General features: G+C 57.3%; 1 protein-coding gene across 4 annotated transcripts; it reads left to right on the plus strand.

Moving 5' to 3' along the window:
* The first annotated feature begins 15,352 nt into the window (after nt 1–15,352).
* On the plus strand, nt 15,353–56,750 carry ADCYAP1R1 (ADCYAP receptor type I). 4 transcript variants are annotated; one of them, XM_059712691.1, is made up of 17 exons: nt 15,353–15,723; nt 23,959–24,090; nt 25,511–25,616; nt 31,744–31,851; nt 34,418–34,438; nt 35,517–35,558; nt 36,843–36,955; nt 37,566–37,663; nt 38,015–38,147; nt 38,991–39,144; nt 39,536–39,596; nt 40,087–40,156; nt 43,125–43,216; nt 46,288–46,371; nt 53,287–53,416; nt 54,770–54,811; nt 56,318–56,750. In XM_059712691.1, exons 2-17 carry the CDS (start codon nt 24,040–24,042, stop codon nt 56,504–56,506), a joined length of 1,494 nt encoding a protein of 497 aa, XP_059568674.1. In that variant the 5' UTR covers nt 15,353–15,723; nt 23,959–24,039; the 3' UTR covers nt 56,507–56,750. The 4 variants fall into 4 exon arrangements, with proteins under 4 accessions (XP_059568674.1, XP_059568673.1, XP_059568675.1 ...); XM_059712690.1 differs by lacking the exon at nt 46,288–46,371 and adding an exon at nt 50,103–50,186 and having other exon boundaries at nt 15,354–15,723; XM_059712692.1 differs by lacking the exon at nt 46,288–46,371 and adding an exon at nt 50,106–50,186 and having other exon boundaries at nt 15,354–15,723.
* Nucleotides 56,751–69,346: the final 12,596 nt, after the last annotated feature.

Below are 69,346 nucleotides of genomic sequence, written 5' to 3' on the forward strand. Positions count from 1 at the left end.
AAACCTCGCTGCCGCAGAACAAAGTGCTTTGTCGATGAAAAAGCCCTTTGGGGGCAAACACAGGAAATTAAAGGCTCTGAGCGCAGTAAGAAAATCCATTCTTTTTCATAGATTTCTGCAATCGGATTGCCTCGGCTTCTGTCACTCGCTGGATCTGCTGGTCTCTGTTCGCACCCTCTGGCGGGGAGGGGGCGGCCGGTGGGGGTGATGTTAACACGGAGGGCCTCTGTCTGAGATTCCGCCATCGCAGTTCCTGCCTTCCGGCCTGCAAGGCTGGCCACCTGGCCACGGGATCACCAGGCGCCCTTGGCAGGGGGCAGCCTTCAGGCAGTTGGCCAAGGCTAACACCTAAAGGGGGTTGTCGACAGCAGCCGAGAAAGAGTATGTCCTGGCGAGAAGCTGACAGGGTGCCCAGTGTGAAGGGAACAGCCCCCTACAGGGACAAGAGGGAACCACACCCCTGCTTCTAGTCCCAGCAGGTTACTGCTGCTCTCAGGGACTCCACTGCTCAGTGTGCACAATGGGAGGGTGGATCACCTAAGGCCCCTTTCAGGGATAATTTATGCAACAAACCTTAGTAGAGCTTTATCCTTGTGCCAGAACTTTCAGGAGCCTCAACTAATCGTGCCCAGGGCTTTAAAGCAACCAGTGCTACCCGCTACAGTGACAGCCTGGTGGTGTTGCCCTGGGCAGGGCTCCTTCCGGGGATGGGGTGAGGGGGCAGGTGGAGCCCCATCCCTAGCAGCCTCTGGCCAGTTCAGCTGTGCAGGCCTAGCAGCTTCCTGAGTGGTGGGCAGGAGGGAGGGAGGCAGGAAGGGGAACCAGTTTGTCACTCCAGAGCCCTGTCACATCTGAGAGGACTATTGTAATGGGAATGGCTGGGCAGTTGCTATGTGTTACACCTGCTGGGCTCTTCTCACCTCCCAGCACGGGCCCAGGTGGTGTGAAAGGGACTGCAATTGATGGGACCTGAAGACCCATCCTTTTCTCACTCCATACGCCTTCCACGGGCCCTCATGCACTCCCATGGTTTCAATTACTCCCATTCAGTTTCCATTACAGTGAGGCCTTGACTTACGAGTTTAATTCTAATTGGGAGTTTAATTCCAATTGGTTCTGAGACCGAGCTCATTAAGGACCTCGTTAACTCAAATTACTCTATCAACTCAATGCAAAAAATTGGCCAAGAGACAGCTGGTATCTCAAAAAACTCGTTAGTCGGGACATTTGTAAGTCAAGGCCCCACTGTACTACCATCCATCCCAGTGGCTCTGGTCCCTGGCTGCACATTAGAGTCACCTGTGGAGCTAGAAGAGTACCGATGGCCGGCCCTGGCCCAGGCTAACAGATCAGAGTTCCTGGGATCGGGCCCAGGCTGAGAATTTGCTCGAAGCTCGTGTGCAGGAGGGGTTGAGAACCGACTCAGCCTCTGATCACACTTCCTTCCAACTCTGACCTCTCTTCTAAGCTCCCCACCTGCTCCCTGGACCTCTCTGCTTGCTTCCTCTCTGGGTGCCTCAGACTCAGCTTGCCCAAGTCAAGTCAACCCCCACCCCACTCCCCTTGAAGCCTGCTTTTCTCCAGGGCTCCCTGTCTTAGGGAACTTGACCGTATAAGCCAGTGACCTGGGGGCAGCCCTGCCTCTCTAGTCCCCAGGCTTCCTGTCTAATCCCCTTCTCACATGGAAGGCTAGGTAGGCAACTCAGGGCTGGTGTGGCAGCGCCATAGTCCCTGGGGAGGGGGCAGGCTCCTTAGTCATCCAGAGCCTTTGCTCTCCTGCATAAGCAGCTTTCCTCTCTCTGTCAAAGATGGTTCCTCCAGTTCCCACAGTCACATCCCCGTTCCCTTCCAGGGAGGGGCAAAGAGGTCATGCTCCTCCTTTTAGAGGCACAAACTGGATGTTGTTCACATCACATCTGCTCATGTCCCATTGACCCAACCAGGCTCACACCTGACTGCAAGGGAAGCTGGGAAATGTAGTCCTATTGAATTTCCAATTCGCCCACTTCTATGCCTCATCTACTACAACAGCCTCCTGGTCGGTCTCCCTACATCTTCCAGCCTGGTTTTTTTTCTTTGCATCCGGGATGTTATTATTTAAATGCAAATGAGACCTGATGATCTGCTCAGCAGCTTCCTATTGCTCTTAGGAGAAAGCCCCAGGGCCTTGGTGGACCCCCAAGGTCCTCACCACCTGACCTGGCCCCCTGGCCTCAAATCGAGTCTCTGTCCCTTGCTGTCCTCCAGCCACACTAGTCTGAGGCCCGTGGGTTGAGTGCAGGTGTCTCCATCTGGATTCATGGCCTTTGCTCTTGTTGCTTTCTCTGCTGCAACATTCCCCGCTCTCAGCCCTGCCCACCCACTCCCAGCCTCTTCCATTGTCCTTCCCATCTGAGATAAATGGGCTGTTTCTCTGGAAAATTCCCTGACCCCTGGGTGAGATCAGGCCTATGGCTTACGGTACCCTCTTCTTTTATTTCAACACCACAGGTTGGAGTAAGCTATTTGTGTGATCATTGCTTAACCTCTGGGCACCCCGTCTGACTGCAAGCTCCATGAGGCAGGGACCATCGCAACCCCAGTGCCTGGCATGGTGCCTGGACTGCAGGAGGTCCTCACCAAGTGTTCATTGCCCAGGGGAACCGTGAGGGATGGAGAAGGGTGAAGAATGACTCCCAAGTTTCTGGCTCATCAAGGAGATGAATGAGGTACCTTTTGTGGAGAGGGAGCCCTGGGCTGGGCTGCAGGCTGGAGCAGGATCCTGAGTTCAGTGTTGGAATACTGGGCTGGGTGTGAAGCAGGCTTGAATCAACTGACATTGGATTTTTGATCTGGCCAGAGGTTGTCTTGGGTCAAAGCCACCAGAATGGCAGCCATTTGGCGGGGGGGGGGGGGGGGGGGGGCGTAGATTGAGTATCCTGGGAGGAGCTGGGAAGGAAGTACCAGCAGGACTCCCAACTCTGGTTCTTCGTGCTGAGTTCTGCTCTTGGAAGGGCCCCTTCAAGCCCTTTGGACTGTCTGGGAAGCTGGGGTTCTGAGTAGCAAGCAGGTGATCACAGGAGGGCTGGAATCTGCTCCCCACCTGGGTGACAGGGCACACTTCTCCCCACACTCCCCACCCACGAGCAGTCCAGCTCAGAAAGCACGGGGGTGGGGGAGGGGGCTGTCTGCGGGACGCCAGGCCCCGTGGGGGTGGGTAACGATGGTGGTGGTAGCAGCAGAGAAGTGTAGCTACTGTTTATAGAGCACCCACTCATACTGGACACCATCCTAGGCACTACTTCAACACGTCTCCTCGACAACCCTACGGCCATTATTCTTCACACTTTACAGCTGGGGAAACCGAGGCACCCAAAAGTTACAAACAAGATCACAGCTACTGAGTGGCAAAAAGAAGGAGGACCACAGCCCCTTGGTTTAAAAACACTTCGAGGGGTGGGATTACCTCCTCGTAATATTGAGGCTACCTACTGTCACTCCATGGGGTGGGTGGGGAAACTGAGGTCCATAAAGGGGTTTCTGGTGAATATGACACTTCTTGGCTGCACTACTTCTCCCCCACCCCCACCCCTTTCTCTTGCCCTTCTCCTTTTCTATCTATTATGACCAATCAAGCTTTCTTGGAAGAGACAAAACTAATTTTAAGAAGACAGGCCACTGATGGGCTGGCTGCACATTGCAGTAAAAGGTGATGGGTAATGACTCCCAAGATTAATTTTCAGCAACCCTTCACAGAGCTTGGCAGTTTAAAGACTTGACCCTGTGTGAGAAATAGTATTAGTCATGAGTCACGAATGACCCTGAGGGTGGCTTGCTAGGATCCTGGGGCTGGTAGATTATAGACGAGATAGAGACTTCAACTCAGATCTCCAGAATCCCAGTGCAGAGCAGTCTGTCTGACATCCGTTTGTTTCTCTGTCTCATCTGCATCATCTCCTCTGGCACATACCCAGGTTACCTCCCACCCAGGTCTTTCACTTTCCTGATGGTTTGTTTACCTCTTCCCTCTCCCCACCAGGTTCTGTAGAGCCCTGTTTTTGCTACATTTCAACTGTTTCATGGATAGCTAATTCATGCTAAACTGGTAATGACTGATAATGGCGCTCAATATATTTCCTCTCTGGAGGGTATTACATATTTTTCTTAAAAATATGTTGTTGTTTTTTATTTCAGAGAAAGGAAGGGAAGAGGGAGGGATAGAAACATCAACGATGAGAGAGAATCATTGATAGGCTGGCTGCTTCCTGCACACCCCCTACTGGGAATTGAGCCCAAAACCCCGGGGAATGTGCCCTGTCTGGGAATTGAACTGTGATCTCCTGGTTCATGGGTTGATGCTCAACCACTGAGCTACACTGGCTGGGCGCATTACATATTTTTTAATGGAATAATAACAATCATAAAACTTCTCTTATGGGTCCTGCTCTTGGAGTTTTCAAAAACAGTTCTCATTCATTTACCTTATTTTCTTCTCAGATCTGCCCACCCCATTCTATCTGTTGCCACTGACTTAGTTCAGCTCAGCTCTTCCTCATCCGTCCTCAGGACAATAGGTCACTCAGTGGTCTCCCTGCCTCCAAGCCATGCTCCATCCTGCTTCCTGCACGATTCTGCTTCACATCCCTCGATTAAGACTCTTGCGGGCTCTGCACCCTCCACGAACAGCGCTGATCTCTCTGTCTAGTCCTTCCTACACCTCCTGCTGGGACATGCCTCTGTGCAGCCAGCTGCCAATCTCGGTGCCACCCAATTTCAGGGAGAGTTGCCACGCTCTCCACATGAGTCTCTCCACTTGACTGAGGTCAGGGAAGCCCCTTTTTACTCGCCTTCCCTGGGGAGCCCCCAACAAATGTATTCTGAATAGTTTTCATGTCAACTCCTTGCCTTCTCTCAGATAGCCTGGAGGTGGATGGCGGGATGATGTTGGAAGAACAGAGTTGAGGCCATTCCCTTTGCAAGTCCTCTGTGGACAATCACTCTGAATAGTTCTCAAGGGGGTGGGGAGTGGGCAGCGTTAGAAATGCATGCGAGTGTTTTTAACGTCACAACAACAGGGCAATGCCACTGGCACTTAGGACTGGAGGCTAAACGAAGGATGCGAAATGGTTTGCATCCTTAAGGGCAGCCTGGCAGTAAAGAAGTACCCTAACCCAAATGCCCATAGCTGCCCGCCTTAAGAAATGGGTGTGGGCCACGAGGCAGAAATCCCGGCTAGAAGCTGTTGTGATGCAGGTAGAAGGCAGGCCTCTCACATCAGACAAGAGCTCCCTGCTCTGCATATTCCCGCTTCTCACCGAACAAGGAAGACTGCTGGGGGGTGGAGGGTCTTTCCCTGTGACCTTCCCATCCTGGGCTCAGATGGGCCACGTGAGGCCGGCCACCCTGCCCGTGGCGTGCGGCACAGCGCCCGGAACACCAGCGATGCTTTCTCCCTTCTCCGTCCAGGTGACGCTGCTCTGAGAGGTCTGTGGGTCCACCTGTCCTTTCCAGACAGGGCCCCCTTGACCTTCCGAGGAGTGAGCAGTGTATGTGTCCGGCGTCCAGTGCCTGATGGGGAAGCCTGCAGCTCTGCTGCGCAGCCGTGTTGGTGGGAAGAACCCGCTGTCTCTCCACCGTGGAGATGCTAAGGAGGAGCAAGGAGCACACAGACTCTCAGATTTAGTTGTTGTTTGGATGGTTCCAGAGTTCCTCCTTGAAAAGCTTTAGGCTCATTAAGGGAAAACAATGACCTGCTCCAGGACACTAAAGCCAAGGCAAAGCCAAGACAGTGGGTGGTAGAGAGGAGGAAAGCTGTGCAACTGAGGGGAGAGGAGAAGAGCTGGGGATGTGGCCACCTCCAGGCTTGTGGGAATTCACTGGTATCGCCATCTCCATGTGTCAGAGTCACCGAGCTCAACAGGATCCCCACGGCCATCTCCACCTCCCACTCCACCAGGGCCCCCTCTGTGGTCACTCAACTCTCGCACCACGGTCAGCGTCTCCACCAGCAGCAGCAGCGTCCTGACTCTGGGTCAGGCTCCCCTTGGCCCCTGCCCTCCTTCCGATTCTTTCTCTTGGTGGAAAGAGTTCCTGGGCGGGAGACCCTCCACACCAGCGAGGGAGAGTCAGCTTGCGCTGGGCTCTGAGACGGAGCTCAGCCAGGTCTTGGTAGCTGTGCGTTTCCAGAAGAGAAGCGGCTCTATTTTCCCATTTTAAGGAATCCCAGGGGCCTTTTGGATTCTTTGATGTGAATCCTATTTTCTGCGGGCTCGTTAAGCATTGTCTGGAGAAACTTGTAGCTGGGGTCAGGGCTTGGTCTCGGGTTAGGGTTAGAGGTTAGAGGTCGGTCTGTGCCTGGGGCAGGGCTTCCTATGAGACTGGGACTAGAGGCTAATGTGAGTCAAGGTCAGCGCTCCGTGTCCAGCCTGGGGCAGAGCGCTGGCTGGGGTTGAGTCTTCTCAAGGTGGAAGTAGTGCCAGGTATCCACTAACCGAACCTCTTTTTAATGTCCAAAATATCTCCCCAAGTGCCCCCTTTTTCCCTGGGTCAACAGGTTTTCCCGAGTGACTCCTCACCCTCTGGCCCCTTGCCACCACCTCCTCTGAGCCCTTGGTCCCTGGGGTTCAGGACACAGCCACACTCTTGCTCTGGGCTGTGGACTCTGGAACGGGATGGGTGGCTTCTGATTCAAAGCCCTCTGCAGTCTGAGGCTGCAATTGGAGGAGAGGCCGCCGCCAGGCCTGGTGCCCAGCCAGCCCTGGTAGCTGGGTGGCTAGCTGTAATGGGATTTACAGCCTGCATGCTGCCGCAAACCCCGCCCTCCCCGCTCCCCGCCCCTCCATCTTCCCATTGGGATGCAGCCCTCAGCTCTACCTACCCAGAAGCCTCATTGTCTGGGCCAGTCCAGCGCCTAGCAACCCTCCCTGGGAGCCCTTTCCCACCGCCCCTCCCCTGTGAGCACCGGCACCACTTGAGTTTTTATGGCTGCAAAGAAGCCAGTGAAGCCAGCCAGCCGGTCTCACCAGAGTCTCCCAATGACCCGGTTCTGAGAGTCTCCTTGGGAATTCTGGCCTCCTTGCCAAGGCTCCAGGGTCCTATCAGATCCCCGAGTTCCATTCCGGAATTCTGCGAGTCCCGGAGTCCATTCCAGGAGCCCATGAACATTCGAGAATTCCAGGGTCCTCTGACACGGGCCTCGGACCATTTAATAGTATTCTAGAATTTGGTTATTGTATTCCAGAGGGGTCTGTGGTTCCAGAAACGGTCCGTGGTCACGAATCAGGGTGACGGAGGTCAGAAGGTGATGAGGACACAGACACTGTACTTTTATTTTCTTTAAATTAGAATCTCCCGAGAGGTGCAGAGAAAACTGAAACTGCCGCCTGGGAGCCACTCTCGGATTCGGCACCGGCCAGCCCCTCTGGGTGCTGGGGATGGAGCCATGGCAAAGAAAGACCCTGTCTCCAAGCAGCTTCCATTCTCGCAGGGGAGACAAATATGGAACAGACAGACACGTGCCGGGCAACATGGCAGATAGTGATGGGTGCCTTCAAGAAAAAGATCGAACCAAGGAATAATTCGTCCGTTATTATCCTTGCTCTGTGTTCAACTCCGTCCTAAGGCTTTTACATGGATGAACTGACTTGTGTTTTATAATGTTAAACAGTAGGAGCTGCTGTGTAGTCCCACTTTCTAGGTGGGGAAACAGGCACAAAGGTTAAATGACTTCTCCTAGTGGCAGAGCCGGGATTTGAACCCAGCAGGCTGGCTCCAAAATCTACACCGAGCCACTGTGTTGTGATGCAGGGGAAGGAGGCGGAGTGTGATGCTGTGAGGGGCTGTCCCACAGGGCGGGCCGGGACATCTGACCGAGATTTGCAGAAGGCGAGGCGGTGATGCGTGCGCACACCTGGGCAGAATGCTCCCCTGGGGAGGGAGCCAGGTGCCAGCTCCCAGCAGGGAGGACCCGTGTTCTCTGTGCTCAGGGGCTTCGTTGGGGACCTGGTGGGAGGCACAGGCTTGGAGAGGTGCTTGTCTCTGCGGTCATAAAAGCCCCCTTCGTCAGCCCGCAGATTCCCCTGCGTCCTCTCTCCCTGGCCACGCAGGCGGCTCCCCGCCTTTGCAGAGAAGTGCCCTCAGAACACAAAAGAAAGAGCTAAAAGAGACAGTCTCTGGGTGACAGGACCATCAGCTGGCTAATGGTGAGCGATGAGCGACACCTCCCCCCTCCCAAGGCCTAGTGTGAAACAGTGATGACTTCATCCCCCTGGGAAGGACTGGAGCGGCGGCCAAGCAGCCTTGACCATCAGGCACACCGGCCTTTTGACGCTGCTCTCAGTCTGTCCTGCCTGCAGACACGGGCCGTGCACACAGCGGAGAAAAGGGAGCTACAGGGACACTGGGATCAAGCGGAGTGGGCAAGATTCCTGGCTTTGTGATTGGGCCAGCAGCCCCTGCGGACAAGTTACTTCCCCTCCAAGACTTGGTCTCTTCCTCTGTAAACCCGAGATCATCATAACCCCTAAGCATGCCGCTTTGGAAACACTCGAGGAGCTGGTAAAAGAACCCAACAAAGGGCCTGGCATAGCGTCGGTGCTCAAGGCAGTGCTATCATTGTTGCCACCCCGTGTGCTGTTGCCTTGGGTGACACATTCCTTCCCTTTCTCGGGGCCTGGTCTTCCCCACCGTACAATGGAGGTCGAGTAGGTGACTCACTTTTTCAACCAATCTGTATTTCCCGAGCTTCATGCCAAGCACAGGGGTGGCACAGACCGACACCGGCTCTGACCGCAGAGAGCTTCGGTCACTGGTGTTGTCCCCACGCCATCCCTCACCTTCCAGGACCTAGGTGATGGGGGCTACGGCCGGCAGAGTTGCAAGACCCAAGGTCCCTGCCGTCGGGTGCACAAGCCCATGCAAACCCCTGTCCTTGAACATGGCAGGACCTAGATAGAGAAAGGGCTTTTACATTCCCGGTGAGACTAGTTATGCGGCCAAGGGAAGGGTCTTTGCAGATGTTACCGAAGTCTCTATGGGTTCACGTTAAATCTGCCAAACTTGAGCTAATCAGATGAGCCCTTTAAAGAGGGTTCGGAAGTTAAAGAGAGGCGGCAGGATCTCCGTTGGCCTCAGGGAGGTGAGGGGCCATGTGGTGGAGCGCTGAGGGCCCAGCCCAGGACCCGAGGGACAGACTCTGTAACCACCTTGGCTGAAGACCCCGAGCCTCAGATGAGACCCCCCAGGCCCAGCTGACACTTTGATTTCAGTCTTGCGACGCACTCCTGCTCTAGGGAAACTGAGATAATCCATGTGCCGTGTTTTCAGCTACGTTGGTGGTGACTTGGTACACAGCAATAGACACCTGATTACAAAGCCTGCCCCTGAGCGAACGTGTGTGTGCAAGGCCTCCGATCAACCCCATCTCCCCATCTCCAGCTCTCTTCCCAGGCCCTGCTCAGGGCCTGCAGCCCCCCTCCCCCGCCGTGCCAGGTGAATTCCTCGCAGATAGTCACCCCACCCGCGGTGGTGGCAAAGGGTTGCCTCATCATCCCCAACCTGCTCCCAAACTTGGTTGTCAAAGAACATTCTATTTGCCCTACTTTTAAGTAATTATCAGCATCATTGTTTGCAGGGCCCAGCCGGGTACAGGCCCCCTATTATCCTGAGCTGCTTTGATGGGAAGGGCTGTAGCCCTGCCTCCTGCTTGCCGCCGCCTCCCACACAAATTATCTGTAATTTCCACACCTCCGTGCTGGCTGGGGCCCTGCGTTACAGCCAGGACTTGGGGCCGGTGCAATATTTTCAGAGCAGCCAAGTCGGGAAACTGGAGCAAGTGGGGCCCAGACTTGGCTGTGAGACCTGCAGTGGGAGGGGAGGGCAGGCCTTAGGGGCGCAGGCACCCACCCCAACAGGAGCTGGGGCCAGATGGGGGGCAGTGACCAAACCCATAACAATCAGAGGCAGGGCATGTGAAACGTGGCTCTTGAACACACCCCACGGGGCCTGTTGGTGGGATGCTCAGGAAGGGTCCTTTCCGCAGGACCCGGAGCACCAAGCCCAGAGCGTGCCGAGGATGGGGGGCGGGCAGAGAAGCCCAGAAGCCCCGTGGGGAGAGCAGGTTGGAGATGAGGATGGGAATCATGCGTTCTACTCCTACCAGGGCGCCTGCGGCGTACCCGGCTCCCAGGGGTAAGCAGCTGGGTCCCTGGGGAGGGGCCTACGCGAGCTGAATGGGAAGTGTCACTGTGATGGGATCTGCCTGACAGTGACGGAGCTTTGCCTCCGCAGAGAGGCCCACTGCCGCCTGCAGCTCTGCAGGAGAGAAAACGCCTCTGTCTTGATAGAGAAGACCTCATTTTATACTGCAGAGCGGTGAATGGCGCCCTGTGTGCGCGTGGGCGTGGGCGTGCTTGCTCCCTTTGTGAACGCACCACTGGGCACCGTATCGGATGGAAAGGCACGTGTGTAGGTGTGCAGAGCAGACTCATGTACAGCAGTAACGATGCAGATTCGGTGTGTGCCGATCTGGCCCGGAGGCTGCACTTGAGGATTTCTGCACATAGGCGAGGAGGCTGAGGGCACTGGGCTCTTCTCACGCGTCTCTCACTTTTACTCCAAGCTTTGCCACCCCATTCCCACTCTTTCTAACTCCTTGGAAGCGTGTCTTTCCTTCTAAGAGTTCTCATGGTTCAGGGCAGAGGGCACAGGTCTAAAAGGCCCAGAGACCGGGTATGCAGCCCCGACTCTGCCACAGTCAGCCTGTTCACTTTGAGCCAATCATTTCTGTTCTCTGAGCCTCATTTGCTTCATCTGTGATATGGGGTGCTAACCAGCCCAGTCAACACTTAGAACTTAAGGTTTCAAATCCCTGATCCCACCTCCCTTACTCTGCACAAAGTCCTCCCCTTGCTCATCCTTACCTATCGTCACACCCTGGGGAGGGGGGCGGAACAGGAAGACTCTGGACTCCCCAGCTCTGAGGAGCTCCCAGGTGGTTCTGAAGATGGGTCTCTCTTCCTCCTGTACCCCAGGCTCCTGGCGGGGCAGGGTGGGTGGGTGGTGGCAGCGCAAGGATTTCTAGAGCTCCTGGAAGGAACACAGCTTGAAACCCACAGATCTAGGCAGCCCAACATCATTGCTTTGGTTTCTGGGAGCATCCCCAGGGTTCAGGGTCCCGGTGCATGGATCACTAGCAAGGCTAGATCAAGCATATCAAACTCATGGCCCGCAGGCTGCATGCCTCATTTATTTGGCCCATGTTAGCCTTTGAGTTTGACAAGCTTGCTCTAGATGGCAGTGTTTCTGATGAAGATGCAGCCTCCTGGATGAGAGGCAGGGGATCTGAGCATCTGACCGGCAGCCCCTGCTTCTGGAATGGGTGCTGTCCCAGGGAAGTGCAGGCTCTGCCGCCTGAAATGTCCCTGCAGCTGTGCATCTGGGAAGAGGAGGCACTGAAGGGGCAATGCGCTTACACACCTTCAGGGGGCTCAGCATTCCAAGTCTCCCTGATTCTGCCCTGCTGTGTTGGCGGGCCTTCCAGGGGGCCCTCCCTCAGGTGCCTGGACTCCTCACAGCCTCCCTGGCCATCTGATGCAGGAAGTAACCAGAGAGCCTTCTGACTCAAACCTGCCTCAGAGCTTCACCTTTTAGGCCTGTGGCTCCCACTGGCTTGAGTGAGAAGTGACCCAGCACTTGGCTCCTCTGTGGCAAGAAACCCATTCTCCACAGTCCGGCACTCAAGGCCCATGACACTCTCCAGATGTGAATGACAGAGGCTAATGCACGTAAGGCAGTGCGTCCCCACCCTCTTCATGCCCTGGAGCGTGTAGAGAGCACCAGCATGTATATAGCTCCTGGGGACAATAGAATAGGCTGCCTATGGTGCCATGGCCTGAGGGACAGTATCTGAGCACCCCTCTACCAGGCCCTGGGCACTTGCGCATGCGGCATTGGGATGCTCACATGCAAAGCAGTTAGCGGAGGGCCTACCGCAGCACTTCTGAACGTTGGCTGCTGCATTACTGTCCCCTGGGGAGCTTTAAAAAATTCTTTTGCTCAGGCCTCACCACAGACCAATTGTCTAATGATCTTGGGTGGGGAGGCGTTTTTAGAGCTCCCCAGGGATTCTATAGCACCAGGAAGGTTAGAATCACTGGGCCAAGACAAGGTGAGCATTCGGCAAATGTCAGCTCTTTGCAATGGACATCTCATGTCAGCTCTTGATGAGAGATGCCTCCGTGTCATGGAAGGTGCTGTTCTTGCCTGTGCAGGGGGAAGGGCTGGACTGGGGGGTTGGCCGGCCGGACCTCACAGGGCACTGCTGTTCAGGAGAGATGAATGCTGGGTAGGGCAGCCTGGCATCTATCTCCCTCAGCCAGGTCTCAGCAAATTGAATTAAAACCCATATTTTTTAGCTGCTGCCCGCCTGGCTGGCTGGCTGGCTGTGGAAGGAGCTGAGGCAGGGAGCATCTCAGGGAAGGGAGAGCTGTTGAGGAGACCCCAGCCTCCTCCCGAGTGGGGAGAAGGCATGCAAGGGGTCCTTCTGGGAGACCATTCCCAAGGCTGGTCCCTCGGCCTTGGGTGGTCCCGAAGCCAGGCAGGCAGGGTGAGTAAGGGCGGCTGGCTTGGAAAAGGAGGGAGAGGCTGGCTCTGTCCCGGGGAGGCCCAGTCTGGGGAACAGAAGCAGCTGGAGTGTGTCCTGCTCAAGAAGAACCACGGTGGTTTGGAAGGACCACAGCCATAAGCCTGGATGGGCAGAAAGTAGTCCAGGACAAGGAAGCCCAGCCTGGACTCCAGCACGAGGGGGGACGGCCCACCAGGGAGAATGCTGAGGTGGGCACCAGGACACGGGCTTCAGTTCCAATCCGAAAGTTCCCTGTATGTCCTGGGCTGGTCCTGTGCCCCTTTGGGCTTAGGCACTTCATTCACAGGGAAGGGGACTAGACAAACCCCTGGATCCCAGCTCTGATGTTCATTTTAGCATCTCTGTGGGCAGATGCTATGAGGTGGGGCTTGCATGAGATCCATCTATAAGGACTGGTGGCCCCTATAGCACCTTGGGGAGATTAGAGAGGTGCCACCGCCCCCCCCCCAGAACTTACTAGAAACCTGTCCCTTCTGGGTGGACTCTGTGTGCCAGGACTGGTTGGGAGTGGGCAGAGCAGGAGCTGAACTTCTAACCCCACTCACCCCTTGGCCACATCCCTCTGTGTGGGGCACAAATTGCACAGTGGTACCTGGAGCCCTGACTGCCCCCTGCATGTGCTCAGCCAGGATTTCACCCTCTGGCCGGGGCCTTGAAGCAAAACGAGAAGAGGTGACAGAAAGGCTGTGAGCAGAGCATGGCTGGGCTTCTGCCCTGGTCGGCTGCTGCCCAGGCAGAGAGGAAGGCGTGCCCATGCCAGCCTGCTCACCGCCCTCACCAGGACATATATCTGGGGATGTAGGTCAGAGTGCACGGGATACAGGACCCACTGTGGGACCTGGGGAACTCAGAGTGTGGAAAAGGGAAGCAACCTGGAACTGAATGTGAACCTCAGAGCCAAGGCTGGAGTGCCTCCAGCCCCATGGACAGTTCCAGGGTGGACTGGCCTGCCGTACACGACTCTGATCTCACCCTGCCGTCCACTCCAGGCCCCCCGTGTTCCTCACTCCGCGTTTCCCTCCCGACTCTGAGGCCCCTGCAGCCTCCCCTCCCCTCTGAGGGACGTTCACAGTTTACAGAGCACTTTCACACTCCGCATCTCATTTGATCTTCACAATGCCAGGGCTGTCCAAAGGAAGGAAGCAGGCTCCCAGGGGTTAGGGCAACAAGCCAGGTCCAGAGACAAGCCCTAGCTGCTTGACTGACTAGCACAGCGCCAGGCCCTCTTCTTCCCAGAGGGGTTCACTTTTTCTGATGCAGAGGCCTGATGTTCTCCTCGGCCAGGGAGCGTTCCTGGACGGAAAGGCATGTGACCTGGTGACCAGCCGTGGGTGTACCGGGGGCCAGTGCTCACTAGGCAGTGAAAAGAAACCATCGGCCCACTGTGTGGACCCGGGGAACTCCTCGTATCTTTCTGGGGCCGCAGGTACTCCCTGTAGTTTCCATTATGGGCTCCTGCTCTATCTTCCGGTCCTCTTTTCCTAAGTTGGATGGGGGTCCTTGAGGGAGAACCCCAGTTTCGCATCCCTCTGCTTCCCTCAGGCTTCCTCAGCAAGGGGGCCAGAGCAAGACTCAGGCCCACAGGGCGGGTGGATAATAGCTGATGTAAATGGGGAAGGCCAGAGCCTGGTTGCAGAAGGTGTGTGTGTGTGTGTGTGTGTGTGTGTGTGTGTGTGTGTGTGTAGGGAGTTCTTGGCATGCTGACATGTGGGGCAGTGACCAGAGCAGGGATGGACGGTTGGGGTGGGCAGAGGGTGAATACGTGGCCCGGGGGTGGGATCTTAAGAGTTGGCTCTACCACCGATTCTGGCTGCATCATCTGTTTAGTTCTCCTTATTAAGCCTCAGTTTACCCATCTGTACCAGGAGGAGGTTCAGGAGGATCACAATAACAGCAGCAATAGTCATGTGTTCTTCAGTGAAGTAAGATCAGGGAAAACCTATGGGGTATGTCAAGGCACATGAAGAAGCTGAGGCTCAAAGCCATCCAGATACGGGGCCTAAGCTTACAGAGCCAGCCAGGAGTCTGACTCCTGAGCAGCGTCCATCCGTTTAAGCTGCCGGAGGCCCCCCTGTGTGCCCCAACCACTTCCCTGAACACAGAGGCATTCCCCAGGAGATCACCGCCCCCCCCCCCCCCCGTGTGCCCCTACCACTTCCCTGAACACAGAGGCATTCCCCAGGAGATCACCCCCCCCCCTGTTTGCCCCTACCACTTCCCTGAACACAGAGGCATTCCCCAGGAGATCACATTTGATGACATCCAGGCAGGCTCCCCAAAGCCAGCTGACCTTTTCAGGCCGGGGCTGCGGGGACACCGACCCAGGAGAGTCAGGACTTGCCGGGTTAGGGAGGCTTCATGGAGGAGGAGGAGCAGACACGGAATCGTGAGGCTGTGGGAGGGAGACAGAACAGGGCTTTCACGCTCTGGATACCTTGGGGAGGATAAAAAGGAGGGCGGTGAGTCCTGGGGAAGGCACCACTCGGAAGCCGGCGACCAAGGGGGAGTGGTCCCCCGCACCCTGTCCTCCCGGGTCCGCCGTGCAGCTGTCAGCTCTCGCTGGTGTCTGCCTGGGCGAACGCGGCGGGCGGGGTCCCGCTCCCCACGTACCACCGCTCCCGGCCTAAGCCCTCCCCCGGGCGCCCATTGGCCTGCACCCCAGCCCAGCCTGCGGAGCGCGTGGGGGTGGGGGTGGGGGTGGGGGAGGTGGTGGGGGAGGTGGTGGTCTGTCGCCTCCCTCCAGCCCGCAGCTTGGCGGAGGCGGCGCCTCTCCCGAAGAGCAGACCGGGCTGAGCGGCGAGCGGCGCGCGGCGGGAGAGGGACGGCGTGGGCCACCGCGCTCCGGCGGTGACAGCGGCGGCTGTAGGCGAGTGCGGTCCCCACGCACGCACACGCACACGCCGCCGGGCAGGCACCCACGGCCCCGGGCGGCCGGCTGAGGCACACACGCGGACACCCGCGATCCGCGCGCACTCCTCGGCGCACACGCTCCCCATCCCCGCGCGGCGCGGGCGCGGACTCGCCTCTGCGCGCCTCCCCGCGGAGTCTGCCCCGGGCCGACCCGCAGCAGCCCGCATCCCCGAAGGCCCCGCCGGGAGCAGGTAAGGCCCGCCCCGCTGCCCCTGTTCCTCCACACCCTGTCCACCCTCCCAGACCCCAGAATCCTCGCCCCTGGGGACTGCGGACCCCCTCCTCCAGGGCAGCGCGGGGCCAGCCTCCGAATCTAAAATGAAGCCCCCTCCCATCGCTGCTGCCTTCCTGCGCGACAGTCTGACACCCCCACCTCTTGGGGCGACGGGTCCCTACAGCCCTTAGCGGGTGGGGTTGACCTAGCTACCTCGAGACCCTTCCCCTTCCGGTGCCAGAAGAGAGGACCTCGGGTTGGGAACGCACTGCGGCCAGAGAGACCTACAAGGACCGTAAGGACCTGCCTCTCTACTCCCAAGGCACAAGGACGCGCTGCGTGAATTGGGGAGGTGACGCTGAGGGCCCCCAGGGGCTGGATGCCGCAGGTCTCAGGAGGTTTGAGGGCTGAGCAAGCATGTGCGATGTGCTCGGTAGGAGGTGGGATAGGGGCCAGAATAGAATGCCCCGCTTGGGGACACATTTGGGATTGTTGTCTCTCGGTTTCCCGCAGCGTGGAGGGGCTGGGTCAGGATGGGTTTGGTGGTCCCACCGGGAAACGCCATCAGGGCCTGTGGGAGAAGGGCACCTGCCTGCCCGGCTGAAGTGGGCCTGACCGAGACCCCTGCCTGCTGCCTTAAAGGCACAGGTCCTGCGGCAGGGGTGGGAGGAGGGGGCCTCATCCTGTGAGTTGGGGCATCAGAAGGGGCCAGGGCTCCAATGGATGGAGCTAGATGCTCAGAAGGGAGCCCAGCAGAAGCTGATTCTATTTCACATGGAGCTGGGGAGTGGAGCCTGGCCCCTGGAAGGAGCTCAGGCCTCCTTTGGAAGGTGCTGGAGGGGGGTACGAGGGGTGGGGGGAGACTCCCCGCTAATGCTCCAGGCCATGTGCATGCTTTTCATGCAAGTGCGTCAGTTCCCCTTTCTCCACCTCCCCCAGCCTCACAGTGTCCCACCAAGCCCCCCTCTAAATAAACCCACGCACGCAAAAACAAAAAACCAGGCACGCATTTGGCTTTTCCTGTGAGCAGCCCTGTGTGGTGGGGGGCTGGTGAAGGGGACTTGGGAAGGATGGGGCCACACACATCTGTGGAGAGCTGCCTGCCTTGAGGCTGCCATTGCACCAGGCTGAGAAGCATCCTGAAGGGCAGGCTAGAGGCATTTGAGTGGTTGTGGGCTTCAGAAGGGGATGAAACACTGTTTGAGCCTGGGGGGTGGGGTGGGGGTAGCAGCAGCACCCATATTCTCCCAAGAGGCCCCAATCTGAGTTGGGTGCTGGGTGCAGGTGGGTTGTGTTGGAAGAGCTCACAGGTACAGATGAATCGGGCTCCTGACCCCCACTGACCTTGGAGAGGGCAAGCAGAGGTGCCAGTCTGGACACAAGCCGCAATTTGAACGTTTAAATTAGAGACAGGCCCTGTGCCAGATCTGCCAACCAATCCATCAACAAGTGTGTGTGGGGTGACCAGGGAGGCGGCCCATCCCTTCCTCCCTCGCCATGGGCAATTCACCCGCGGTTCTGCGTCTGGGACAAGACCCGGGAGTCTGCCCCCCTGTTCACAATGAGGGGACATGGCTGTGGGGAGTTTCTGGAAGGACCCTTTTCTGCATTCTCAGGGCTAATCAGGCTAAAGACAGGCAGGGGGTTGACATTGGAGGAAGCTTCAGAACCCATTTTCTCTCCTGCGGCCACCCTCTCGGCCAGGCCCCTACGTTGGGATGCTCTCTCAATTTATGTTGAATAAGCAAACACACAAAATGGGTATTTACAGTCAGCATATGGAACCAAGAGGCTAGGAAAGACAGGCGCTAAGGTGGCTTTCTTTCTGGGGATGTGGCCTCAGGTCTCCAGGTCATTGACTAAGGGCTGGCAGTGGCTAAGGGGAGGACAGACACCTGGTGCTGTCTGCCAGAGGGCAGAGCCAAGGCTCAGTGCAGTACCAGGAAGGCCACCCGGCATGACGCCTACACCTGCACGACAGTGGGTTTCTCGTCCGGGAGGCGTGTGAACCGGAGTCCGGTGCCCCAGACAGGGCTGCCTCGGGGATTTTCTACTCTGGGAGGGTAGAGGCCCTGGAAGCCTCGGCCACGTCTGAACAGAGGAATCCGAGTCCGGAGTCTGAACGGCTGGGCCTAGTGGTCCAGCTGCCAGGCAACACGCAGGCAGCAAATCAACTGCGATGTGTTTGTACCGAGCCCTGGATGCCGTCACAGGCACATGCCATCACGGGCACATGGTGACAGCCACCCCCACAGTGACACACAAAGAGGGGGTGACACACCGCCGGGGAAGCATAAAGGCTTCCCGTGACACCGGCCAGAGAGCCGGGACAGAACATGTGACAGCAGAAAGACAAATGGACATTGGGGCACACACCCTCAGATCTAGATGTACCTGGGACCCCGACGTTTGCCCAAGGAAGGCCACAAGAATCTTCCTAATGCAAGCCCAGGTGCACGGGAACTGAATGCAGGAAGTGCGTGTGGCATGAGACGAGGACAAGGGCTGGCGAGCTTTCTGCAAAGGGCCGATTGTCCGTAGTTTAGGCTTCGCTGGCCACACACTGTCGCAGCCACTCAGTTCTGCGGCTGCAGCGTAGAAACAGCCACAGATGATATGGAAACAAATGGGCATCGCTGTGTTTGATGCACTTATTTATGGACTGAGATTTTGAATTTCATAGCTTTCATGTGTCGTGAGATGGGAGTCTTTTCATTTTTTTCCTGATCATTTAAAGCTGTAAGCATCATGCTTGGCTCACTGGCTGTCCAAAACTGGGTGACGGGCTGGATCTGACCCGCCGGAGGGGCTGCCAAGACCTGGGCTGGAAGGGAGAGGTGGTGTCGGAGGTTGAAGAACGGAGGGGCTGAGTGCTAAGGTCTGGAGCTGCCCTGGGGGGACTGGGATGCCACCCTCCACTCAGCCTGGAGCTCAGAGGGCCCCTCTGTTTCGTGGGTCAGTGCCCGGAGAGGCTCCCCACTTGGCCTGAGCACCCCACCCCAGACAGGCCTCCGCTTTGTCCATGTGATGCATCTCCCACGCTGAGGACCCCTGGAGACCACATTCGGGACTGAAAACAAATCGGCATCATCACTGGGCTTCACCGGAGCCTCCTTTCCCATTCACCCCGTGCCCAGTTTGTGCCCGCCTCCACCAGGACGGCGACTACAGGGAAACCTGTGTGCCCCCCTGGAAGGGGAGGGTGAGGTGCTGCTCTCCCACTATGGGGGCGCCCAGGAGGCTAAAGAATGCCTGGAAAGACACACTGGAAAGATATTAGAGCTTCTCCCCAGAGACCTGGACCAGCCGCTGGAGAGCGGGGAGTGTCCCATCCCAGGAGCTGAGCCCTCTGCAGCTGCGGTGCTGTAGAAAGAGTGCTGCAGGGGTTGGGGCAGTGGGGGTGGCTGGAGGGTCTCTGAGGAAAGTGGGGAACCCGGTGAGTCACCACTGGCCTGGTGTGCTGACTGATGACGCTGTTTTTGCGTGTGTCTGGCAAAGTGGCTCATCTGAGGACTCGGCTGCTCTTGTCAGTTCCCCATCCAGGCTGTGCTGATGGGGCCTGAGGAGGGCAGGCCTTCCCGAATCTAGATGGGGAAGCGGACTCCCTTCCAGCCCAGATATCTGTCACACACCTGTTCCTGCCAGGCCAGGGCCACGCTCTGCACTGGGTGACTTTGGGGAGTGTCGCCCCTCTCTAGTCTGTTTCCCCACAGGAAACTCAGTACCACTGGGAGGTGGCTTTTAAAGTCCATTTGAGGTCTGAAATGCTGTGCTTATAGTTGCAGCTTCCTAAGGAGAGAAGTATGGGCAGGGGACAGCAGAAGGCCTGACCAATCCCCAAGGGCATGAGAAGGGTCACTCATGGGGTATCAGTGGGTTTTGAGCTGATCTTTCAGCAGTAGCAGAGGCTGGCAGGAGCAAAGGGATGGAGTGCACAACCTTTGGAGCCAGGTGGCTTGGGTTCACTTCCCAGCTCTACCACATATTTGCTGTGTGACCTTAGGGAAGTTGCATAGCCTCTCTGTGCCTCAGTGACCCCAGCTATCGTGTGAGTGAGGATAATGCTAGTAACTACTTCACAGGTTTGGCTAGGTGAAATGCGTTAATGCGTATTTATTGCTTGGAAGCGTGCCTGACACATACTGAATGTTTAATAAATGTTAGTCATTAGTAAAGAAAGGTGCAGCTGGCCTGCTATTTCCATTTTGAATGTTACACGGGGCTGTGGGGGGATAGAGGTGTCAGCAAGAGAGTGCAAAACCCTGAACACAAGTAGTAAGGGAATAATATTAGTTAACATATGTGTAGTTCTTACTGGGAGCCAGGCTAATACTGTATAAATTTGTTGGTGTCTCACAGCAGTATCTATGAGGTAGATATTACTATTATTCCCATTTTACAGATAATCAAATTGAAGCGCAGAAGAGCTAAGTGGCTGGTCCCTAAGTCCACCACAGTAAACGTCAGGAGATAGGGTTTCTTGTCCTCACATCAGGTGCTAAATTGCCCCAGCAGAGCCTGGACCCAAGGGTGAGCCTGGGAAGGTCGGTGACCAGGTCATCCTGACCACTGGTGTGGCTGGGCCAAACGGCCCAGGTCCACCCTGAAGGAGGGGAGAGTCCCACCCCAGGCTGCAGTAGCCGGGCCCTGCCCTGTGAGGGGGTCGCTGGCAGCTGGGGAGAGTCAGAGGAGGGAGGCAGCCAGGACGAGGAGGGGCAGCCGCTGGCAGGGCTGTGGCAGGCAGACCCAGGGTTGCATCTATAGGGCAGAAGAGCCATTCGCATGGCCCAGGGGAGTACCAGGTTTGGGGCAGGTGGTCTAATATTGTAAACTCGGAGAGCTGTCCAGCAAGGGTGCTGGGGGCGGGGGGAGGCTGCAGGAGGTGACCCTTGAGGTCCCCAGTGGAGGTGGGGGAGTGGGAAGGCCCGGGCTTGGGAGCTTCCGGGGTCTGTCTTGCTGGTGTGTCCACATCCGGTTGGGCAGGGGTGGATGTAGTGGGGGAGGGTGGATACGTGAGGACAACGGTGGGCTAAGGGAATAAGTCATGAATGTTGGCATCACAAGGAGAAAATTGTATAACTAGGTGATGGATGTTTACCAGACTTATGTGGCCATCACTTGCAATATATAGCCATTGAATCATTATGTTGGATGCCTGAAGCTAATATAATGTTCCGTATCAATTACATCTCAATAAAAGAAAGAGAGAGAGGACAATAGTGGGATCGGGAACCTGGCCAGGCCTAGTTCCACAGGCGGCTCGTGTTGAGCGGATCCCACCCGTCCACCCTGTGTCCCTGGGCTTGGGCAGCCCGGTGACAAAGCAGGGCACTGGGGGGTAGTGGGTCTCCAGCGTGTGTTCAGCCCACTGCAGTGGTGGCCGCGGGGCTGCTCTGCCGGGAGCGGGGTGAGCACCTGCCTGTCCGCCTCCCCGCGTGAACATACATGTGTGCACGCGCGCAGGCCTGGAGTGCGTATGTCTGCGTGTGTCCCTCCTGCATCAGAATCCAGACAGATCTCATTGCCTCTACCTCGCTGAGTGCCTTTGCGCAGTGAGCGTGTGTAAGTGCGTTATGATATGTGTCACTAGGCTGATAAACATACCGGTGTGACTGCATCTGCACGCATCTTTGTTCTCGGTTGGGTGAGCGTGCTTCTGCATTGCTGGGAAGGAGTGTGTGTATGTGTGTGTGAGTGTGTGTGTGTGGTGGTCTGTCAGCCCCTGAAGGCATCTCCTCCTCTCCTCCTTTGTGTATTCCACACAGGGCTGTTTGTATTTTGTATTGATGCTTTCAAGTGGGTGCCCTGGGGATAAATGTCTTTATGATCTTCTCTGTGGACCTGTGTCTGTGTCTGTGTGTGTGTGTGTGTGTGTGTGTGTGTGTGTGAGAGAGAGAGAGAGAGAGAGAGAGAGAGAGAGAGAGAGAGAGAGAGAGAGAGAATCGGGCATCAGCCAGTCTTCAATAGACTAACCCCTTGCTTGCCGGCTGCCACCTGCTTGCCTGTAGAACAACCAGAGCCAAAGAAGCCACTGTCCTTTCGAGGGTAGCAGTCTTGGTGCTGATGGAGGTTAAACAGGTTCGTGGTTCTGCTCTACGTGAGAGTGAGTCACCTGGAGAGCTTTAATCAACCCCGAGGCCCGTCCTGGCCCTAGAGCACCCGCTCAGTTGGGCAGGGGTATTTTAAACACACCTCAGTGGTTGCGGGTGGGGGGCAGCCCAAGTTGAGCACAGGGCTAATAGGTTAGAGTGCATCTTGGGACCAGAGTTGGCCCCGGCTGCTGGCCTCCGGGCCAGAGGGACTGGCAGAGGTACTGGAGGCCTTGTCTTGGGTGGAGGCCTTCCTGACTTTGCACCTCACCATCCTTTGGCCTAGGTGCCTGAGAGTCAGCTCCACATCTCAGAGACCACTGCCTGTGGTTCTCCTCGGAGCCCCCTGCTGGTGGGGAGAGCCGGCCTCCTGCATCTGCTGAGGGTGGGCCAGGCATTCCCATGGTCCCGCCAGGCATGTCGGACAGGGCCTGGAGCTCCCCAGGGATAGTGGAGGTGACCAAGCCTCCGGGGACTGCTCGTGCCAGGTCATCCAGAGGCAGCCTGTGACAGCAGGGATGGGAGAGCCCTGTACACAGCTGGCACCCAGAGTGCTGGGCAGGGACTGCCCAGCCCGGGTAGCTTTTCCTGAACCACAGGGCAGAGGCTGGGCCAGCATCCCCATGGCCACTGGGCTTCTCAGAGCATCTCTTGGGGGGTACAGAGGCCGCCTTCAGCATCTCTGAGTGGGCCCTAAGCAGGCAGAGCAGCAGGGGGCTAAGACGGGCCCCTTTCATGGAGCCTGCCTGTGGCTCTTTTTCTTTCACTGCTTTGGGTGCTTGTTTGTCCCCCAATTTAGCTTGGAGGGGCTGAGGGCAGCTTGGAGGGGCAGAGAGAGAGGGAGGGAGGCATGGATGGGCAGAGAGCTTGGGCACAATGGCCCTAGGGTAACGGCAGCTCTGCCCGCTGGTGGGGGAGTGCAAGGCTAGTGGTCCGAATGTAGTGCCCATGGGCCTCCCGAACCAGGCACCTGTGGGCTAGGGGTGACCCTGACACGGGTCCTCCATCACTATGTAATTGAATAGTAATAAACATACGTTTTAAATGACCGAGTCGTATTGCATTGTATGGCTGTGCCGGGCCTGTGAACAGCGCCTGCAGGGTGGGCGGAGGCCTTGTGGCCCATGCTTTGTGTGGATGCTGTTGTAAATGGTGCTGCGGTGAGTAACCTCACCGTGCCAATTTCTGTTCAAGTGCAAAGGTTTCTCCAGGAGAGACTTCCAGGTGCGGGGCTCCTGGGTGGATGGGACTATGTGCTAACGATCAGTTTTCGAGGCGACCAGACTCACCCCCTGCGACTGTGCGGGCCTCGCCAGCCTCTCCACCAGACTCCCCACACACTGCCGGCCGCAGTCCTGGAGGACCCCGCGCCCCTCAGCGCGGAGGCCCAGCTCCCTGGGCAGCCACTTTGTTGTGCGTGTCAGAGCTGAGGGCTCTGGCCTGGAGGCCCAGCGGGTGGAGGCCAGTGCAGGAGGCTGTGGGGTTAGGGGACCAGCTCGGCAGCTGGACCCAAGCGGCCTTCCGTGAGTGAGCAAGTTAGAGGTGCGCTCCTTTCTCACGTAGCAGCCTGGAGCTGGGGTGGCCCCGCTCCACGAGCTCCCTCAGTCATCCTGGTTCCTCCCGGAGTGTTGCCCCACCGCTCAGGGGTCATCCTGGCTGCCCTGTCAGAGCGGGTGGGTCCGGCATTGGGAAGAGCGTAGGAGCAGGACAGCGTGTGATGCTGTAAGGACATGTGGCACATGTCACTGCCGCCCCTTCCATAGTGGGAACTTTCACATGCCCTCACCTGAGCAACAGGGACAGGCGGGCACACGCGTGACAGCTAAAGCTGTCGTCGTGGAGGGAGATGGGGGAGGCAACCGCCTGCCGCAGAGGAGAAGGCCACCCACACCACCCCAGTGGTCCACTGGGGGCCTGCCCGGTGTGCTCCCACCGTGTCCTCTGTGCCTAGCAGATGTGGGTGCTCAGCAGGTGGTTGTGGGACAGAGAATGAAGAACAGCATGGACGAAGGCATGAGGGGTTCCCTGTGGAGGCTGAGAGCCTTGCCGCGGGAAGGGGAGGCATCAGGGGGAGAGCAGGCTGTCCCGCAGGACTCATGCCTTTCCTCTCTCTCAAACCCTAGGCACCTTGGGGCTGACCAGCGGCTGCTCTGAGTGGGAGGTGAGCGGTGCCGGCCTGAGCCTCCTTGTGACTGAGAAGCGCCATGGCCAGCATCGTATGGGCCTCCCTGGCTGCTCTCCTGCTGCTGCCTCTGGTAAGGCCCCAGGTCCATACCCTGTCCCCCCTCCCCCCACCAGCTGGAGCCCCCAGCTCACCTGAGCCCCCACCCCAGAGAACCCTGTCTTTGGCCTGCCCTCAGCTGGTATCTCTGCTGGCACCCCCACCGGACTATCTAGCACTTTTGTGAATTAGAAAGGGTGTCCCATCCTCAAGGCCTTCAACTGACTTGGCCAGAAATCCTTACACAGTTTAGGAATGTATCGCGACGCTGACATGGGCAGTCTCAGCGCTGTGCATCCTGTGCCCTGCAGGGCCCTGGCCAGGCTGCAGGAGGCTCTTTGACCCCAGGCCCCTGCTCACCAGTCTGCCAGGTCAGAGCTCAGGAGCCTACTCTCTGCTCATGTCTCTCCCAGAGCGAGGGTGGTGGGGAGGGTTCCAGGCCCTGGCCCCCGCCCCGAGAGGGGACTTCACACCAGCAGGGGCTCTCGCTGTCTCCGAGATCTGGATCCGAGCCCTGCCTCTGCCCTGCCTCACCGTGTGGCCACAGACAGCCTGTCCCCCGCCCTGGAAGCCGTCTGCACCTCTGTGAACAGAAGGGGCTAGACCGAGCATGGGAGTCCTGGATGTGCCTGCCTCCATCTCCCGACATCCCCCTACAGAACTGCTCCTGCCCCCGAATTTTGAGTTAGTGGCGACAGCAATGCCAGGGCTTTGAAGTTACTTGCTCCTGCACTTGAATCCAGCATCTGCCACTAACCAGCTGTGGGACCTTGGGCAAGAGTTTTCTTAACTTCTCTGAGCCTCAGTTTCCTCTTCTGTAAAATGGGACAAGAGTAAATGGGAGTGGTTCATAGGCCCACTGAATGCTGCCACTGCTCCCTCGCCTGCACCTCCTTCCCCAGCCCCCAGAGGAGAGAGACAATGAGCGATCAGCCCCTCCTCTCCCCCAGCCCCTGCTCGCTCCCCTAAAGTGTAGCAGTAGCCTTGTGGCTTCTGGGGCTACACTGTCTGGGGCCGAATCCTGGCTGTATAGTCTACTATGCTGTGTGGCTTTGAGCAAGTTACTTAACATCTCTGGGCTTAAGTTTCACATGTGTAAGATGAAAAATGCCAAAAATACTACCTACCTTGTAGTCCTCTGGATATATATGTATACACATATAGTATATGACAGAACAGTGCAGAAGGTCATAAAGTGCTATATATGTGTTTGCTGCTGTTTTTATAAGACTTGGAAACTGAGGCCCCCGGTGAGGGTAGGATCTACCCAAGGCCACACTTTGAGTTGGTAAAGAAGAACCTCATGGTGTCTGTGACAGAGTGGATGTCAGGGTCCCTGCTGGCCCTGAAGTTTCTGTCATTATCCTCATCCTGCTTCTGCCCCTCCCCCCCCAGCCCCAGGGCTTATAGTGAGCCTTGCTGCTCCCTCCCACCATCCCTCCTGTTCCCTGCAGATGGCCGCCATGCACTCCGACTGCATGTTCAAGCAGGAGCAGGTCCTGTGCCTGGAGAAGATCCGAAAGGCCAACGAGCTGATGGGCTTGAACGCCTCCTCCCATGGTGAGTAGGCTGGCGCGGAGGACATGGTATCCCCGCACGTCCATAGCCATTAAAACTGGTGCCCCAGCCTGCGGCCACCTGGGAAGAAAGGTGGAGGGGACGGGTCTCTGGGTCCTTCAGAGAGCCCTGTGGGGCGGTGGAGTCCTGGATGTGCCCTGGGCAGCGACACTGGGTTGCCCTCGTTGGGGACAGCCTGCCCTGGATGCCTCCCTGTGGGAGGGCTGTTCTGAGTGGCTGGGTGTGGCTACCTTAGATACCAGGGGGGCTAGAGCTGGGTCTGGCTGTCAGAGAGCTCGTTAGCAGGCGGCCTGGGCCTGGCAGCAGCAGGGACACAGCTGCTGCAGGTGCCCGAGCTGGAGAGCAGGTGGGCAGCCCCAAGCAGGAGATGTGGGGCCCTTTCCCCCTCCTCTGCTCACTCCACCAGAAGCCAGAGACAGGCAGCAGCGCTAACCCACCTCGGCCTGTCTGGGCAGTACTCCTCCCTGAGCTGCTCTTAGCCTGGGGCGGGGTGCTGCCTCCTCTGGGGAGCGGCCACGCACTGAGGACAGTTAGCAGCCGCTGTTTCCCCATCAGATGCCATGGCTCCCCTGATCCCAGTGACAACCCGGAATGCCTCATAGCATTTCCAAATGTTCCAGGCAGTGGCGTGGCCCTGGCTGAGAACCAGGCGTCCTGTGTGGCCCCTTCCTCCTAACTCCCTCGCTGTGCAGAGAGGACACTGAGGCCCACAGGGAAAAGGCACCCTGGACTTCCTGACCCCCAGCAACCAGAGAGAGGGTCTGTGTGGGAAGCCAGGGACTTGGGGGTGGGGGCATCCCTGGAGGCCCGGCCAGCCTCACTTACACCTCCGTCGCTGGAGGGTGGGGCTCTCTGCCCAGATGAGAAGGATCCACCTCTCCCTCTGGATCCTCTCTGCTTATAGGGAGCTCTTCTGAGCACCATCTGCTTAAATACTCGATTAATCTGCAGCCCAGTTATGTGGAACGGTCCCTCCAGGCCAAGCTCCCTGGCCAGACAGTGAACATTAACTGCTAATAGAGCTGCTCCGGCCATGCTGGACTCGTTTGCCCTCCAGCCGAGCTCTGGCTCAGCCCTAACTGAGGCTGGAAGTGGATTCTAGGCCTCACCAGCCAGGGAAACTGAGGCAGGGGCCCCAAACAGGTGCCCAGTTGCAGGAGACCAAACTGGTATCTGGTCCAAGGCTCTGGTCTAGGAGATGGGAAATGGGGCCATGAGGTGGACCTGGAGCCCAGGTGTCCTGCCTCCTAGCCCCGGGCGCCGTTCCTGCATCACGGGTGTCAGGGGCATGTGGGGTGGGGCATAAGAAGCATCCAGGAGGAAAGGGTAGAGGTGGGAGGCGGGGCTATTGCACAGATGTTTGTGGAGCCCCAGCTGGGGGAGGACAAGCAGGCTAGCCCACAGGGGCGACGTGAGCGTGAGACAGAGGTGAGGATGGACACCCACCCAGGAGGGGGCAGGCCAGTGCTGGGAGAGGCTGCACCCCGGGTGTGCTCAGGAGAGGAAGAGAGGAATTCTGGGAGGGTTCATGGACAAGATGGTATTTATACTAGGTCCGTGGTTCTCAAACCTGGCTGCACATCAGAATCTCCAGGAGCTTTTAGAAGAATGTGCTCACGCTACAGTCCAAACCAGAACCGCAGTCCCTCACAGTCACCGTGACTTTAAAGGCTCCGGGGTGACGCTGGCGAGAAGCTGGTCTGAGAGCCCCCTAGTTGGGCCCTAGGGACCAGTAGGCCCTTGATGTGAGAGCTGAGGGCGAGTGAGTGGGGAGAACATCCTCGGTGGGGGCACCACGGCAGCAAGAGCTCTGTGCCTCAGAAGCTCCACTACGAAAACGAGCAGGTGGGACGAACCTTATCAATCGCCAATACTTACATAGGTTTTCCATGTGCCAGGCACTGTACTAGTGCTTTTCCTCCCACTGCAGCGACCTGGCGGGTAGGCTCTCCTATTACCCCTGTCTTTTAGATGAGGACGCGGAGGCCCCTGCACCTCTTAAATCCTTGTCCCTCCCAGGACCTCCGCCCCCCAGAGAACACCAGGTGGTAATGTGCATTGTGGCCTCCAGAGGGAAGCTGAGGGACAGGGTCATGCTGGGGGAGGCGCGGGAGCTGAGCAGGCAGGTGAAGGAGGAGGATGCGTCGGCAAGGTGGTGGAGGGCGACAACAAGCCCTCTGCCCGGCGCTTCTGTCTGCGTCAGCCTCGGCATGTTCTCAAGATGTTTATTGGGACTGTTATTGAAGAGTTGTGTTTAGTGCTTTTGTCCCTCATTCCAAACCTCTGAATGCTAAGTGGGACTCAAGACAACACGGAGTCCAGCTCTGTCACGTGACACGCAGAGAGGCTGAGGCCAGTGGTGGCAGTCCCTGGCCAAGTTACACCGAGGGCCCGAGCCAGCTCGGGGACAGGCCCCAGGTCTGCGGCCCGGGCCAGGGGTGCCCTTTGTGCTGCAGTGCCCTATGCCAGAGAGAAGGAAAAAGGGCCCTGGGCGTGGGAACCTGACTCTCCACTCCTGAGGGTCCCAGACCCACGCAGGTCACAGGCCCTGCCTGCTGGGCGGGCCTGTTTGCTCTCTGCTCCGCCCAGGCAGCCTGGCTGTCCTGTGTGAGTCCGGCCAGAGCCTCCCCTTTGCAGGGTTGCAGGCTTCCGTCACCCTGGAGGCCTGGCCTGCATTTCAGCAGGGCCGGTCAGGTGGGTCCTCGGGGGTCCCCAGACTCTGGAGGAGATGGAAGAGGGACGCCTGCAGCGGCCCTGGCAGGGGCAGAGGAAGGAAACTTGTACAGAAGACGAAAGCCTCTCATTGCTCTTCTGACTCGGCCCCTGAGGCCAGTCCAGGGTGCACAGTGCCTGGTCCCAGCCACTCCCCCCCCGCCCCCACCAGAAGAGGAGAGGCCTGGAAGAGGGAACCACTACAGGGCTGGGCCCAGGCTCCCATCCTGGGAGCAGAATCAGCCTCTTGCCTGCACCTCCCAGCTGCTGTGAGACTAAACAGGCGCCCAGCATGGGGGAGAAATGGGGTCTGCAGGGACCCCTCGCTCCCCAAATCTGACTTGAGCCTGCGTCAGAATCTTCTGGAACACTTGTTAAAACACATATGGCTAGGCCTAGCACCAGAGTTTCTGACTCAGTGGGTCTGGAGGGGCCTGGGCATCTGCATTTCTGGTGAGTTCCCAGTGGAGTTCCTGGTCTGGGGTCCACATTTTGAGAGCCGCTGAGCTCGAGGGGAAAAATAACTCTCAGTAAATGGACATCATGCTTTACCCTCGAACTGGATGCTAAAACGGGGGCTTAGTCTACGCATGCATCCCCGGCGGCTTCTCAAAGGGACGGCTGTGCCTTGTCTGAGTCCCTGCGGTGCTTCTGCTCTCGCGGCTTTGAACACACTGTGGAACTGGACAGGATCGTCACCATGACAACCCGAGATGAGCGCCTCATTCTGTTCCAATTGAGGCTAATGGCTCCCGCGTCCTCTCTGTTCAGCCTGCCCGAGTGGTCTTTCCTCCCGCTGTTGTCACCGGGCGCTGCCCCTCCTTGCTGCTTTGTGTGGGTGGCTTAGCGGGAGCAGCCCGGGAGATGGGACCTCTCCCACCACGCAGGCATCTCCCCCCCGCCCCCCCCCCCGCCCCCGCCACTTCCCGCCTGAATTCCTCTGACCAAGTTCCATAGAGGCTTGAGGGGGAGGGAAAGAGGCAGGGCCAGGAGGGCACAGTGTAGAGTTGGGCTACAGCAGGAGAGGAATAGGGAGGTGGGGTGTCCCCGTGGAGCGTCCTCCAGGGCTCAGAGCAGTTCCAATTCCCGACCTGCTCTGCAGGGGCGAGGAGAGGAGGGAATGTTCTCAGCCTCTCAGCAGTGGCTGATGCACTGGCCCGTCACCGCCTGGAAGCACGCGTTCCTGGCTGCTGTCACTAACCTCTCCTGGTTTCCTCCTGCCTCTGGCCTCCCCTCCTCAGTCTTCTCTGCCAGCTGCTCTTCTGCTGTTGGCATGCCCTCTTTTGTTGGGGCCAGGCGCTCTTCTCTCTTCTTCTTCTCAAATCTAGGCCTTCTCATGAGACAGATCAGCCAGGTCCGTGGCCCCACCGAGCATCCCTGTGCTGACCACCCCCTCTTCTTCCTCCATTTCCGATTTCCCCCCTGCACTCCAGACCTTCATCTCACTGCCTGTTGGAAATCTTGGCAGATGTGCCTTGGGAGACACTTGTCCTGGCTGTGGGGCCAGAGAGGCGCCCCAGCTTCTGGGCACTGGCAGATCTCGAGTGAAATCTCTGATCCTGATTGGAGCTCTAGCCGCTCAGAGTTGGGAGTACCCTCAGAGACACCCAGCCCTCAGTGTGCACACAGGGAAACTGAGTCAGGGTGGAGGGGTAGAGACTTACCAGAGTCGTGCAGTGAGCCCTGGGCTGCAGTAGACAGAACTCCAGTCTCGTGGCTGACGTGTAGAGCTGAGGGACACCTGCCCTTTCCCACTCTCGGTCCTCAGATGCAAACTTCCCAAATGTTTTCTCCACGTCTGTAGCCCTGGCACATGGCAGGAGCTCAGAAAATAGCTAAGAGAATGATCGCCTGCGCTGCCTCCAGGCCTGGGACCCCCACCCTGTGAGCCCCTTCTTCCTGTGCCGTCCTCACCCGAGCCCTGTGCCCCTCACCGCCCCGCCGTCCTTGTGACTGCTCGCCTCCATCTGAAGTGCCCCAGGGCCTCAGGAACGCCAGCTGGCAGTGGCAGCTGGCTGTGCCAGGGCCCGCTGTTCCACGATAAGGGAACATCTGTTAACGGGGCACCTGGGACATGGGCTGGACGTTCGACGTGACCATACTCCGTGACGGTTCCCGGCCAGCAGGGGCCCTGCAGCCCACACTGAGCTGCTGGGTCCCCTTTCAAGTACCGGATGTCACAACCAGGCGTGTGCGGCTGGAGCCCTGCTGGGGTGGGCGGTGGGAACCATCAATGACTGGCCTGCTGCTGTGAGACCTGGGACACGGTTCCTCGCAGTGACCTTGCCATCTTGGTTTGTGGTCCTCAGAGCTTTCTTTCTTTCTTATTTTCTTTTTTAAAAAAATATGCTTTTATTGATTTTAGAGAGAGAGGAAGGGAGAGGGAGAGAGAGAGAGAAACATCATGTGAGCATGAAACGTCGATCAGCTGCCTCCTGTATGTTCCCTACCAGAGATTGAGCCAGAAACCCTGCAACCCGGGCGTATGCCCTGACTGGGAATCAAACTGGTGACCCTCTGGTGCCTGAGACAATGCCCAACCAACTGAGCCACACCAGCCAGGGCCCTCTGAGCTTTCGATGGTGTTTCCAGCTCCCAGACTTGGTCATTCCAGGAGTAGGATGCTATACGTTACTGTGATGGGGGATGAATTCCAAAATAGCCAGGTGTCAGTTCTGAGAGACAGACCACTTCTGGCCCACACAGCACCCAACAGCTCATGAGGCTGGCCCAGGCCCCTCTCTGCCCAGGCTGCCTCTGTGACCTGTCGGCCCTCCGCTGGCCTTCTCCCCTTGCAGGCCTCTCTCCAGGGAATGATTCCAGGGACACCTAATTGACGTGAAGTTATTGATGATAACAGTAGGGGGCGTGCGAGGAGTGAGCTTGGCGCTCTGCTGGGTAATGAGTGTGAACTCATTACTCTTCTCAGCAGACCCGGGGGTTGGGAGTGGGGGGTGGAGAGGGTGAAAGGTGGAGGGGTGAAGGGGGGGGGTGGGGGTGAGAGGTGGGGGAGGTGGGGGGTGGGAGGTCAGTTCCACTGGCTGTACCTTACCTGGCAGAGAGGCCCTCTCTGCACCAGTGTGTATGGACCCCTCTGCAGCATGCGGACCCTCTCCCGACTCTCCATGCTCTGCTGTCACTTCCCCCCTCCTCCTCCGTCTCTCTGTCCTGATCGGTCATGGTCATTACGGGCACTTCCTCTGTACCCGCCCCCTGCCCCGAGTAAACAAAGTCCACAGGGTGCCCCCCCCCCCCGTCCTTTCCTGGTGGACTCCCATCCCATCGCCTCCCCCCACACCCATGATGCTGGACCTAGGGGCCGTCCAGGGAGCTGAGGGAACCAGCCCACTGAGGTGCCCGCTGCCAGGGCCTGGCTCACATGCTCTCTTCCCCACAGGCTGCCCTGGGATGTGGGACAACATCACATGCTGGAAGCCCGCCCGCGTGGGCGAGATTGTCCTGGTCAGCTGCCCCAAGTTCTTCCAGATCTTCGATCCAGACCAAGGTGGGTTTCGCCCGCACCTCTTCAGGCCACACTCAGCCCCGCCCGCTCCCCACAGGGGCCCCAGACCTCCCTACAGGCTGATAGCTGTTCCCAGGGACGCGGGGATGGGACCACACACCACCTCTACACAGGGACACACAGGCTTCCCTCGGGCGCGGCTGCCCGGTCCACGTGGGGGGTGTGACATCACGGGTGGGGCACAGCTGGGCTTTCACGCACGGCCTCCCATCACTCACCCCTGCTGCAGGCCTTGGGCAAGGCCCTCACCCCTGTGTCCCCTAGTCTGTCAAATAAGAATGTGGTGGGTCACTGGGGACTCGAGTGATACACGGGGGAGTCACTTAGTGCAGGGCTGGGCACGTTTTAATACTCAGTGGTAATTGTTAACGGATGTTATTGCCGTCACCACTCATCTGGAGACCCTGAAGGGCCCAGGGAGACACAGACACACAGGGAGACACCCTCAGGCAGTGGACACAGGACGCTCCCCCACGGCCACACTTGCTGGCGTCCACACTCGCACACCACTCAGATCCAGGCACAGGGCCGGCCTCACCGTCAGGCAGGCGCACTCGTGCGCATTAAGCAGAGTGTGTTCTTGGTCCTCCCTGACCTTGGGCAGCGATGCGGGCTCAGGAGAGGAGGAGCTGGGGTCCTGTCCCCAGGAGCCCCTGGGCTGCCTGGGAGAGGACGCTGGGCACACGGGAGCTGTGTGACATGCAGAGGCTGGCTTGGGTGACCGGTGTCTGATGGCTGCCTCCCTGCGCGAGGAGAGGCTGGGTGGGTGCAGTGTCATAAGGAGCTCAGCCTGGGGCGTGTCTGTTGAGGTGTGTGTGGGGGGGCTACTGCAGTGCCCTGGAGTTACTCAGGGGCCCCAGCCGATGTGGGAGACCAGTGATGGGCTTTGTGACTCAGGATATAGGGAGGCGGGGCTGGGAGAAGGCAGCGGGCTATCTGCAGGCCCCAGGCGGTGGTGACCACATCTCTGTGGGTAGCTGTCTGAGATGGCATCTCTCCTTTGGGTGTGAGATTGTTTCCGCCTTCCCTTGAGGCCTTGTGGGCTCCCAAAGAAGGTTGGTGTTTGGCCAGATCACTGTGACCCGGAGAAGAGCCTAGAGCCAGGCCCTGGCCCTCCACCGCACCCCTGTGGGTGTCAGGGGTGAGCTGAGAGCACTGTTGGGGGTGGGGCTCCAGGCAGGTGGTTCACTGAGAAAGATGCGGGCCGGTGCTGACCACTGAGCCCTGGGCAGGGGCCTCGTGGGTAAGAGGGTCTGAGTTACGGGTGTGGTCATGCACAGGTCACTTGCGGCCTGGGCCTCGCTTCCTCCTTCACTTGAGACTTCGGTCGAGGTCCTAGAAGTAGGGAGTTCCCAGACCCCAGGCCACTACAGAGTCCTGCCGGCCCAGCCCCTGTCCTGCCTGAGATAGAAGCAAATTCTGATTTTCCTGGAATCCTGCCAACCTTGACTCTGCCAGGATGGCAGGTGCCTGCAGGAGACTGTGGCAGCATGTTGGGGTGCCAGGCCTGTGTCTCAGGGTTCCATCCTACGACCAGAGAAGGCAGGATGTAGCTGCAGTGCCCCCCACCTTGCCTCTCCCTTCCCCCGCTTCCCCTTCTGGGGCCTGTTAGCCACACCCCCTACCTTCAGACCTCCTGCCAGCCCAGAAAGAGGGTGGCAGACAAACTCTCCCATCCTGACACCTCGGGCCTGGGCGTGACCACGTGCTGTCTAGAATGGGACAGGAAGTGAACTTTGGAAGCCGAGACAGAGGAGGGAAGTGAGTGCAGTGTGAGTGGTGGGATGTCAGGCGTGTGGCAGCCCCGCGATGCTGCCCAATCTCTAATCCCTTCCTATAGAAGCCAGGTTAATCCCATCCTCTGTTCATGGACTCCTGTCATCCATTCATTTACTTAAAGTTTACTGAACATCTCCTCTGGGTCCGGCACCATGGCAAGACTGCTTCTTTCCAACAATGAAAATAAGGCAAAAGGAATCAGCAACAAAATAAGATCTTCTTGAGATAAACTTTCCTTCAGACGCCAGCCCTCCCCCTGGCAGTTGCACCATGAGTGTGTTATTTACACCTGACTCATAATAGCTCATTAAGGCAGACCCTTTAGCATCTCCATTCGCACAGCTGAATTAGTGAGACTTGCTACAAGCACTTGGAAAGTTGCAACGGCATTTCTCATGTTAGCTCTGGGTTAGCTCTGGGTTCCCAGGATGTTAGCTCTGGGTTAGCTCTGGGTTCCCAGGGCTGCCCCTGGCGTTCTCATCGGGGTGGTTGCTGCTCTGCAGGCTGTGGAGCGACAGGAGAACGCTCTGTTCTCAGGCGCCTCTGCTCATTTCTCTAACTGTGTCCTGTTCCCGAGGGAGAGGTAGATGTCTCCAGTGTCTGGCCGGCCCCAGCTGGTAGTCCTCATGGCTCTGGGCCCCAGCAGACCCTCGCTCCAGTGTTTGGGGGTGAGGTGGGGAAGAGGAGGGGGAGGAATTGGGGCCCAGTGAGAGCAGACCCCACTTCAGCCCTTGCTCACCTCTGTGTTCTCTCCCTTTCTCTCTTTCAGTCTGGGAGACAGAAACCATTGGTAAGAGGAACCCTGGAGAGGACAGACTGCTGCTCATCTGTCCATCTGTCCACCCAGCTTGATAATCTATCCATCTGTCCATCCAGCTGGAGCCCAGCTCTAACTGCTGGGAACGGGTGGGGGTGGAATGAGAGGCTTATCAGGGACCAGGTTCTCCCCTCCCCCCTTCTTTCCCCCTTGGCCATCCTGGAGGTGGGTTGGGGGCGGGGGGGGGGGTTGGGGGGAGACACAGGAAGATGGAAGATGCAGCCCTTGGCCTCAGGGTGCTCATGGGCTTGTTTGGGAGGACGAGACTCACTCATGGAGGGGTTAACAAGCCCACCACACGCATATGTGCAGGCCTGAATGTATGCGCGAGCCCACACAGATACTGACATCCCCAGTGGCTGCAGAGTTGGAATGTACAGCAAGCTCCAGAACAAAAAAGACCTAAGGATGCCGCATGCGGGCAGAACAATGTAAAAGTGCAGGGAGACTTCCTGGAGGAGGTGGCATGTCAGCTGGACCTTGGGAACAGGATTTAGAGAAGTAGAGGGGAAATGGAGACTCATTGCTAGTAGGGGCGTCAGCATGGGTGGAGGTGGGAAGAAAGAGTCAGGAGAGGAAGAGAAAAAGGTCTGAGGATAAAGTCTTTGAAATTCTGGGTTCCCTTTGATGAGAGCGGTTTAGAGGGGTGAGCGCCAAAGAGGAGGGAGACCAAGCCCAGGACTTGTGTGGTTGTTCCTTGCCTTGTCCTTGAAAAGGCCCAACCATCCCTTTTCCTTCCTCTCCCACTCTGGGGGAGGCCCTCTCACCGTCCTGACAATGTCCCATTTCCACTTCCTGTGGTCCAGGGAGGAGAACTGAGTCATCAGCATCATTAGAGAGTAGAAATACAAAGCCAATGGATTGCCGAAGGGATGTGCAGTGTGTCAGGAAGGTGTGGGTGCAGTGCTGGGCTGCCTCCTGGCTGAGACCCCACCCCGCGTTCTCCAGACCAGGGGAGCTTGGCCTTCCCGTGTGGGGGGCCTGCCGTGGGCAGCCCTGGCAAGCTGATGGCCAGGTGTTCTGACTCAGGCCCGTGTCTCTGTTTTTGCAGGAGAGCTTGGTTTTGAAGACATTAAGTCCTTGGACCTCTCAGGTACGTTGGGATCAACCACCTGCTGGCTAGAGGAGGGGCGTCTGCTGACCTGTGAGCAGGGGGACCCCTCTAGCAGGCCTGGCTCTGCCTCTGTGGCTGTGTGGCTTCTGGCAGGTCCTTTTCCTTCTCTGATAAGCTGTGGGTCTTCTCCGTGGAAATTTGTCCTCAAGTGCCCAGACAGAACGCCGTGCCTACAATGTTAGGGGAACACAGATCTCTCGAAGCCCCATCGTGGGCTCCAAATAAAAACCTCCTGGATTAGGTGGCCCCTGACAGCTGGGAACTCCCCTGTGTAGAATGGTGGTTCTCACACTTTCACGGTGGCCGCGACCCCCCAGGGGGCTGGTGGAAACCCAGATTCCTGGCCCCCGCCCAGAGTCACTCATCCCGTGGGCCTGGGTGGGGCCTGAGAAGGTGCACGTCCAGGCAGTCTCCCAGGTGATGCTGATGGGCTGGTCTGGGGAGGCGCCCACTTGGAGAAGCCGGGCCCCGAGGTCCTGTGCTCCGTGGAATCGCTGGGGGGGTTGGGGGAGAGAGCCGGTGCAGTCACTGGGACTGTCACTGCGGTGCTGACCGTGTGGAGGGCAGTACAACAGTGGAGTGGCCAGTTCATGGCAGAGTTTGGAACAGAGAGGCTTATGCTGTCTGGGCCCACATTGTGTTATTAAAAGGAAACGTAAAGAAGGAGAATAAGAGGAAGGAAAGAGCGTATACCTCCAGGACACTTTTTAAAACATTGTTATTTTGAAGCAACTTCCCTTTCTTCTTCCCACCACCCTGACGTGGGCAAAGTGGAGAGGCGATGAGGCCCAGGCAGGGGAGGAACGTGGCCAAGGCCACGGTCCCATGGACACCCGGACTCTGAAGAGGTGGTCACGGGGGTTTGGGAGGAGCCTGCCAGTAGCAGCTGAGCTGGGTTTGCTGGAGCAGGAGCAGTTGTCCTGGAGTTGTGAGCGGAAGCGATTCTCTCCCTGGGCCTGCGGACGCCCTGCTGCCCTGGGTCACAGGACTCAGAATCCCAGGCACGTGGAGGCCAGTCTTCCCGCTGGGCCAGTCCCCTCTCCCCTTGTTAAGAGAGCAGCTTGCACCTCCCCCGACCCCCATGCCCTTTGTAAAGGCCCAGCCTGAGGTCATCAACAGTCACTATTCCCCAGCAGACAGTGGAGGATTTCAGGAACCTGAGTGGCCATGCTCCCCAGGAACCCCAAGTATGGAGTGACTTTCAAATAAGAATTTCAGGGCCTCTTAGATCATCTCTGTGCCTGTGTTCTCCTTCCGCTGCAGGCATGAGGGTGGTGAGCCGGAACTGCACGAAGGACGGCTGGTCGGAGACCTTCCCTCATTATTTAGATGCTTGTGGGTTTGATGAATATAATGAATCTGAGTCTGGGGACCAGGTGAGTGTGTGCCCCCCCGGCGCCCAGAGGCAGTGGGGGTGGGGCTGAGGAGGCGGGTGGAAGGGTGTTCTCAGCAGCGGCTGTGACTCCTGGTGGGACAATAGGTATCTCAGGTCCCCAGGCAGCATGTGTGAGCACCCACCGTGTCCGAATGCTCGGAGGGTAGGACTCTCATTCACTCATTCTGGACCCAGAAGCAGCGGGTTTGCTGGTTTGCTGCCTGAGCTCCTGCAGCGCTCACCATGTGCCCCCACCTCCCCGGCTACTCCTCTGGGACACCCAGCCTTCCTGTGGCCCAGCAGCAGGAGGGTCATTGCTGGGCCCGGTAGGGGGCCTCCTGGACCCTTGTCCAGGCTAAGGGGTGACTGGATTGCTCAGAGCTCCTGTGCTCAACAAGCATTTATGGAGCATCTGATGAGAGCAGACACACTACAGAGGGGAGGAAGCCACTCAGTGGGGGATGGGGGCTTGGGGAGGTCTCAGAGGTAGAGGCACTGAGCGGGGAGGAGGTGAGATCAGCAAGAGGAGGGCCCAGAGGGGGGAGACTGGGAGACGGGGCTGGGGCCGGCAGACCCTACATGGAGCCCCACCCTCCTGTGCCCTGCCCCAGAATTACTACTACATGTCGGTGAAGGCCCTGTACACAGTTGGCTACAGCACGTCCCTCGTCTCCCTCACCACTGCCATGGTCATCTTGTGTCGCTTCCGGTAAGATCTCCAGCACTGATCCAGTGAGCGTGCCCACTCCAGCTCAGAGCCCTCGCCACGCCCCCTGGACGGCAGCCCTGGCGCTGGTGGGCGGGGCTTCCCCCACTCCCAGGATAAGGGATGGGAAACCTGACCCCAGAGAGGGCAGCTGGCCTGTCCAGGGAGGAGGCCTACTTGCCTCGCTTGTGCCTTCCTGGTCTACACAGAGGGTCATGGGCTGGGTGATGGGGGCCTGCCACTTAGAAAGCAGGAGGGCGGGGTGGTCAGGGTGGGAGCCCATAGCAGCCCCGAGTGCGCCGCCGCCGCCATGCTGTGGGTCACCCACCTCAAGGCCTCTCCCTCGCTGGGCAGGAAGCTGCATTGCACCCGCAACTTCATCCACATGAACCTGTTCGCGTCCTTCATGCTGAGGGCCATCTCTGTCTTCATCAAGGACTGGATCCTGTATGAGGAGCAGGACAGCAACCACTGCTTCATCTCCACCGTGAGTGCCCAGCCAGGGACATCCGGGGCGTCCGAGGTCCAGGCTTTCCCGCAGGTTAACACAGTCCCAGCAAACAGGGACACCCAGGAGAGATCACCAGGCCACCGGTAGCCAGGGACTCCCCTGCCTGAGGCCATGGCCTGGCCCTCGGCACCTGCGTGCACTCGGCAGAGCTGTTGGAGGTCAGGTGGAAAGGCCGGGTCCCACTTGGCTAGGATGCACACAGGCTCACCGAGGGCTGGCCTGGGCTGGTTACCGCCCGCCCATGACGGAGCCCAAGGCCTGTGGGCTGGCATCTTCCTAGACCACCTCCCCAGACCTCAGACCTCAGGTCAGCAGAGAAGATGGGTTTGGATGGGGCAGGAGGGCGAAATCTGCCGAGAGCACAGGGCCTTGGCCTGGAGGCACACTTAGAGCCTGCGTTCTCTGTGAGATTTCTGGGGGGCCCGGGGTACCTCCTCTACCCCTGTGATGTCTAAAGCCCTCATTTGACGAAGGGGCCTCACATAGGGACCTGCCTACTCACCTAGCCTGTGGGACCTGGGAAGGGGCAGGAAGATGGGGAGAATGAGCCTGGGGAGGGGGCTCAATGCTCACCCCCACCCCGTCCTTTGCTGACGGGCAGTGTTGTCTCCGTGGGTAGCTTCGACTCTGAATCATGGGCAATTTTGAACTTTTCGCAGCCAGGAATATTGAGTGTTTCCGACCCATGGGGTGTGAACCGGAGCAGGCCAGAGCTGAAGGGCCCTCGGAATTCTCCCCGCTCCCGGGGCTGGTTCTCAGGGCTCGGCGGGGCAGGGGATGCGGGCTCATGTCTCCCTCCCTCTCTGGCCCCCTCGGCAGGTGGAGTGCAAGGCCATAATGGTTTTCTTCCACTACTGCGTCGTGTCCAACTACTTCTGGCTGTTCATCGAGGGCCTGTACCTCTTCACCCTGCTGGTGGAGACCTTCTTCCCCGAGAGGAGATACTTCTACTGGTACACCATGGTTGGCTGGGGTAGGTCTGGCTGTGGCCTCGGGGCCAGGCATGTCTTCAGGGCCCCGTGGGGGAGCGTCAGACCAGAGGAGGAACTTCCCTGTCCCCTCCCTCCTTGCCCCAATGCCACACACCTGCTGCTTGCACTCTTTCCTCTCTTCCTGCCCCCAGAAAGCCACCTCTGAGAGGACATACTCTGTAAGGCGAGCTAGCCCATGGTCTGGGGGAGACATGGACCTCTTGGTATAAGGGACAGTTAGGGTCCCCAAACTCCAGGTCTGAGAGGGAGCCATGCCTGTGGGTCAGAACCCCAAGTCTGAGTGGGGATGATAGCCACAGGGAGCCCCAAGTCTGAGGGGGACACGGCCTGTTGGCGTTCCTGTTACCAAGGGCCCCTTTGTTGCTCTTGCAGGGTCCCCAACCATCTGTGTGTCGGTGTGGGCTGCGCTGAGGCTCTACTTTGACAACACAGGGTGAGTGCGTGCCCGAGCGCCGGGCTGGCTTTCTGTGTGGTTTCTCCATGGGGGACCCTGCTTTACCGGCCCCAGGCAGACGATACCAGGCTGGGCACCCACTGCGCCCTGAGCCGCCCACAGGTGGGTCCACCCAGCCACACCTCAGCCAGAAGGCAGTGGGAAGGAGCATGGCTCAGACCCCCACTCTGCTCCCGGGCCAGAGCGGAGCATCCGCTTTCTTTCAGGGATGGGAGGACGAGTGCAGGGGAAACTCGCCCCCGAGAGTCCTAGGTGTGAAGGGGAAGGCGGCCCTTGCCCAGGAGCCCTGTGGTGACCCTGACTCGGGCTGCAATCCCTGCTGAGGGAAGGCCTGCGGCACCTGAGACCTCTCCTTCCAGCCACCCCTCCTCAGGGAGCTGCAGGGGAAGCACCAGCCAGGGCCAGATACATGGTCCTGCAGGGGCCCTGTCCCTGAGCATAACCTCGCTTCTCTCTCTCTGTCTCTCAGCTGCTGGGATATGAATGACAGCACTCCTCTCTGGTGGGTGATCAAAGGCCCCGTGGTTGGTTCCATAATGGTGAGTGCCCTTGGGACAAGGAGCAGGGAAGAGGCGGCTTGGGCATAAAGGCACAACGGGAGAGGAAACCTGAACCAGCCTCCTCCTTCTCATGGCTGCATTGTATTCTGCAGCATGGATGTGCACATGCTCTAGCTATCCTGAGAGCGTTGGCTGTTTATATGCTCCCATTTTTCCTCATCGCAAAAGATACCACTAGAGAGGGTTCTGTGCATAATTGTGGACAGTCTTTTGGGGCAGGGGGTAATGGTTGCTCGATGCTTTAATAGGCATTTTTCCATGTTGCTAGTGCCTCAGGGCATTTCCCAGATATTTGTTGACAATTTGTTTTTATTCTGGTTATTACCTTTTTATTTATTTTTTTATGCTTATTTTTCTAGCCCCGTTGTTGTCTGTCTTATTGTTTGAAGGATAGTAGCACTACATTCGGTACACGTGTTTGTAAGTGTGTTTCCAAGACGGCATAACTCTTATGCAGTCAAACCCTCAGGCTTCCTCTTTCCACATTCCGAGCCTTGTTTCTTACTTAAGGAGGACTTTCCTGACCTATGACAGAAGGATATGCTTCTTAATTGTTTTGTCACATTTTTGTCGATTGGGTTATTACATGGTTTAGTCCGGCTGAAATTTTATTTCCTTGATCTGAAATGATACCTAATTTTATCTAATTTTATTTTTTTTCCCCCTAGTGGATAGATGTTCCAGTCTCTCAATTATTTCTATTGAATAGATTATCCTTTCTCCATTATGTTGAAATGTCATTGTATCTTAAACACTCACTGTATTTTATTTGGTTCCAGATTTTCAGTTTGATGCTACTAATCTCTTAGCTCCTTTCATGGTCAGTACCCCACTGGGCTAGTTACTATAACACTGTAGCATGGTTTCGTATCTGGTATGCTAATTTTCCCTTCTTTATTCTTTTTTCTTTCAAAATCTTCTTGTAGATTTTCTTCTTCAAGTGATTTCAAATCCTTTGGCAAGTTGCAAGAAAATAGTCTAATTACAATTTTTATAGGAATTAAACTGAATTTATAAACTAATTTGGAAGATACAGTCCCACATTTCCCCCAGTTATCCACTGTTTTGCTTTCTAAGTTTTTAGTTCCCTACAGTCAACCGTGGTATGGAAACAATTTTTTAAAAAATATATATTTTTATTGATTTCAGAGAGGAAGGGAGAGGGAGAGAGAGATAGAAACATCAATAATGAGAGAGAATCAGTGATCAGCTGCCTCCGGCCTGTCGCACACTGGGGATCAAGCCTGCAACCCAGGCATGTGCCCTGACTGGGAATCAAACTGTGACTTCCTGTCTCATAGGTTGACACTCAACCACTGAGCAACACTGGCCGGACTGGAAAAAATATTCTAAAAGAAAAATTCCAGAAATACACAATTCATAAATTTTAAATTGGACGCTATTATGAGTAGCATGAAGAAATCTTGCGCTGGGTCACGCTGTCCTACCCCAGCATGGACCGTCTCTTTGTCCAGTGTATCCTCACTGTATAGGCTACACACCTGTTAGTCAAAGCAGCCATCTTGGCCAGTGATCAGACTGATTATCATATTTTGAGGGAGAAAAAGACCACATTCACATTTACTACAGTATATTGTTGCAATTGGTCTATTTTATTATTAGGTATGGCTAATCTCTTACTATGCCTAATTTATAAATTAAACTTTATCACAGATAGGTTTGTATAGGAAAAAACATGGATATTTAGGGTTTGGTATTCTCCACGGTCTTAAGCATCCGCTCAGAATGAGGAAGGAGGGATGACTGTAACTGATATAAAGACTTAAAATATTGAGTCTTTTTCTCCAAGAACATGCATGAATCTCCATTTATTCTGTCTTTCTCATAGAGACGTTTTGTACAGTTTTTTCAGTTGTCTTTGTAATTTACCTACAAGATAAATCCAGCCAGTCTGGATTTATTCTTTCATTACATGTTTTAGTAGATTACTATTGATAGATAGGGAAGCTTTTAGTCTTGTTGTTTTTCTGATTACTTTTTCCCCCTTTGAATGGACTTACGCAGTTAGCAGTGTTTACTGAGCTAAGTTCCAGGTACCGATGAGGGCGGTAGAGTACCTGATGAGCAGCACCCTGCCCTCACATGGCATGCTGTATAATCCCAACAGCTCTGTGAAAACAAACAAACAAGACCTAAAATGGAAATATATTTTTATTGACCCGGTCTACCTTTTTTTCCTCTATTTAAAAAAAAATAATCAATTTTGGTCTTTCTTAATTTTCTTGTATACGTTACCTTTGTGGTACTCTTTCCCTAGCCTTCGATTTGAATGCTTAATTATTTTATCTTCAGCATTTATCATTTTTTAGTAAGTGTTGGGCTATCGTTTTCCTCAGAACGCTGCTTTGGCTGCATCCGATGTTGCCGTGTGCTCCTCTTGTGGTGCCTCGTTTCTATTTATTTGCTCGCCTCCCTCCTTCCTCACCGTACACACTGCTCCCCACTTTGATTAGAGAGCTGTTGCCCTGATCTGTACCTGCAGGTAAATGCTGCTGTCACCGTTCCCAGGCCTTGGATGGATAAGGAGTGTGGTTGTCCATTCTGGCCCCCCATATTCAGTGACTGTGACCTTGGCATTCCCAGCGGCCAGCTCTCACCTCTGCAGCAGCCTCTTCTCTTTCTGTCTGGCATCGGAATGATTCCATCACCTCGACCCTGTCTGCTCTCTCTCTCTGCCAGAAATTACTCACTTTCCTGGCTCACTAATGATATATTTCCCATTTCTCGGTACTCCTGTGGAATTCCTCTGTATCTGTCTCGTCTGTCATTTCAACCGAATGAACGCCGTTCCGAATTCTGGGTCCAGCTGGGGTCTCGGCTGGATGGGGCTGGGGGCCCTGTTGGAAGGATAGTGGCGTATGCAGAGGCAGGGGTGTGGACAGGCTCTGCCCAGCATCATTTCCGTCGGCTTTCCTTTGCTCCTCAGGTGAACTTCGGGCTCTTCGTGGGCATCATCTTCATCCTCGTGCAGAAACTTCAGTCTCCGGACATGGGAGGCAACGAGTCCAGCATCTACTTGTAAGTACCGCCGTGTGAACGCCATCGTCCCCTCCGCCAGCTCAGGGGGCCCTGACGCAGGCCACCGGAGGACAGGCCTGGGTTTGGGGGACAGGGTAGCCTAGCGTGGGCTTTTGCAAGATTCCTTTCTGATTAAAGTGCCTTTGGAGTCTAGTTGCCCATCTCTCCTCAGCCAAGCCAGCAGTTCCTAATCCACATGGCGCTGGCATGGAAGGGAAAGGAGATTGGAGGAGACTGGCCGATGACATGTCACCCTAGGAAATCAAGACGGAAATTGCCAGGTTCCCGAGGGTAGCTAGGGTCTTGGTTGCTCAGAAGTCGGATTTCCTTTGGGGATCTCGGTTCTCTGGGAAGCTCATGAGTGCCACTGGCTGCCTGCTGGCCCCATCCCGGCCCTTGTGTGCAAGTGGCTTCAGCCCCACCAGCAGGTCGCGAGGACGTTCTCGCTGCTGGGTAATGGAAGGAGGGAGTCTTTTTCTTCTCCCCTCAGAGAGGAGCTGTACTTTGGGGTCCGGTCCTCCCCCTGGAACTCCCTCTTCCCTGAGCAAAGGCGCATCTGATACGTTTTGGACTGATGGGGTTCACAGGCTGCCTCTTAGCATTGAGTGTAGGGTTTTCTTCATTCACCTCCACTGCCTTGTGGTTTGTTCCTACAAGTGTTCCTGCAGTCATGTCCCCAGCAGCGTATCCCTGCTTGCTGTGGCCCACCCTGTCCCACCCCGTCCCAGCCTGTCCCAGCCCTCGACCCACCCTGAGTCAGACTGAGTACCTTCTACCTGACTCTTCTTGCCTCACGATCAGAAGCATGACCATGACCAGCTAGGTGTGTGGGGAGTGGAGACACTTCTGATGCTGGGGCGGAAGGCCAGTCCCTGTGGGTGGCCGGAGGGGCCAGATGGGCACAGAGACTCTGGGGGCAGTCTCTGGGGTCTGTCCGTGGGCGGGGGATGAGCCACAGGAGTTGCTTCCTTGGCTTTTTAAGAGGAGAGCAGGTTAGAAGGAGCTGAGGTATTCTCATTGCATCTGTGGGGGGCTTTGTCCTGCCTTCGTCAGAGACCCCAGAATTTTAATAGCTGCTCAGTGGACAAGTGGGGCAGCAGGCAGACCCCTGCAGAGGGCTCCCCGACCCAACCATTCTCCTGAAGAGAAAGAGAGAGAGAAGGAGAGAGAGAGAGAGAGAGAGAGAGAGAGAGAGAGAGAGAGAAAGAGAGAGAAAGGGGGGGGGCAGAGACTGCTCAGAGAGCCATCCTAGGTCCTTCCCTCAGACTCCCTGGGGCTTCCCTTGTCTGTCTGTGCAGCCCAGGCACCACCCATTGTGGAGCCCTTCCCCTGGGGTGGGGACCAGCGCAGGGCCTGGCGGGGGGAGCTTTGTTTCGTCTGCATAGAGGACGATTCCATTACGTTGGAAAGGAACCCCCTCCTGTTTTGTTATTCATTTACTGTTTTTTCCTTTTTTTCATACTTTTGCAAGTTCCTACCAACCTCTGCTTATACGTGTATGTCATGCAGTAAAAAAATTATTCACCCATCATGTCATTCAGTCTCCCAGGCCTGTCCTCTGCAACGAACTAAGTGTCCTAGAGAGGACATTCCTGCCTGTCCCCAGGTCTGGCCAGCGGGGCCTTGCTGCCTCCTCCCCCTTCCCTGTCTGGTGGTGTCAGGATCTGTGTCCTTGTGTCTGGTCCCAGTTTCCTGCTCGAGGGTGGATTGGCTCCCACCGAACTAATCTCAGATCCCTGACACCAGTGTGTAGCCGAGTCAGCCTCATTGCTCCTTCGGGCTCTGGCAGCTTCGGCCGCCCGGCCCCGGGTCCTGGTAGAATCCGTCTCTTCTTCTGAGGTCCCGGGACCCCTTCTCTGGGCTTCTCCCTGCGCCCCCTCACTCTGCCTGTGCGGAGACACACAGGCCCAGCCACAGCCTGAATAAGAACACGTCCATGTCGCTGTGTCTTGGGGAACAGGGACCCGAGGAGAGGGAGAGAGACTGGGGAACGGGGGGTCGCTGGAGCAGTCAGAACACTCGACATCTGTCGATTGTTTGTCTTCTGAGGGCCTGGCGTGTGGGCTCCGAAACAACTACCATGGTCACATCAAAGGTCACTGACCACAGGTCACCACAACCAATGCAATGATAACGACAAAGTTGAAATATTGCAGGAATTACCAAAATGTGACAGACACGGAGTGAGCAACTGGTACCAATAGACTTGCTCAACTGAAATCAATAAAAATATATTAAACAAACAAACAAGCAAACAAAAAACCTTTTAATCTGTAAAAAACAACAACACACCATCTGTGAAGTGTACATGTGAGCATATATGTTTAAAGAACCCACTAAGGGCTTGCTTCTCTCGTGTAAAAAGTCTCCAGGTCCTTTTTATAGAGAAAGCGAAGCATGGGCTCATCTTAAGCCCTAAAGGTTAAACCCTTGGATGGATGTGGTCTGCACATGGGGGGCGGGGGTGTGTGTGGGGGGTGCGTGGGGGGGGGGAGGTAAGACCCACGCAGGACAAGGGTCAGCTTGATCCTATTCAATTCAGCGAGGGTCTGAGTCAAGGAGGCCCTGCTGCGGGAGTGAGGGGTCATGAAGGGGACGGTGCCTCAGAGGGTCTGGTGAGATGGGCGCAGAAATGTCTGCATGCGCATGTAACCCCCGCGTCGCAGCCGAGGGAGCTGGTTATCGGTGGAGGGCCAGGAGTCCAGTGGGAAAGCGTGAAGGCATAGCTGCGCTGCAGGCAGGCAGGCCCTGCACCCCAGGCTCCACTGTACCCCCATTCCCGGCCTCAGGGACATCCCAGGCAGAGGAGGGTGGTAAGCAAGTATATAAACAAGGCTTCCTGGAAGAAGAGGCCCCGGGGTTCCAGCCTTGTGTGAAACTGCCCACCGGAGGGCATTGAGCTGCAAGGGGTCTGCTGTGGGCAGGGAGACGGTGGGGGATTGGAAGGAGCAGGGCCCGTGGGAGAGGGTTTGAGGGTGGTGCCCCTGTCCCCTTGGGCCACCAAGTTTGTGTTGGGCTGAGAAGCCCTTCAGACCTACCTACAGCTTTTTGGTTTTTTCCTCTGTTTCCAGAACAAATATAAGCCTGGGAGTCCCCAAGAAAACCCGAGAGGACCCCCTGCCTGTGCCCTCAGACCAGCATTCACCCCCTTTCCTGTAGGTTGGTGCCAGCGGCTCAGCTGATAAGGGTGTGTCCTCCGTAGACCAAGACGGCGCTCTCGGCCCAGCCTCTCACGGACCTGGGGGCCCGGGGGGGGGGGCACTGAGCCCCCCACACTCTCTCCCTGGTGCTCCTCGTACAATGAGCATCCGGGGTCAGGACTTGGGCGTGGAGTGCGGGCCTGGGTCAGGGCTCGGCTTGTGCTCAGGCTCGCCCTGGTCTTGGGCAGGGGTTAGGGCTCAGCCCGCCCGGGGTCAGGGTTAGCCTGCCTTTCCCTGGGACCAGCGTTTACCTCTGTGAGAAGCAGGGGCTCTGAGGCGGGAGGGGGAGGCTGCAGGGCAGACAGGATTGCGCTGAGCGGCTCAGGCCAGGCCCTGAAGGAGGGCTTTATCCCCGGTGGGCTTCCCACGGCACGGTGGGCATCGGGAGCTGCCTCTTGGGTCTGGTGTGGGGGAGGGAAACCCCATCTGCGTCCCCCTCAGGGACCCCACAGAGGGTCTCCGTGGTCCCGGGTAAAGGAAGGAGCAGAGAACAGGCACGGTGATGTCCTGGGTGGCTCAGCAGGGCCGTCATGTACCCAGGGTCAGGAGGATGACATTCACCTCTGCAGACAGGCCTTTCCGGGCTGGGCGGAGTACAGGCAGGACGCTTCCAGTCGGGGACTCGGGCACCCCGCACGGCGCCCGGTTCTCATGGGCTCCATCTTCCACTACGAAAGCACCCGCTCCCGTCTCGGAGCACCCCAGCATCCCAACTCCTGTTAGGGATTGGCAGCAGGGAGTGGTTACCCCATTTTGCAGAGAGAGAGAAACAGGCCCAGAGAAGGAAAATGGCCCCACCCAAGGTCACAGCTGGGCTTCTGGCAGGGGCACCAGTGTGGGGTGGAAAGCCCCCCTGGGGACTGGCTTGGGTTCTGGGGGTTCCCAGCATCTTAGCATCAGGGGGAGCCTCTAGTTCAGACCACGACATCCTGCGGGCTGGGCATATCCAGTGCCACACTGGTCACTAGGATGAGGGTGCACAGACGGGGCTGCCCACGGAGGTCTCCCTGCAGGGGTCTCTGCTGCATCCGGTCAGGTGTTGCCTAGGCCCACAGCCCGGCGGCCCCGCCCTCGAAAGGCACTGAAGCATCGTGGAGTCTGGCCTGAGACCAAAGCAGGGGCCCAGGGAACCAGGTGCTGCATTGCTGGTTATAGATGGGAGAGCCCAGACCTGGAAATGGCTTTGACCTTCCTGTGGACGGACAGCAAAGCCTGGCAGGACCGGGCCGGGAGTGGGCTCTCTGCCTTCCTGCCACGGCGGAGACTGGCTGGCGCTGGTCGCCAAGAAGCCCCACCCAGCACCCTTGTCTGAGTTTCTTATCTTCCTTGGATCCAAATCAGAACTGAGTGCGTGCGTCGGCCTGGGTTTCTCTCTCCCTCGTGGTTAAATTCCTTTTCCCTCCTTCACTAGTTGCTGTGGCTGGCAGGGAATCTGACGTCTTTCTCATGCCTGTCTCTGGCTTCCTGCCACGCTCTCGTGTTTCTTGTCCGCGGGTCTCTGTGGGTTGAGGATTTGGGAGAGGGGTGTGTTTGGGAAGAACAGCCCTTCCCTTTGTCCCTAGATCCTTCTGAGAGCCCTCCCCAGTGCCAGGCCCCCCCATTGCTCCCTGCACCCCACTCCCCATCAGAGGCACAGGTCTCCCAGGGGCTGAGTTCTGGCCTCCAGCCCAGGAAGGGGAAACGTGTGGGAGCGCCAGGAGGAGAGACCTCAAAGGGGAGCAGCTGAGGCTTTAGAATTCTGTGTGCAGCTGTGTCGGAGGCTCATCCGAGGTTCGGGCTCTCGGGCTCCGGGACCCCGGTTTCTGTGCCACACGTAGGCCAAGGTTGAGGGGCCAGGCCACTGACCTTAGGGGAGAGTCGCCACCCTTTCAACCTGGGGGAGGCAGCAAATCCACGTGAAGAGTGGGATGGCATCCATTCCTGAAAGCCCGACCAACCTTTTACAATTACACTTACATGTGCATGTGATGAGAGGAGCAGCAGCGCACGTGCGCCCATCTGTCCCTTTGTGTGCATACGAAGCAGACCTCTGACGTTCATTGAGGACACAGGAGGAACCGTCTCCAATGCAGGACTTGACTTGGGGGATCGTGTGAAAGCGCCGGTTCGGAGCCGAGGTCTGGGTGGCACCTGAGATTCTGCTTCTAAGGAGCTCTGGGGGGGCTGCTGCTGCTGCTGGTTTGGGGACCCCACTCTGGGTAGCCGAGCATCGTGTCCCACATCCTCATCTATAAAATGGGCCGTTCCGCCCACCTCACAGCGCGGTGGGGATTGAGAGATGCTGTTTATTAGGTGAGAACCCCACCCCCACACTGGGGCACGGACGCTGGGGGACCTCGGTTGGCTCCATCTTAGGAATGTGTGACTCGAAGGTTTGCCTCCGTAGAATGGCATGTCCCCCAGGCCAAGGACCCGCAGACTTGCTCTCAGAGAGCTGGACTCACAAATGATGGAGCTGGGAGCCCTTCCTGCATTTCCCTTACTGGATCAGGCCCCTCAGAGCGGCAGGCACGGGCAGCTTCCCGGGCTTGGGCCACGTGGTGCCTGAGGAGGGTGTGTGAAGCGGGCGCGTCTATTGCAGTCTTAATCCCCCACGTATGTGTTTGTCCGAGGAGGAAGAGAAGTGTCGGGTGTGTGCCACCCCAAGCATCCACAGGGCAGAGAAGGGCTGGAAGAGATGGGCGTTCCGTGTGAGCCTCTGCAGAGGGAGGCTCGGCCTCGCCCACTGGCATGTCCAGCTAGACTGGACCCCGGGCCCACACGTAGATGCCCCTGCAGATGACTTGTTTCTGCAGGCAGAGGGACAGTGCCCAAAAGACGCCCCCTCAGCCTCAGCCCCTGCCCATCAGACTTCTCTCAGGAGGTTGAGCCCGACCAGTGCTGTGCGCTGGGACTCTGGCGGCGGATGCCTTCGATCTGTCCTGACCCCATGGCACCCACTAGTACATGTGGCTGTCGAGTCCTTGCCGTGTGGCGAGGGCCTGCGAGGAGGTGGCTTTTTTATTTGATTTAGTTTAAACTCAGCCACAGATGGGTAGTGGCTGTCACCGTGGATAGGTCGGGTCTGGACTAAGTCTGTTCTGTCCAGGCCACCTCTGTGCCCTCGTATGCCCGCCCCGAAGTGCCTGGGGGCTCAGGAAGGTTCGGGTGGAAGAAGAGAGGTGTAGAGGGGAGACGGTGGCCATCGAGTCAGGCTCTGTAATGAGCCCACAGCTTGCCCGGGTCCAGGCTCAGTCCACCAGGGCTGGGCACCTCGAGATCCATGGTGTTTCCAGTTGCTCAGCTCTCTGGGTGACCTCGGACAAGGCCGCGCCCTGAGCCCAGAGCTGCCCATGGCGACAGCTTCTGGCTCAGAGACCCAGCCGAGGCCCCACCTTCTGAACACGTGTTCTCTTTGAGCCTCACCCCCCACGTCGGTGGTCCCAGTGTGAATGCTCATGTGTGTGTGCATGTCCATGCACAGACGTGTACATGTATGGGTGTGTGTTTCCCTGTCCTGAGCTGACCCTGTCTTGGCCCTCGGCTTCCTCATTCTCCATGTCACTGCCCGGTCCTGTCTCCACAACCTCGGCTCCTCTCCCCTCCCCTCCCCTCCCTCCCCGTGGACTCTGTGGCTCTAAGTCCCACCTCAGTTTCTCCATGGCCCGGTGCCCCGGCTGACACCAGTGCTGATCTTGTCGCACCAGCAGCTGCGTGCAGAAATGCTACTGCAGGCCAGAGCGGGCTCAGCAGCACTCTTGCAAGATGTCAGAACTGTCCACCATTACTCTGTAAGTGTGCGTGGCTGTGGCCCGTGTCCTGGAGGGGAGGGGGGCGCATGCCGCCACCGCCTGGAGCCCGCGTCCTGCCGCTGGATGGGGAGAGCAGAGCACAGTGCCCCCAGCCCCGAGCACCCCTGGCTGTTGCATGTTGACCTCTGTGTGTCTTGTGAGTTCTCTGCACTCTTGGGGGCGGGGTTGTGGCCCGGGAAAGGAGGCCGTGGGGATGGAGCCGCTGGGGCTTGGCTGCTGCCTTGATGTGTGGTCTTTTCCAAATGTCTTACTTCTCTTGGCCGAGTCTTTGGAACTGCTAAATGATTTCTGCTAGTCTTAGAGCTCGAGTTCATAGGGTTGGTTTCCCCCCACCCGAGACAGGGCCTCTCACTGCAGGAAACCTCACTTACACTCACGTGCCCGGTCTGTGTTCACTCTCTGAGTTCCCACCACAACCTTAGGAGGTGGGTACTTGTTTATCCCCATTTTACAGATGTGAAAACTGAGGCATAGAGAAGTGAAGTGACCCACTCCAGGTCACATAATTGGCAGGGTGAGGACTTGAACCCAGGGGAGTCCTGTCACCTGGCCCCAGGGTGTCTCTGGCCGGAGCAGCCACCTCGTTGGACATCCTTTTAAGTAGGATGAGCATCTCTGACTGTGGGAAGCTGTTCTGGGTATTTTTTCTGCCATGGATGCCCCTTAGGGGCAGGGGACAGACGCCAAGGGCCCGTGTCACTGTCTCTGGGTTAATCAGATCAAATGGTGATTCTGTGACTGTCCTCAGAGGGGCGTCGCGAGGCTCACACCGTATGTCCCCATTCCAAGGCCTCTGGCCAGCTCTGAAGGGCAGAGGCCCCAGAACTCTGGGCCCAGAGATCTCCCCACCTGCCTCCACTTCCCCATCTGCCAGAGGGTCCCTGGGATGCGCTGGGCCCCCAGCATACTCCCTGCCTGTTCCGGGCAGCCTTAGGGCTGCCAGAGGGAAGGTGCTATCCCTGGCTGTGCAGCAGGCACCTGATACCAGTCGCCACACTGGCCAGGGGCTGGGCAGGGCCGGAGCCCTTGCCCGAAAGGTCACTGTGTCTCACACACTGACCCCTGGCCATCCACCGCCAACACAAAGGCTGGAGAGGGTGGCCCTGTGGTGTCCAGGGCACTTTTCAAATTGCAGGGAAAAGTCCCTGGGAACGGGCCCATTTGTGGGAGAAGAGCTGGAGGGAGAAGGCAGGGACCACAGGCACGTCCCAGGGCACCTTCCCTCCTGAGCCCCCCAGTTAAGCTGCTCTTGCAAAGTAGCCCCTTTAGGGAGCGTCACCGAGGGGCCCCCAAGATACACGTGTCTGCATGTCCAGGCCACTTGCCTCTTCTTTTTAAATTTTCATTCGTTTTTTGTGTTAAGTATCTTTTTATTGATTTCAGAGAGGAAGGGAGAGGGAGAGAGATAGAAACATCAATGATGAGAGAGAATTAATGATCGGCTGCCTCCTGCATGCCCCCAACTCAGGATCGAGCCTACAACCCTGGCATGTGCCCTGATTGGGAATCAAACCATGACTTCCTGGTTCATAGGTTGATGCTCAACCACGGAGCCACACCAGCTGGGTTTAAATTTTCATTCTTTAGCTAACACTCCCTGCTGTCTTCGGTGCCAGGCTCCGGGTGCCAGCAGAGGACCGAGTGCCCAGGTCACCGTCAGTGTAAGGCTTTCAGACCGGCTGTGCGGCCATCTGTTCCTCCATGGACAGGCCCTGGGGGTGGGCGCTGTGCCAGCACGTGCTGCCCCGAGGCTAGTGGGGATAGTGAGGTGCCAGCCACCTTCAGGAGCCGCAGCCTGAGAGGGAGAGCAGACGATGGAGGGATAGACCCTGCAGCACCGTGCCTGGGCCCAGATGGGTGCCTGCTCAGATCCTGCTGGCACCAGCCCAGGTCTGAGGATGCCAGGTCTTGCAGAATGGGCTGCCCGCAGGGGGAGAGGGGTGGGCGCCCAGCCCTCGAGGGGCTTCACCTCCCCAGGTTACCCTCCCCTTTCTCCTTTTCTCCTTCCCTCCGTCTCTTTCTTCCCTTCCCTCCTTCCTTCCCACTGGGAAGCCAAGGGCCTTACTCCGGCTCCAGGGATTTGCTTCTGAGACCCAGAGCCCAGACTCCACAGAACATTCTGCCCCAGAAAAGCTGGGATGGGGAAGAGGAAGGGATGCGCGGTGTCACTGCCCCAAATCCCATGGCAGCCCCCACACCCAGCTGTGGACCCAGCCTCCCACTCGCCCGACTCAGCCAGTATGCTGGGGTGGGTGGAGATGGGGTCCCATGCTTGGAGACCCTCTAGGAGCCCCCTTTTCACAGAGCAGAGCCTACAAAGGCACCACTGTGCACACCCTTGATGTCTCACGTAGCTTCTGTGCCCCACCCCTCAGAACAGAGCCCCTCCCACAGGGCCAGGAGCCAGGGGCAGGCAGAGGAACCCAGAATTGCTGGCTTCTGGGCAAGATGTCTCCACCCCCACGCAGGCAGCTTTCTCTCCTGGGTGGCAGGCTTCTCCTGCTTGAATGGGAATTGTTCATGCCCACAGTCAGTAGGTCCTTCCGCCCAAGTCTCTCCTTCTGTGGCCACTCCCCCCACCCCCCACCCACCTCCCTCCCTGTCCTCAGCACCTCCCTGTCACTCTCCATGACTAGCCCCAGACTCTTTCAAGCCCGGGAGCTCCCTTTGCAGCAGGAGACTGTGGGCTTTGCCGAGGGCCCATCATGTCGTTACTCAAGCCTTCCACATCCCACCCTCGTATTTGCCCTGCCTTCGCTTTCCCCGTGAGGGGTGTCTGTAAATCACATACGCACATGCGCACGTTTAGTGGGTCTGCAGGATGTGGCCTACAGGGACAGGAGCCCTGCAGACTGGGGGCTGTCCCCCCACCCCCAGAGCCTCCCAGAGAGCTCTGGGTGCGGGCTCCGTCGGCCACCTCCCCTCCTAGGCCCTGAGTACGTGGGGAGAACCCTGAAGGAGGGTCCATGGACAGGGCTCTGGGGAGAATAAAGGGCTGGGACTGGGGTTCTCTGCCCTCCACGGCTCTGGCCCAAGCGCTGGTGGCCCCCAGAGCGGACGTCCTCCTCTCTCCCGACAGGCGGCTGGCGCGGTCCACCCTGCTGCTCATCCCGCTGTTTGGGATCCACTACACGATCTTCGCCTTCTCCCCCGAGTATGTCAGCAAGAGGGAGAGGCTGGTGTTCGAGCTGGGCCTGGGCTCCTTCCAGGTACGTTCAGGGGAAGGGGGGGGGGGAGCTCACAGGGATCCAGGGCCCTGGCCCTAACCTGCTGGTGGTTCTAGAAGCTTCTTTAACCTGAACTGGGCCTCCGGGATTCCATCTCTGCTGTGAGAGCACTAGACTAGCTGGGGCTGGGAGAGCCCTGCTGCTGCTGCACTCTGGCTTCTGTGAGACCCGGTGTCTCCTGTCACTGTGGCCGGGTGCCCTGAGCCCGGCCTCTCAGGAGCTCTAAGACGGTGGCTCCCCATCCCTCATCCGCGCTCCAGGTGCCGACAGGGTGGCCTCCAGAGACCGCTGTGTCCCTGCCCTGACTCCAGTCTGTGGACCGGGCACCCCGTGAGCGCTGGGGCTCTGCGTTGCCCAAGTCAGGGCCCTAGGACAGGACCTGGCCACAGAGTGCCAGGCGAGCGGAACTGGTGGGAGAGCACGCGGGCATATAAATAAATGACCCACGGGGGGCGGGGTGGGGGAGAGAGAGAGAGAGGGAGAGAGAGAGACAGACACACGCACACACACTAGGGACTCCATCTGTAAGGAGTAGGAAGGTGGGCTGTAAACAAGTCAGCGACGGGGAGGTGGTGTGACAGTGCAGAGTGAGCAGCTGAGCAGACGGGCGCACGAGCGGGCCGTGCAGGCAGGGCTGGCTCCCCGGAGTGTCCCCAGGTTACAGCAGAGAACCTGTTCTGAACCCACGTGTTTAAACATGTATTTGACTTGGAGGGTCTGAAAGGTCCTCTGTGTAACTGCCTTGAGTGTCTCCCTCCCTCATCTTAATTCTTATGCTGATGAAACTGCCAGAAAATCTGAAGGCAGAGAATTCCGTAAAGAGCACAGTAGGGCACCGGACCCTGCTGTGCGCAAGCACGTGCTCACGGTGTCTGGGTGCGTGCGCAGAGCGTGTGCACTGGGTGTGCATGTGCAGAGCATGTGGCCTAGGGAGGGGTGCATATAACACGGGGCAGGGCTGTCGTGCTGAGTCTGCCCTTGGGGGGCCTGCAGGCTGCCTGGGGAGCCCAGAGGACATTCTGGGGTATTCAGGGGCGGCCTCGTGGCGGAAGAGGGATCCATCGAGCTGGCCTTTGGGAAAGGGAAGGACTTGGCCAAGGTGTGAGCTCGGAAGCCAGGTGCGTCCGTGGGAGGGGCTCCCTCCTCAGCCAGGTGGCTCCATGGCTGTGGCCGTCTTGGTGGAGCAGAACTTTCTCATCCCAGCTTCCCGGGCGGCAGGTGGCCCCATCCGAGTGACCGTGTTATTCTGCTCCCTGGTCGCTCCCGCCCCGTCCCGCGCACCCTGCGTGGAGGTCCTGGCGGGCACGCTCAGGTGTCCTTGCTCTCTCTCCCCAGGGCTTCGTGGTGGCTGTTCTCTACTGCTTTCTGAACGGGGAGGTAAGACCCTGCCCTCTGGCTTCTCAGCAGTGGAGGTGGGCTCGCTGGGGAGCAGACAGGGTGCCACCTGCTGGCACACAGGGCCCGTAATCCAGCCCGGGGCTCTGCCAGGCTCCCAGACCGGACTGGGGGTGAGGGGTAGGGACGGGATGGCATGGTGCCAGGGTGTCCTGAGAGCCTCCTCCCCCCACCCCCGCTCCTGTGCCAGACTTTCTCCCACTTCGCTGCACAGCCGAGGCCCAGCCTCTGTAGCAGACCCCCCCCCCCCGCCCCCATAAAGGCATCAACTGCAGAGGCAAACCCGCCGGGGGGGCTCTCATAGGATGTGCCTTAGTAAAGAAGAACGGAAAGTGAGGAAGGGCAAGGCAGAGGAGTGGTGCCCTCCACTCAGGATGCTGTGATGGGCAAGGGTGCTGAGCGGGGAGCTGGACAAAGTTCAGCGCTGCTCCCAGCCGGCAGCCGGCCCAAACCCGCCCCTGTAGGAAGGGGACTGTGGGGACTGGGCAGAGACCACGGGGAGAGGCCTGGCACCTTCTAGTGATGCTCACGTCCAGTGCTCTGCTCTTGGGGTCCCCAGATCTAACCTCTTAGGGTGATGCTTTGAGCGGAGCCCAGACCAGAGGTGCTGAGGTGGTGGGGCTGGGGGTGGATGGGAACTCGGGGCACCAGGCTTGGTTCTTGGTTGGAAGACTCGGCGGGCTTCCCCACTCTGCATATAAGAAAGAAGATTTGGTTCAGTGGTCGCCGATGACCTACAGCAAGGCCAGACCAGGCCAGACCCGGAGAGGCAGAGGGGAGACAGGGAGGACACGGGCTTGCCCGGGGCTGCTGTGGACGGGGAGCTGGGCTGGAGAGGTGCCAGTACCATTTCCAGTTGTGCAGTCTGTGCACCCCACCCCACCAAGGTTCTAGACGGGAGGTGCACAAACACAGGAATGGGGAGTGCCCCCCAAACACCATGCTAAGATCAAAGGGGGGTGTCCGCCCAGGGGGTGCATTATTTGTGGTTCTCAGCCCGGACTGCATCCTGGAGTCCCTGGGAGTTTTCAGACAGGCGCAGGACTTCCCCAGAGATGTGGACGTGCTTGTTGGGGGTCGGGTCCGAGCGTCTGGGTTTTTAAAGCTCTCCACTCGAGTCTAACGTGCAGCCCATGTGGATGGTCAGCAAGAGGGCGCCTTGCCCCGATCCGTCCGCCCAGGGCCAGTGCTGCAAAGCTTCCTGAAGGCCCCTGGCGGCTGGTCACTGGCCGTGGACACTAGAGGCCACGGACCCCAGGAAGCCACTCGCGGGCCTGGCTCAGCAGTGACGTGGGCTTGGGGCTCGGTCCGATCCTCACAGCCTTCCTTTCCCACTGGGGGCCGGGCTGCCAGCTGCCGTTTGGGGGTGGACGGTGCGTGGCTGGAGGTGGCCGGGCCAGTCGGGGCGGCCCCAGGGCAGGAGGCAGGCGGACAAGGGAGGTCGGAGAGGATGTTGCTGGGAGGTGACGGCCCTGTTGCTCCCTGCAGGTGCAGGCGGAGATCAAGCGTAAGTGGCGGAGCTGGAAGGTGAACCGCTACTTCGCCGTGGACTTCAAGCACCGGCACCCGTCCCTGGCCAGCAGCGGGGTGAACGGGGGCACCCAGCTCTCCATCCTGAGCAAGAGCAGCTCCCAGATCCGCATGTCCGGCCTCCCGGCTGACAACCTGGCCACCTGAGCCCCCTCCGCCCTCCTCTCCTCACGCCAGGCCGGGCTGCCAGTGGGCGCCGGCCACGCATGTTGCCTCTTTTCTCCCTTCGGGCAGGCTCTGGGCCAGAAGCCGGGCTCCCCGAGGGGGGAGGAGGATGCAGGTGCAGAGGGTATTTCACCCCCCTTCCAATTTGGCGCTGGCCCCACCCACCACAGACCCCTGGGCCCTGACCCCAGACGTGTAAATACTCATCAGATGTGGGAAAGTTGTACCATCCGGTCCCTTCGTCTAGTGTCCCTGCCCACCACCAGCAGGTCCCAGCTCCACCGCCCCCGTCCCCCCCAGCCTCAGCGAGCGCCTGACCTGGTCCTGAGGCCGACACCCTTGCTTTGGGGGTTCGGGTGGGGCCAGCCGGACAGCCTCTCAGAGTATCTGACTCTCGAGGGGACTCCTCACCAGCCGGGGGCCCTTCTCAGGCCTGCCAGTTGCCGAGGCCATCCAGGGTCCCACGTGGATGCCGGAGCGGCCTTCAGTGCAGGCCAGATGTGAGGGCCCTCCTGCTCGCCCAACCTCTCGGTGTCCGGGTGCCCAGCTCCTGGGTTTCAGGCGGTGGGACCGCTCCAGGGCGCTTCCTTTCTGAGACTGCAGTCTGGGTGCGGGGCTAAAGGTCGGGGAACGTTCTGGTGCTTTTCATTTGATCCGTGGAAGACGGCCAAGAGCTGGAAATGCGCATCTGATGGGAAGGAGATGGACGGGGAAGGACCCATGGAAGCTTTCACCATCTCCGTGATTCACCCGGACGCACGCGGGCAGGGAGTCACCCGGTAGCCTCCCTTCTGCCCCCGTCCCCCCCCCGCCCCCGCCCAGGCATCAGCTGTGGAAGGAGAGATGGATGCCTGGGAATAACTGCTCCCCAGCCACGTCCACCACATAGAACCCCCAAGTCCTCCTTAGCTCCCTTCCCCTCAGTCAAAGCCATGACTAGGATGAAGCACCTTAACCCTCCGTGGGCCCGATTCCAGGCCCAGGACCCCCCCGCCCCCCTTATTTCCCCCCTTGCCCCTCGCTACCCCGAGGAGCCCCAGCCACTAGCTCCTGGGGCTGGGCCTCAGCTAGGAAGTCTCTCTGAGACCGGGGCAAACACCCCCGTGTGCTCTTGCCCTTGAGCCACAGGAAGGATGCTGGGGTGTCCTCGATGCTGAAGGGGGAGCCACCCCCCCATGCCTCTTAGGAGAAACTGCAGATGGAAGGAGTTGGGTACCCCAGCCCAGTCCTGGCCCCCCACAGTGTGAGGAGGAAATGGGCCAGACCCAGGTTTGGGGTGGGGTGGGGTGGAGGATGGCGTTGGAGCACCATGCATGCCTTGAGTGTGGGGACACCCGCATGTGGGCCTGGCTTCGTGCTGTGTCAGCTCTGATGTCCCGGCTGAGTGTCTGTGGACTGGCTTCACGGTCGTGCCTGGGATGCTGGCGGAGCTGGGGTGGACGGTGCGGGTGGCTTTGTCTGGTTTGAGAAGGGGGAAGGGGCCTGGCTTGTGAGCTGCTCGTTACTGGAGAGGCCGTCGGAGCGACCGGTAAGGCTGAGCTGTGTGGGTTGGAGAACAGGAGGCCCTGCGTCTTTGGCAAAATCAGAGGGCGAGGGGCTGCCTCCGCTTCCTGGGCACATTGGCGACGCGGGCTGGCCGTGGGCTGTGCCGCGGTCCTTCGTCTGGCCTCTGACCTCGAGACCCCCTCCCCCGCTCTGCGAGACAAGTGTGTTACCCAAAGGCGTGTCCGCGGGCCACCTTGCACTCCGAGGGGCCTGAGCGGCTTGGAAGGGGCCACAGGCTGGGATTCAGAGACGGGGGGCCTGCCGCCAGGCTCAGACCACTGGGCCTGTGGACAGAGCGCTCCCTGTCTGGGCCTCAGTTTCCCCATTTGGGGGATGAGGGGACTAATGCGTCTCCAGGCTCCGTGCTTCCGTAACCCTCCAGTCCAGGTGGAAAGCGGGTAAAGGGCGTCACCCAAGGTCTGGATGTGTACGTTTGAGTAGGTATGTGGGCGGTGCTGCTTATTCTGAGGAACGGAACAGCCGCCTCTTCCACGTGGACACCACAGTGGAAGCTGGTGGGCTGGAGGGAGGGGTCGGGCCAGGGACAACTAGACCAGTGCCTTGGGCACGGTGTGCAGACCCAGCCCTGACCTTGGCCGGGACAGTGGTCACCTCCAGATTGTGGGGTGGCGGGGGGGGGGTCCCCCTGCCCCATCAGTAGGCCTGCTTCACTGTGAGAGAGGCTGTGACTTTCTGTGGAGACCACGGATCAGCAAACACAAAACCAGCCCCGAATTCCCCGTGCGGCCGCCTGGGCCTGGGCCTGGGTCCTGGTGGGTCCCAGGTTCCCGCTGGTTTGTCACTTGGTTTCTCTCTCTGAACCAACGATTGCCCGTCGTGTCAGCCGAGGTCCCTGCCGCATTTGGGATGTTCCAGGAGGCTAGGCAGCTGGCCTTCAGGGTCACAGGCATGGGGGGCGAGAGCATGAGGTCCGGGGAAAGCCTCGCCCTCTGGTCCTTTGTTTTCAAATCTGTAAAATGGACAGTAAGACTAGATGGTTTGTCCCGTCCAATGCACCTCTGGATTCTCCGTCTAAACACCAGTCATCTGCTGGGAATGGGCCCTGGCCAGGATCTCAGTGTCTGCCTGGTGCGGGAAGGATAAGAAGCCGCATTGAGTGAGGAGCGGGAGGACGTGGGGAGTGGGGGGGCTGAGGAGGGGCAGAGTTCCCGACTCCGTGTTTCTCCAAGGTCATCACCAGGAAGGGGGCGATTCTTGCTCCATGTGACCTGCAGGACAGAGCTCACCAGGGGAGGCTGGGTCCTCCTGGGGATGAGGCAGTGTTGGAAAGGCCCAGCCCTGGGGCAGCGGGACTCAGGCAGGGAGCCTGTGAGGGGTCAGAGTGTGAGATTTGGGGGTTCAGAGGCTCTGGTGGCCCCCAGGACTGAGCTTTGTGACTGTCCCTATGCCTGAGGCCCGGCCACATCCTCTGTCTAGTGGGCAGCTCTCTGACCCACCCAGGGGCCTGTCCTTCTCGGACCCCTCCCCTCCCTGAACTGGCTACTCTGGGGGCCTGACATTCCAGGCCACCCCCGACCCAGGGTGCTCTCACCTCCTCCTGACCCTGTCCCTTCCGGAAGGAAAGCTGGGAGAGGCTTCCTGTCATTCTGTGAGTCCCCTTGACCCCCTCAAGGCCACTCCAAAGTGAAAGCAGTGAGTGCTTGTCACCATAGATTCCTACCTGAGCCTCCTGACCAGGGCACAGGGACCTGGGTTTCTCCAGGCTTTGCCGCCGGCCTGCTGTTTGGCCCCGACTCCTCTGTGCATCTTCAGGGTGACTCACAAAGTACTAGAGGTCCAACCTCCCCCTTGGGCTGATGACAAAATGCAGGTGGGCCTAGCCTGGCGCTGCACCCACTGGGATCCCGTGCAAATATGCGTGAGGACAGGGCCCTGCACGGGGCCCCCCATGAGACCCTCAGGGAAGCATCTGTTCAGAACACGTTCTGCCTGGCGCTGGGCAGGGCTCTGGCCACAGAAGTTGTTAGGACTCCGGAGTGCAGGAGGGGTGGCGGGGTCACCGTGACGTGGGGGACCTGTGTGCCACCCTGGGCTGCCCCTCCTGGCTGAACCTCTCTGGGCCGCTGCTTCCCGACTCGCGAAGCGGGAGGACACGCTGTGCGTCTGTCCACGGGCCAGGGAAGGGGCGGCCGTGAGACCCCTGTGAGAAAGGGCTTTGGTGACCCCACGCGTGTGGGGATGGTTATGGGGAAGACCCCCAAAGGCTCCCTGTGCTCTTTGTCAACGGCCCTGAGCCCTCCTGGGGTAACCTTTGTCCCGCCTGTAGAAACCTACCAGCACCAGGGAGAGGCGAGGCCAGGCCCCGATGGACACCCTGCCAGGGGTATCGTATCTCCATCGTGAGTCAGGTTGTTCTTGGGTTAGGACGTGGGTGCTGTCAGCGTCCCCTGCCACCCACGGGAATCCTCCAGAGATCTGGGATATCCCTCAAGTGGGCCACGTGCCCATTCCCTCTCCTTCCCTGAACTCCAGTCCTGGGGTATGTGTTCTTGGCCACGTGTGTCTTGTGCTGTGTCTGTCTTCCGTCGCTTTGCCCCTGTGAGGACCAGCGTGGGGCCACCCTGGCATCCCAGACGCAGCTCCAGGACCCCTTGTGGGAGCCGGGTCAGCCTGGGCTCCATCTCGCTCGGTAAAGACCAGCCACACAGATCCGCTCCCGCTGCCACTATTAATGCTGTGCTCACACCTCGTCCGGGATGTTGAGGATGTCAAACTGCTGTAGACGATTCAATAAATGTCTTCTCATTTTTCCTGGTGGCTCAGACTTGGTGACTGTCTTACAAAGCCCTGAATAATGACTGTCCGCTGCAGGCCAGGCAAGGGCAGTGCCAGGCCCTCCGGGGACGGGCGGGCCACTCTGAAGATGGTGCGTCAATGGGGAGTTAGCCGGTGGCCCTGCAACTGGAAAGGCCATTGGCCAAATGTGCCTCGTGGGGCTGGGAAGCTGGGAGGCTGGGAGGCTGGTGGGTTCTGTTTCAGACACAGGCCCACAGGAGAGTGAGGGAGGCCGATGAGCTCTTTCTGGCCCAGTCATTTCTCTTTAAAGAAGCCTCACATCAGCTCATGTCTCATTGGCCAACAGGTGATCACCTGGCCACACTTCACTGCACCCCATAACATTGGAAGGAGAGAATGGGTTCTGGCCGGCAATCAGTAGTTTGTGCCATAGCCTCAAACCCCCAGATCTTTAGGAGTGTAGGTGGCCCCTACGCCACTGGGTACAAACCAGGGGTGCAGTCTCCATCCTGGATCAGAGAGTCCGTCTGGGGGTCCTCAGTCAGAACTGAGGGAGCGGCGATGCCCACCCACAGGAACCACTGTGGGGGTGGTGCGAGGGTACGCTCGCACCCCCGCTGGCTGCCTCCATCCCTGCTCTCTCGCGACTGCGTTTCCTGGGTGCCTTCCGCTCCCTCGTGGCTTCTACAAATTAATCTTGCTTTCACTTGGGAGATTATCGGAGTAGTGATGTTGTTCACCTTATTTTTTTGGTCTTTTAATTTCTGTCGGTTGCCTTCCAGGGAACTCAGTTTCGATGCGTCTGAGCCTTCAACTTGGTTAGACTGCCCCCTGGTGGACGCCCACTGCAGCGTCCTTCTGGTCTGAGAACAAAGCCGGCTTCCCTGCCCTGTTCTGGAGGCAAAGGTGATGATTGCACGTGTGAAATTCAGGCACCAAGACCTCTCCTAACTTTCAGGATGCCGTGTTGTAAAAGGCTAATGTAGAGATAATTTTTCTTGGACTCTGAAAAAGTTGTTTCCTAAATTTCTATAAAGGAGAGGCTTAGGGATATCAACTTTATTAGAAGGAGGATGGTGGCAAGAAGGCATGTGGCTTTCATTTATTTAGTCAACACCTGCTTGCTGAGCATCTAACCCTTCATTTATCAAGTATTTCTTGAGCACCTACTGTGTGCTGGGAGCTGCTGTGTCACTGGTGAGCCTCAGGGACCAGGGCCCCGCTGTCAGGAGCTTACCTTCTACATAAAGGAAAGAAATGAGGTTGATTTCAGGTAGAGAAAAGTGTCAGGAAGACAGTAGAGCCATTGATAAATAGTAAGCACTGGGAGTGGGTGGGTAGGCTGAGACAGGGCAGCCAGGAAGGCCTATCCAAGATGCAGGCATTTAAGCATCGGGGTGTTCTGCCCGCTGCCTCATTGGCCCATCCTGGGGGGATCCCTGCAAATGCCTTGGGGAAGAGCATTCCATGTAGAGGCACCGGCAGGAACAAATGCACCGCATATGAAATAATGACCATGTCCAAGGAAGGGTGTGCCACTTCCTGGGGCCATAACAAATCACCATGAACTGGGCGGCTTAACACAACAGAAATCAATTCTCTCAGTTCTGGGAAGTGCAGAAGCAAGGTGTTGGCAGGGTGGTGCTCTTGGAAGGCCCAATAAACACTCTGCCCCGTGCCTTTCTCTTGGCTGCTAGTGTTGCTGCGCACCTGGCATTCCTTGGCTTGTGGATGCATCCCTCCAGTCTTTCCTCAGTCACCGCCCAGCCTTCTCCCTCTGTGTCTCTGTGCCTCCCTGTCTTCTGCTCCTCTTTTAGGGATGTGGGACCCACCCTAGTCCAGTATGACCTCATATTAATAAGATCTGCAAAGACCCTATTTCCAAATAAGATCACCTTGACAGGGAGTTAGGATTTCAACGTGTCTTTGGGCGGGGGTGAGGGTGGAGGGTGGGGGGACGGGAGGGTGCGGGGGGAGCATCTCAACACACTACAAAGGGTGATTACATCAGAAGGTCCGCTGGCTGAGCTGACACACGCTCTGCCTTAGCTCATTTGGAAGAGGTGAGGGTTGATGATACATTGCAGTGCAAAAGGGGATGAGAGCCTCCTGTCACCCACAGTCACCCCTCAGCCCCACCAGTGTGTTCCAGTAAAAAGACATGTGTCAGCCCTGCCCCTGCTATGGTCCCTGCTTTTCTCGTGCTTCTCATGGAAATTGACTCCTAAGACTCCATTGCTTGCTACATCATGACTCCGGCGGTGGCATGTGCATCCTTCGGGGGCCCAGTCTCACCCCCGCGAAGCTGGATGAAAGTCATTCATGGGGCCTGGACCCTGGCCTTCTCTCACTGTCCAAACACCCCCAACTTCCCAAGAAACTGAGCGCCCCCCTCAAAGCAGAGACAAGATTCTGACAGTCAGCCACACCTCCTCACGGACGCCGGAAGCCTGTATAGAACCATCACTTACATCTATTCTGACTCAGAGAGGCTCTCCCATGGGGATGTGGGGGTGACGTCTCAGCTTAGTCAGCGTGTCCTCCACAAGCTCAATGGGAAGGGCCTGTGTTCTGCCCCAGGGCTTCCTCTCAGGCCACCCCCAACCCCCAGTCATTCTTCTCTCTTTCCTGCAGACAGCCCCCACCCCAGTCTAGCCTGTTCTTGCAACGTCCCCCTCCTCACCAGGTCCCTCCTCTCTACCCTTGGCCTCGACTCAGGCATGGCTTGGTGGTCAATGTTTTTCTCTAGCTGATACTCTTGGTGCCCCTGTCTTGTGGGTTTCCCTGACTCTCGGGAGTCATCTGTGGTTTTCTCTTCAACTCTCTTCTCTTTTTATATTAAATGGGCCAAGCATCCATTTCTATGCATGAACCGTGACCTCAGTGAAAAGTCCCGACTCTTGGTCTCTGAGCACAATTTATTGGCATAGACAAGCTTACTCAGGAGGCACCATGGAGAGAGGCCAGTGAACTTGGGTTCCAGCACCACAGACAGTTCCAAGACACCCTGCCTACTAGAGCCTGGGCTCTGTGGTCGCTGCATCTGATGTGAACAAAGGCAGATGTAGGTTTCATTGGTTCCTGAAACTCATGATTTTGGGGGTGTCCTCTTTAATAAAAAAATGCAAACATTTACATTCAAAATTGGTATACTAATGAGGGTTTTTTAAGAATGAGAAAAGTTGACAACCACTATAAGTATTATAAAACCCAGATAAATAACATCATATTTGTATTAATTACTCTGATACTTTTTGCCTGGCTCCATACATGGCAAACTTTGTCTATCACTGCTCTGACATCACAGGACATTTCCATGTGATGACATGATCCCTGGCCCTCTGCGTTTGTATGCCATGCTGAGTACATACAGGAGTATTCCTGGATGGATGGTAATAATCTAACAATATAATGAAGCAACAGTACAGTACTGATTTATAACCCCAATTGAATGTATCTCTAGCTTAACTTCCCCTCAGCTGGGCCCCCAAAGCGCTCACGGTCCGTTCAGCACTCCCCGACATGTGAGATGGTTTTGGGTTCTGTCTTTTGCAAGGTATTGTATCTGGACTGCTGGAGGCATCTGGTATACCTGGGGGTGGGGGGATGGGGGCAGGTAAGGAAAGTTTACTTTCCTTTGCTCTTGAGCCCGATTATTAATGAATAAAAAGGATAAGAAAAGAGTAAAGAAGTAACATTAGAAGCAGGGAAAGTGGCACTAGCAAAGACTTCTTCACTTTTTTTTCTGAAAAGCTTGCCATAGGCCCAAAGCTGGTTAAATGCCTCTGATGTTTTCTTATAAAATTCTGTACTGAGGCCACCCTGAGTTTTGGGCACTCATACAAGAAAGGTTAACGGCACATCTATTAAGTTCTATGTGCTTCAGATGCCTGGGACTAAAACCATCAGTTAAGGATAAGATATTTTTTCTTTTTTTCTGGAAAGAAGTCCTTCCACTGGAGTGAGAGGGGTATGCAGAAGGGATGAGGTTGAAGGTGGAATGAGTTATATCTTCAGGGGAGTTTAAGGAAATTGTGTTTTATATGACTCACTCCAGCCGTCAAAATGTCAGAGCCAGCCGTGGACCCAGACCGGCTGGAGCCCCACGCCTGAGGGGGCCACACGCTGAGTTCTGAGGAGCCTGCGTGAGACCTAGGCTACCCTGAGCCTCCAGGTGACAGCCAGGCCACAGGCCAGGCCACCTGCAAGCCCCAAGTGCAGAAGGTAGGTCTTCTGGGCTCTGCAACTGGCCTGGCCAGGGGTCCAGCCTCCTCGTTCATTTGCAACACAAAAAGAGAAATACGTAAGACAGGTCGTGACACAACCGGCCATTTAACCGGAACCTCCAGCTACGGAGACAGCAGCAAATGTAAACAGCCTCAGGAGCTGAGAGCAGACTCTCTCCCCAGTCCAAACGTGTAGGCATGCTCCAGGTCCTGACTTCATTGGGCGGGAAATCAGTGCGTGGGTCTGCACTGCCCTCTGCTGGTCACTGGCTCACCAGCCAGGGCAGCCTAGCGCTCAGCTCTGGAAACCACAGGAGCTCTTTGTTTCCACACAAGGACTCATACATGAGATAAGGAGGGCCGAGAGCAAGTTACAGGATTTCCTATAATTAACACCAGGGGGGAAACTTTTATCTTACATTGTTTGTGGAAAGAATGCGGCCTAGACAGGATTTCAGTGGATTTAACCCTTTGCATTTCCTGTAGATGAAAAAAACACACTTACCCCCCCACCCCCATCCCCCAGACTGCAAGTAAGAGTGTCCAAACCTGCAGACAATTTTATAAGATTTTATTTGAGCCAAACCGACCACATGCCCAGGAGCAAGACCGCAAATGCTTCAGAGAGTGACAGTTTCGCCGTTTCTTTCACACGTTTGGAATGAAGGGGGGATAAGGAAGAGGACAGGAAAGTGGGAGAAGCAGGGTGGGGATTGGATTACAGGGTAATTAACAAGATTATGTGCTTCTATGAGGGTAATTACACTTAGAGGGGTCTGGAAAGAGGGTTATTTGTGGTATTTCAAAGGTGTGTGTTAACCTGGATGCACAAGAACAGTGGACACGGCTGGCTTACAATGTTACTGCCCTGGCCGGTGGCTCAGTTAGTTAGAGTGTCATCTTATGCTAAACAAACAAAACAAAACAAAACAAAACAAAACAAAACAGGCTTCTGGTTTGATTTCCACTCAAGGCACAGACTTAGGTTGCAGATTGGAGCTCCGGTTGGTTGGGGCGCATACAGTAGGCAACCAATTGATGTTTCTCTCTTCTCTCTCTCTCTCTCTCTCTCTCTCTCTCTCTCTCTCTCTCTCTCCCTTAAATAAAGAAACTAAAACCAAAAAAAAAAAAAAAAGCACAAGAAATCCTTTTACTAAAGAAGTTATAGGCCTGAGGTGTGAGTGCCCACCAGGTGTGAGTGTCCTGTTAGGAATTTATGATCAACTCCTTGAAACTGTGGGCCACGGGGGGACCTGTGAGGTTCCTTTCAGTCACTGAACTTGTATATATCTCCCCTTTCACCCACGCCGATCAAAAATGGTTTCTGAAGGCCGCATACATGTAAGAAACATGTTTGGTGTCACTCAAGCGGTGAACGTGTGTGTAAGGACTTTCACGCTCCATTGCGAACACGAGTGCACTCATGGGGCCGTTCACCCATCCCTCAGAGTTCCAAGGACAGGTGCGCCACGTCCTCCTGCCCCTGCTTTGGGAGACACGGTCAGGCTCTTGATCTCAGGGGGTGTGCTGTTTGTAGGGAAGAAAATAAATCGCTCACAGAGAGCAAACGGGGATGTGTCCCAGCAGACGCTGTTGTGTCCGCCGGGGCTGCTTCACCGGTCCAGCCGCTGCAGGGGTGGCTGCTCATGGCGTACACCTGCCCCCTTGTCCCGACAGTCACTGAGCGGTGCCTGAGGGACACCACCCTCCCTCCACACGTCCCACCCAGCCTGGCCCGTGGCCAGGGGCTGAGTGATGCAGGGGTCCGACAGGCCAGCCCCTTGCCTCTGGCTGGGACAACCCCTGTGGGGCAATGCACAGGCCAGAGCTCCCTGAGGGCGGGAGAAGGCAGATTCTGCTGCGAAGACCTTCGCCACTCCCTCCTCTCCTCTCCCTGCTCCCCTGGCTCCCCTTCGGTGTCTCCCCAGGGCACCCCCCCACCCCTCCTTAAGCGGCTTGCTCAGAGTCTCCTTTTCAGGCTCTGCTTCCAGGAATCCGGATGGGAACCTGTGCCGTGTGAGGGGCCCGGGAAAGATGATGTCTAGTTTCAGGTGAAGGGAAACGTACCTTGATGTCAGGGTTAGATCTGAGCACAGGAGAGAAATTCATTCATTCCGCACACGCGTTGTTGACAAGTGCCTCCTGTGACCGGGCACGCTCCCAGGCCCTGGGAACACAGCAGCAAATAGGACAGCCTTGTTATGACTGTTACCCACTGTGTTTTACTGGACAAAATGAGCCAGCCCCGACTCAAGGAGCACACACGGGGAAAGAAAGAAATGTGCCCATTTTTATAAACAATCAACTTCCGGGGCTATTCTATAGCCTGACCTAAGGTCATTTGGTGACATTCCTTGGAAAGAAAAAATCTTAGGACCCTTCTGGGAGTTGATGGTGAAAGGCTTATTTTTAAAAAATATATCTTTATTGATTTCAGAGAGGAAGGGATAGGGAGAGAGAGAGATAGAAACATCAACGATGACAGAGAATCACTGACTGGCCGCCTCCTGCACGCCCCCCACTGGGGATCAAGCCCACAATCCAGGCATGTGCCTCTGACCGGAATTGAACCCGGGACCCTTCAGTCCCCAGGCTGATGCTCTATCCACTGAGCCAAACCAGCTAGGGCAAAAGGCTTATTTCTAAGACACACTTGTATGAGATTCATTATCGTTGGATCTGGGGCCCTTAAAATTGGACCAGAATCACCATCTAAAGTGAGGTCAGCATGAAAGTGAGTCAATATAAATGTAATTGTATAAAACTAATAATTGTTCATTGGGATCCCAACTCTTGTTATTTGCCTCCCACAAGGATAAGAAAACAGACCCATTATTAAGAGCTGCCCTTCGCTGCAAGTATTAGCTGACGGCAGTTGGCCCTCTCTGGGAATTTCCACTTAGTGATCTGCTGGAAGCCGTTCCCGTAATTTCCAACGTGCTGTTATCCAGGAGATTATCTTTCTTGTAGCTGTGCTGGGTTTTCAGAGGCATTAATACAGCTGAGTATCTCTTCCTGTTGCTTCTCTAATTAAAAGCTTGTTGGATTTCCAAATAAGAAACACGCTATCCAGGCACTGGTAATAAGACTGCTAATAATCAGGACGAAAACCTCAGCCAGGGATGGCATTAAGGACGGAGGATCTTCTCATCAGGCCAGGGGTCCGGGGTTCCCGAGGTCTGAGAAGCCAGCCTCCCTGGGGCGGGGGCGCTGCAGACCCAGCACCGCCAATGGGCAGCCAGGTGCCCCATTTCAAGCCGAATGCACGCATCCTGGGTCCCGGAAGAACGGCTCACGCCTGGCTTTCCAATCATTACCTCCCTCCTCCCTTGCTTCCTTAAGCTCCCGGATGCCGCCCCTGTGGCGGCCTTGGCCGGCTTTGGTCTCCACAGCAGGTAGCAATTCCACCAGTTACAAGAGGCGGCCACTAGGTGGCACCAGGCGTTCAGAGGAAAGCGCTTGACTGCATGGCTGCGCAGGGCCTTCCTGGGTGAGTGAAGGCAGGGCCTTCTCGTCCTCCCACCTTCCTCTCCACGCCCTCACTCCATCTCCACCCCCTTTGAAAGTTAGGTTGCTTTCACAGCAGCTTTTACGCAATTCTGAAGGTCGAGGAAACGTGTGTGTGTGTGTGTGTGTGTGGGATTTGTGGGATGTGCAGGAACTTTGAAACTCTACAGGCACAGAGTGAACTCTGAGCAAGAAAGAGGGACGGCCGCTGTTTCCTATTCTCTCTTGCGCCCTCACCTCTCTGAGCATCGCCACGGGCTGGGCTGTTCCACAGGCACCTCAAACAGCCCTTTTAAAGACAACTCACTCCTTCTCTCCATCCTCTCCCAGCCCAGTCCACGCTTGGTTGGGTAGTTCCCTCCTCATTTCCTACACTCTTATAAACAGGCAGGTCCGGCACCTAAAAACCATCCTGTTTTCCTACACGCGCACCCTCCTAGCTCACCTGCTCCAGCTCACCTGCCTCTAGCATCCCTCCTTCCTCTCATCCCTCCTTCCTCTCCGTGTGCACCGCACTGAGCAGCACGCCCTTTGTCCCATCACCTGGTGTTTTGAATAGAGTGGAGGTGTGGACGCTGCGGATGCAGCAGTGACCTTGAACCTGAAGTTTTCAGGATGAGCTGAAGTTAGCCAGGCAAATGGGAGTGAGTATTCTCTGTGGAGCAGTGATGTGTGTGGGTGAATAGGCACAATTTCAGTCACTGGCCTTCCTGTCTAGAAAAAAATATTGGTATCCTATGATCGTTCTGATTTTGTTGTTGTTGCTTGCCTAAAGGAATACAATTAA

This window comes from Myotis daubentonii, chromosome 10 (genome assembly GCF_963259705.1).
Source record: "Myotis daubentonii chromosome 10, mMyoDau2.1, whole genome shotgun sequence".
Taxonomy (NCBI): domain Eukaryota; kingdom Metazoa; phylum Chordata; class Mammalia; order Chiroptera; family Vespertilionidae; genus Myotis; species Myotis daubentonii.

Coding starts and splice junctions, on each gene's coding strand:
- ADCYAP1R1 (XM_059712691.1), top strand. CDS start 24,040: ATGGCCAGCATCGTATGGGCCTCCCTGGCTGCTCTCCTGCTGCTGCCT. Junction 39,145..39,535: donor GTACACCATGGTTGGCTGGG/GTAGGTCTGGCT, acceptor TTGCTCTTGCAG/GGTCCCCAACCATCTGTGTG. Junction 43,217..46,287: donor AACGAGTCCAGCATCTACTT/GTAAGTACCGCC, acceptor CTCTGTTTCCAG/AACAAATATAAGCCTGGGAG.